General features: G+C 42.3%; 2 protein-coding genes across 2 annotated transcripts; one reads left to right on the forward strand and one right to left on the reverse strand.

The window, feature by feature from the left end:
- Positions 1-8,301: 8,301 nt before the first annotated feature.
- Positions 8,302-10,818, reverse strand: SHLD2 (shieldin complex subunit 2). Its single transcript, XM_072126627.1, has one exon. The coding sequence runs from the start codon at positions 10,629-10,631 to the stop codon at positions 8,367-8,369; it is 2,265 nt and encodes a 754-aa protein (XP_071982728.1). The 5' UTR covers positions 10,632-10,818; the 3' UTR covers positions 8,302-8,366.
- Positions 10,819-10,830: 12 nt separating this feature from the next.
- On the forward strand, positions 10,831-48,686 carry IFT56 (intraflagellar transport 56). Its single transcript, XM_072126628.1, has 18 exons — positions 10,831-11,019; positions 11,356-11,496; positions 14,215-14,307; positions 15,535-15,649; positions 18,685-18,734; positions 19,851-19,996; positions 22,284-22,455; positions 26,053-26,127; positions 26,214-26,316; positions 26,965-27,020; positions 28,524-28,577; positions 28,776-28,839; positions 30,683-30,771; positions 36,794-36,877; positions 37,871-37,940; positions 39,838-39,944; positions 44,301-44,434; positions 47,277-48,686. The coding sequence occupies exons 1-18, from the start codon at positions 11,017-11,019 to the stop codon at positions 47,386-47,388; spliced, it is 1,668 nt and encodes a 555-aa protein (XP_071982729.1). The 5' UTR covers positions 10,831-11,016; the 3' UTR covers positions 47,389-48,686.
- Positions 48,687-67,358: the final 18,672 nt, after the last annotated feature.

Here is a 67,358-nt window from a genome sequence, read left to right on the forward strand (position 1 = left end):
CTGTTCCAGCTCAGAGAGTGTAACCTACATGTATCATTGGTAGGTGTTGGTTAGCTCAGTGGCCGGGAGGCAGGTACATCTATAATGTGAGGAGATGTTCCCGTTGCCCCGTACTCTAGTATGGATACGTTGAGGCAGCTTAGGGGGTAATTCTCTGCACGTAACAAGTCCTAGTGTGCTACATAGACTAGTGTCCTAGCTTCTCATCTCTCCACCTCTACGCGTTTCGCCCCTGATAGTGGGGCTCGTCAGGAGACACCTAGAGGATGAGGTAAATAGAATGAAGATTTGTATCCTCAATTCATTCAGGACATACAAAAAAAAAGGAAAAGGAACGCTGGTGTCCTGATGGTGGGCGCCAGCGTATGATAGTAGTAGCCGCCGGCGCGGCAGCTGGAATATAAATCCAGAAAGCTCCGCCTTGTGGGCCGGGCGCGTCGCGTCATTGGAGAAAAATCCAGTCCCGTCCAATAGAGCCCATGGGTGGTGCTTGTGACGTCTTAGACCCACCCACTACTACATGATTGGTTGGCACAAACCGGTAGGTGGTGGCTAACTAGCCAAACCACGCCCCTCCGATTCGTGACGCTGTAAGACCGCCGCTGCGAAAATGATAGGGCGCCACGGCAGTGGGCGGTGGCAATAACAAACCGCCAAGAGCACCAGCGTCTAGTAAGGGATGATCCCTTCATTATTAGGGGCGTGCCTGGATGGCATTACTCCGGTAAGTGTCATGTCTCTGGATCGCGACTAGAGGAATAGCAGGGTAAAATTCATGATATAAGGGGAGAACGATGCAGCCCTATATACCAGTATGTACATATCCAGAAGGTTAGATCTGATCGTCATATCGATGCATCAGATCGTCATATCAATGCATCAGACCGTCATACCGATGCATCCGTGCAGTTGGATGTGTCTACAAGTCAAATGTATTAAATAAATAAAGAGCAGTAGTCAAAAGTGCCATAGCACACATCATGGGATATAAAAAAGCCCTTTTTGTGCTGTCCTCAAGAGATCACAGTAGAGGGGACTAGTTTAGATGAATGGTGCGAAAGAAATGTTGTCATTTAGACCCTCCGGTTTCACACACTTCATGCGGAAGATCCATTGGGCTTCTTTCCTTAGGATGTTATTATTCCAGTCCCCTCTTTTGGGAGACGGTCGAATTTTCTCAATGCCCTGAAATTTCAGGGCATCCAGGTTGCCGCCATGGTATTTGTGGATGTGGTTGGCCAGGGGTCTGTCCTCTTCTCTTCTGATGTTACCTATGTGGTCCATGATCCTAACCCTGAATTCTTTGATGGTCTTCCCCACATAGTTCAGAGGACATGGACACGTGGCCACGTAAACAACCCCCATGGTACGGCAGTTGATGAATTCACGGTTCTGGTAGGAAACCCCCGTAGTTACACTGCAGAAGGATTTACTTTGGTTAATATGTTTGCATGCCCTGCAGTCTCCACATTTATAGGTCCCCTTGATCCTATTTTTGTGGAGCCAGGTATTATCTGATGCGATCGGTGCCAGATGGCTATGAACTAGCCGGTCGCCCAGATTCTTACCCCTTCTCTAGGTAATTGCCGGATGGATATCTATCCTGTTTTTTAGATCTTTATCATGACAGAGGATCCCCCAGAATTTCTTAAGTACATTTTTCCTTTTTTTTTGTATGTCCTGAATGAATTGAGGATATAAATCTTCATTCTATTTACCTCATCCTCTAGGTGTCTCCTGACGAGCCCCACTATCAGGGGCGAAACGCGTAGAGGTGGAGAGATGAGAAGCTAGGACACTAGTCTATGTAGCACACTAGGACTTGTTACGTGCAGGGAATTACCCCCTAAGCTGCCTCAACGTATCCATACTAGAGTACGGGGCAACGGGAACATCTCCTCACATTATAGATGTACCTGCCTCCCGGCCACTGAGCTAACCAACACCTACCAATGATACATGTAGGTTACACTCTCTGAGCTGGAACAGTCCGTTTTTATCCATCATCTGCGACAGTGTGTCACGTCTTCATCAATTCTGTACACACGGTTGCACACATTGGAGAGTCTTATTTTAATAAATATCTATTAAAAGTTACATTTTATACGATACCTGTGATTCCCTCTCTTATATTTGTATCTTTGGGTGACATCAAACCCAGCTCCTCAGTGATTCAAAAGGTTTTGTTAGTATTAAAAGATGTAAATGTTGTAATTTTGAACATATGTTTACAGATGTTGCAGCGATTGCCGCCACAACAATAACTGCCTTTATATGCATGGGGTGCGGGCATCCTGTGAAACAAAATAATTTGGTGACAATAAATTAACAAGGGTATTAGCCTTGGTGGGAACAAAAGTGATGCCGTCCAATAATATATCTTTAAATGTGTCATCATACTGTAAAATGGGAGTGTATCTTTTTATGGTAGAAAAATTGGCTCATACTGATATTTGTACTTTGTGCTGAAATGTGGTCTTGTGTTGTATACATTAGGAGTACATGGCTTGTCTTGTAAAAATGTGAACAGGGTTGGTAATCGGTTATCCTATGTGCCCAGGAACAAAGAACTTTTCCATATCCCCTTTCATTCAGGCGGATTTGAAGATCAACACATGTTTTGTCAGAATTCTGTTGTGTCGAGGAAGCTCTTCTTGCTAGGATAAACTCTCCTATGGGTAGGTTCCTAATAGTGTGCTTTGGATGGTTACTATCAGCTGTCAACAGTGTATTCCCACCTGTAGGTTTGTGATAAAGACCGGTAACTACTTTGTGAGTATATGGATCACCTGATAATCTGATATCTAAAAAAGCAATAGTATGTTCCTGAAAACCAAAAGTAAATTTCAAATTAAAGTCATTCTGGTTGATGTAGGAGATAAAAATCGACGACTGTCCCACAGTGCCAGACCACACCATGAGCCAGTCGTTGATATACCTCCCATACCATTGTATCTGTGACAAAAAAAAGGATTGGATTCATGATATAGGACCCGCTCTTCCCACATGGCACCATACAATTTTGCCAATGAGGGAGAGAAGCGGGCCACCATAGGGCACCCCACCTGTTAGGGCACCCCACCCCACAGGTGGTATGCCACGGCCCTGCACGCCAGCCCATGAGGTATAGAGGTATACAGGGCCGTGACATCACACGAGAGCCATGCACAGTCAGAGGACCAAACAAATTTGTCCATGGCTGCAAGAACCGATTTGCTGTCCTGAATATATGCTGGAATATAGAATGATAATAATGAAGAACTAAGTCTCTCAAATAAGGAATTATTCCCAGAAACAATAGGACGATAGCTAAAAGGGAAAGACCCCTTATGCGTTTTGGGCAAAGCGTAAAAGTGTGGACACATTGGATTCATCAAAGACTTGTAGATGTAATCATTCCTTCAGTAAATTCTTCATAGTATTGGTGATGGTAGAAGTGGGATCTGTAGTAAGTTTTCAATAGGTAATACCGTCGTTTAGCATTTGTAAGACTGAAGTCCGGTATAATTCTTTGTCAAGAATAACAATGGAACCTCCCTTGTCCGAGGGACATATGATGGTACAGGGATTATCTTGAATTTCTTTAATAGCCTGTTCTTCGCCGCCGGTGAGATTCCTGTTCATTGAACTTCCGATAGTTGTACGTAACAATGTGAGATCCCTTTCCACCACCTCCTGAAAGAGATCCATTGCAGAGACTCTGGAGTTAATGGGGTAAAACCACAGATTACTCAGTTTTATTATGGAAGAAGTATTTGTTACGCTTGAATGAAAATGTTTCTTCACTGTTAACGCCTGAATAAATTTGTTAACATCACAAATAGTTGCAAATAAGTCCATGTTCCTGTTGGGGCATAACTAAGACCCTTAGATAAAAGTGACAATTGATTATGAGAGAAAACACAGACTGATAAATGAATCACACTGTAACTGTTTGTCACTTTTTCTTGTTCTTGCCCTTGTTGGCTTGGCGTGTTATGTATTGATTTAATTCTTTGGAAGTTTCTCCCTGCTCTCCTCGATTTTTTGAGGTGGCATGCAGAGAAGGAGGTGCATCGTTTTTTGTCTGACTATCCTCTAAATGGGTAGATCTATCCGAATCAGAGTGTTCAGCAAAATAGTCAGACTCATTTTCAGATGAAGAAAAAGAAACTTTGCTCAAAGAGCGTTTTTTGTTACTGCGCTTTCTTAAAATAGAGCGAGGTGCTCACTGTTCTTTAACATAGACTCTATATTTCAAGTAATCCACATTGTCACGATTGAACTTGGATTTTTTCACCTCCATTATTTGTCTTTCTTGAATGTCCAGACGTTTGTTTGTTGTAAAAACACTTCAAACGATTCAGGAGTGATTTGCTGTTGCAATTGGATAGTTAAAGTGTCAATATTGGTTTGTATGATTTGAATGTTTTTACGTTGCTGCTCCACAATTAACGCAATTAGCTGAAAGGAACATTCTGACAGTATTTGGTTCCAACGGAGGGTGAAATCAGGATCATATGGTGTAGTAGGATATTTGCATATGCGCAGACCGTGAGGTTGTCACGTGACTGTGATTTAGAAACAACGTTGGGTTTCCCTAACAACGGACGGGGAACTCACACTTGGTGCTAAATATTAATTTTCATTGTATTGCTCAGAAGTTCATGTCACACAATGTAGATATTACTTATTGTCATGGGAAATCTGTTTTTCTTACTATGTATATCTATGTTACTATGGTTTGTTAGGATGGATGTGGCAAGGAGGGAATGTCCTTTCAGAACACCAGGTGTATTTAACCCCATAGCGCAATAAGACGTACCCTTACGTCTTACTGCGCATGGGGGAGTATGAAGAGGGCTCACAGGCTGAGCCCTCTTCATACTTACCGGGCATTTGCTTCATAATGAAGCAAACGCCCGTCGCTAACACCTGCGATCGGTGCTTGCACCGATCGCGGGTGTTAACCCTTTGATTGCCGCTGGCAAAGCTGCCGGCGGCATTAAAGAGCCGGCGGCGCGTGGGCGCCGCCATCTTGGCTCCGATCGTCACTCCCCGTGACGTCACCGGGGAGCGGCGATCCGTTGCCATGACAGCCTGGGATCACACAAAGATCCCAGGCTGTCATGATCGAGGCTATCTATTATAATGTGCGATCTGCACATTATAATAGATGGTATGCAAAATCCCCATATACTGCCATACTGTAGTATGGCAGTATATGGTAGGATCAATCAGACAACCTAGGGTTAAAGTACCCTAGGGAGTCTGTACAATAGTAAAAAAAATAAATAAAAAAAAGTAAAAAAAAAAAAATTATATTAAAAAAACATAAAAATTCAAATCACCCCCCTTTCCCTAGAACTGATATAAATATAAATAAACAGTAAAAATCATAAACACAATAGGTATCGCCGTGTCCGAAAATGCCCGATCTATCAAAATATAATAACCGTTTTTCACTGCGTTAAACCCCGTAGCGGAAAATAGCGCCCGAAGTCGCAAATGGCATTTTTTTGCCATTTTGAAAAATAGAAAAAATTCTATAAAAAGTGATCAAAATGTCGAACAGTCCTAAAAATAGAAGCATTGAAAACGTCATCAGAAGTCGCAAAAAATGACACCACCCACAGCTCCATACACCAAAGTATGAAAAAGTTATTAGCGCAAGAACACGGCAAAATGAAGAATTTTTTTTCTGTACAGGAGGTTTTAATTTTTGTAAATGTATGAAAACATTATAAAACCTATACAAATTTGGTATCCCCGTGATCGTATTGACCCAATGAATGAAATAGACATGTCATTTGGGGTGCACAGGAAAGCTGTAAAAACCAAGCCCACAAGAAATGGCGCAAATGTGTTTTTTCATCATTTTCACTGCATTTAGAATTTTTTTCCTGCTTCCCAGTACACTGCATGGAATATTTAATACCATCACTACGAAGTGCAATTTGTTACGCAGAAAATAAGCCATCACACAGTTCTGTACATGGAAAAATAAAAAAGTTATAGATTTTTGAAGGTGGGGAGTGAAAAATAAAAATGCAAAAACGAAAAAGGGCCTGGTCCTTAAGGGGTTAATACCGGAAGCCTTCCACATCCCCCAGTCATGAGTAAGAGCACGCAACAGTGCTAGAAACATGTTGACTTTTTACATGTTCACCTGTATTGTGCCTGTGGACGCCATGGATTGAACAATAAAGGAGGTTTTATTTTGTCAAAGAGCTGGATCCATGAATTTTTGTTTGGAGTTGTTCTCCAGCACCATGCTTAAGGACAATATTGTGGATCTAGATGAGCTGGAGTACTTCTTTCTTATTCATTAATTTTTTGGCTAACCGACTCCACAGCCTTGATTGTAGTAGCACCTCCAGACTCCTTCAATTTCCAATCCAATGCAGAAGCAAAAGCTTCCATTTTCATATCTGTTCACTGCAGATAATGTTCACTGTTCACTGGGATAATTGGGTGAACTAAGACTAAGCTGGTGGATTTGGTAGAGGTACACATGGAGTAGTTGCTAGAGCATAGGCATTTGTGGTCACAATAGAACACACAGGTTGCCAAAAGGAGTGGCTGACGCATGGTGCTTTCACAAGTCTTCCTTTCATGCTAAATGCTGCTGGGACTCAACTACACAATGTGCCCTGTACAGTTACATAGGTTTATAGTATCATAGTATATAAGGCTGGAAAAAGACGCAAGTCTATCGAGTCCAACCTTTAAGAATTAAATAAATGTTTTATCCCCATAACCCGTGATATTTTTGCTCTCCAGAAAGGCATCCAGGCCTCTCTTGAACATGTACATAGAGTCCGCCATAACAACCTCCTGTGGCAGAGAGTTCCATAGTCTCACTGCTCTTACAGTAAAGAACCTTTGTCTATTTTGATGGTAAAATCGCCTCTCCTCTAGGCGCAGAGAATGTCCTGGTCACAGGCCTAGGTATAAAATGATCTTTGGAGAGATCCTTGTACTGTCCATTCAGGTATTTGTACATTTGTAATCTGTCATTGTATTCTAATCCCCCCCATTCCCCTAATAATCTTGGTTGCTCTCCTCTGCACCCGTTCAAGCTCTACTATATCCTTTTTATATACTGGTGCCCAAAACTGTACACAATATTCCATGTGTGGTCTGACCAGGGATTTGTATAAGGGCAAAACTATGTCTTTATCATGAGAATCTATTCCTCTCTTGATACATCCCATAATTTTATTTGCTTTAGCAGCAGCCTCCTGGCTCTAGTCACTAAAATTTAGTTTACTATCTACCAATACCCCCCAATTCCTTTTCAGCTCCAGTTTTACCAAGTAATTGACTGTTTGGAACATAATTATACTTTTTGTTTCCATGGCCCAAGTGCATAACTTTACATTTATCTACATTAAACCTCATCAACCATTTCTCTGCCCACTCCTCAAGCTTCCACAAATCCCTCTGTAATGCTAATCTATCGGCCTCATTACTTTACACAGCTTAGTATCATCTGCATATATTGAAACTTGACTTGTGTAAACCCACTTCAAGGTCATTAATAAAAATATTAAAAAGAAGTGGCCCTAATACTGACCCCTGTGCCACTCTACTGGTAACCTCAACCCAATCTTAGAATTTGCCATTAAGGACAATCCTCTGTTTTCTATCACTAAGCCAATTACTTACCCAAATACACAGATTTTCCCCCTAATCCCAGCAGTCTCATTTTATATACCAAGTCCAGATATACAACATCCACAGCGTCCCCCAGGTCCAGTATTGAACTTATCTCCTCGTAGAAACCAATCAGATTATTCCCGGATAGCATCTCTAACAAACCCCTCAAATATTTTCCCCACCACAGAAGTTAGACTCACAGGTCTGTAGTTTCCAGTAACACTTTTTGATCCTTTTTTGTATATTGGTACCACATTTGCTATGCGCCAGTCCTGTGGAACATAACCAGTCCTCAGTGAATCTTCAAATATTAAAAATAACGGTCTGTCTATCACGGTACATAGTTCATGCAGAACCCGGGGGTGTATGCCATCTGGCCCAGTGATTTATCTATCTTAGTGGTTGCGAGGCGGCGCCGTACCGCTTCGTGGGTTAAACTGTTGACATTCCAAAGAGAATTTACATTATTCCTCATTTTGTCTTCCACCAGGGGATTTTCCTGGGTAAAGACAGTTGAGAAGGCGACATTCAGTAGATTGGCCCTTTCCTCATCTCCTTCCACCATGACCCCCATATTTACTTGAATAAGTAACTCAAGGTTATGGCATCTTTAACAAATTAAGACATAATTCTTTATTATGCAAAAATAATTTTGTTGCTTACATTTATAGAAAAAGGTCTAAATCCATATTTGTAAATAAAATTAATGTAATATAGTAAACATCTCAAAAGTCTATATGAAAATCTAAAAGATGAAAGTCCTCTTCCAATGGCATGCTATTTTCATCAAGCATAAACTGGCTTTTTATGGTGAAGATAAATGATTCTTCAGTTTCTGCTAACAGGCAGTAACATAGATCTGCCACAATTGTACCATAAGTCACGTCAGGACAGCTAGGAAAAACGTGGTTTAATAGTTTAGGAGAAATATTCAAAAACATCTTCTCAAGAATATCAGGTGGCACTTGAATAGATACAAAACATCCTTCGCTCATAATAGTCATTTGTGCTGACCTATAGAAAATACATATCTGGTTGAAGGGTAGGCAGACATAACACTGTTCATACACATCATTGTCATCAATATTAAGTTCTCTTTTGCATTTTTCACAGCCTGTGTATTTAATATAAGGCAGATACTCCAAAATATCAGAAATTGAGGTTTCACTGCTCATTAATATTTTTGGCTTGCCTGGAATCTTAAATTCTAACTGCAATATACTACCTTTAACCTGTATTTCCCCTGAACATCGATCTTGCACCATGCTTAAAAGGCTCATCTGCTTTTCTGATGTTTTGTTGTACTGCTTCCAAAAATCTATAGCCCTTTGGTCATCATGAAACAAACATTCACAGGATGACCATGGAGTAGTGTGTAATTCAAGTTCCCCTGAAATAATGTTCTTCTTACAGAATAAGTACTTAAAAACCCAGATATGATCTCTTTTAAGGTGGATCTGATCACACCACGACACACATGTTCCCCACAGAACTAATGTACTTGTTTGTCCACAGATCTGTTCAACAGTCAGAATGATTTTATTTTGCTGTGTTCCTTTAAAATGGTAAGTGGCTTCCTTAAGAATGGATATGTGAATCACCTTCAACATTGAATGCAGCAATAATTCTGGTTGAAGATAAGCGAGGCTTACATACTGTATATGCTCTAGCATCTGGGTTTGTCGTGGGGAAAGTTCTCTTAAATAAATATGCTTTTTGTGAATGTAATTTAATAACTCTTTTACAGCAGAATTTTCTACAGTATTGGAATTTTCTATTGAGCAGAGAACAGAACAGCTTCCAAGATTTACTAGTTTACTCCTGAAGCTTGACTGAAGAAATATGTCCCCCCTCCATCTATCTTCACAAATGGACAAATTTGTTAGCACAATTATTTCACCAGGAAGTAGACCTAAACTCCAAAACGCTGCAGTTCTCCACATCAACACTTCACGTTTAACCTCTGATTGGTCTATAACAACAATTTTTGCTAATGGAAAGGTGGAACCAACGTTTGGGCCACTTTTGACCTTGATTTCTTTTACATGACAGGGCTGTAACACAACTACCATAACATTGTACTCCTTCTTCATGTCTGAGCAATGCTTCAGAAGAGTTAAGGACTTTGAAGGAGTTTGTTGCCAAAGTTTATTAGATTTTTTTGTAGCACTTGCTGGTGACGTGGATTGCTTCGATTTTTTAGATTGCTGGTTATGGTTAGAGGATGGGGATGATTCGGAAAAAGAATTCTTCCTTTTGATGTTTGAGCTCCCAAAATTATCCTCAAAATGTCTTAGTTCTGCAGCAGATTCACTTTCTATATGTTCATTTTTCTGGGATTCTAATGTCTTTTTGTCAAACACTTCATCTGGTGTGTCTGTGAAAAGATCTGAAGAGGAAGTAAAAGCATCTTGAGATGCAGAACATGTGGCGGTACAGTCCGATGCCATATCTTTCAGTACAGATTCTGATGGTCCAGGTGTGCATCGATTGGTGACTTTAGTTCCGTTGTTCCCAGGACTTTGTACAACCAGCTGACTAGATGCCAGAATTGTAAGAAACTCCGTTTCAGCAGATATTGAACTGCTGGTATCACTTCTGATGACATCAAGAGCAGTGCATTCATTGCAGTCATCACTCTGCACACCGTATGTTATATGGCAGAGTTCAGTGCTAGAAGCCAAATCTGAAATGACCTCCCTCATATCAGTGGCCATTTTCTGCCCTAAATCAGTTTCCTGGTTACAAGTTCTGGCAAAAGTTTCATGAGCTTCACCCTGACGATCAAATGCCGGTTCTGTAAACTTTTCAGTTGATTTTTGGTGGTTTCTATCACTGTCCCTACATGCATCCAATCCATTAGGAGCATAAGGGATGTCTCTCCACACAGCTGTGCCGCCTCCTGAAGCCGATCTGTCCTTAGCGGATTGAAAAGACGGCGCAATCACGGGAGCTCCGACAAAAACGTGGATTACACCGTTATGACACATCTTTACAGCTGCTCACAGCATATGGACGCGCGCATTAACACTTCCGCGTCCCAAGCCTCGTTACAGAGCCAAAGCCGGAAGTAATAAAGCGTACAGGAAGTGGCTTGTTAGGACACATTTAGCCGGTGGTATAGGTGCCCCTAACGTCCTATCGCCTGGCTTAGCACTGGAGGTCGTCTTGTTATAACGCTCCCCAAACGTGTTACACAACCGTCATAACGTAATGGTGAACTGCAGGTTCCGTTATGCGTCAGGAGCGTGCTCAGCGCATGCGCGGATGTTAGGTGACTGTTACTAGGGCAACAGAGTCGTTTTTGATGTGAGCAGATCCTCAGCGCTGCCGGTTACTGCTTCCCTATCGGCTCCTGCTCTAGAAGCTCTGAAAATGGTGAGGAGTAGAGATGATGGATGTATAGTCAGTGCTTGTCCATAATATGGGTGTAACATGGCGGCATCTAACATGTTACCAGTTCTCTAATGGTGGGGATTGGCTGCTGCTAAGTCTTCAGCTACACTGGATATGGGGCTCAGAATATGGGGGGGGGGGGAGCCATAAATGTGGAGCAATTCTGTCCACCAGTCAGTCCCTTTGAGTGTGCATGCTCAGCCACTCATCCTCCCCTCATTCATTGATCAGGTGAATGCTGGGGTCCATAGTAATCGCCTATTCTGTACATGGAGCTTATCATCTATTGTACCAAATAAAATAACTTTTTGTTTTCAGATGTTATCACGAGCCAAACCTGCTGTAGGCAGCGATGTACAGCAGACCAGCGATAAAAACAAAAAGAAGGGAAAGAAAGTTCCCAAACTGGATGAATTGCTGACCCAAAGAGACTTCACTGGAGCAATAACTCTACTGGAGGTAGGTTCTTACTCTTTATACATATTTAACTGTATTTAACATTTAAGAAGGGTGGACTTTTACTGCAGTGACTTTTAGGAGCTAGGTATGGAGGATTGAAGATTCAGTAAGCCCTCTATCTCTTCTATCTAATGCCTGTGACTTTTCTAGGTAAACAATACCAAAAGATGCCACTAGCAGAATTGCCCTTGTCAGCATTCAGCCACTTTTAGTATTTATTAGTACAGCAATCTGCTCAGATTACTATTTTTTACCTGTACTCATTCACTTCCAAACCATTTTAAAGGGATGCTGTCACCAGTAAAAACCTAAACTATCAACACCCTCCGGTAAAGTATGAAATATTCTTCCTAGCATTCTCACCTTTATGTTAAGTTTCGCCAGTTTACAAAAAAAAATCCCAGCCAAAGTCCTATGCAAATGAGCTGAAAAGAGTCAACTTTTGCCTGAGATTGATTAGATCTTTTCCTCTGTGTGATATAGAATAGGAGATACAGGCCATTAACACCTTAGGGTGATGCCACACATGACGTTTTTAACCCATTTTTAAGCAGTCCGTTTAAAAAAGTTTTTGAAAAATGCATGCGTTTTTTGAAAATGCATCCATTTTTGACAGGTTTTGCCAATTATCTGGTCAAAAACGCATGCGTTTTTCACAAATGGATTTGTTTATTAACGCATGCTTTTTTGGACGGACTGCTTAAAAACAGACCCAAAACGGGTTCAAAACGCCATGTGTGGCATCATCCTTACCGCTCCATGACCAATATATCAGTCATGGAGCCATTAAGGATGGCATGAGGTTTGCTGCATATTGCAGCAAACGCCCGTCGCTAACACCTGAGGTTGGTGAAGTTGTCTGCTTTCTGCATTTTCGTTACATTGAGCCAATGGCCTGTCCCAAAATGCCCCGATCTAGCAAAACAAAAAAACGGTTATTGCCGACGGTGAACCCCATAACGGAAAATACCACCGAAATGTCTGAAACACTACTTTTACGCCTTTTTACATAACATCCAAAATGTAATAAAATGTGATCAAAAGGTCACATTGTCCTGTAAATTGTAGCATTGAAAACATCAGCTCATATTGCAAAAAATTACACATCACACAGCTCCGTACACTGAAGCAAGAAAAAGTTATTAGCATCAGAAGATGGCGAAGATCCGTTTTTTTTCGTACATTTTTGTTTAATTTTTGAAAATGTATTAAAACACAATAAAACCTGTATAAATTTGGTACATTTTGCAAAACCAAAGAATAAAGCAGAGGTGTTTTTTGGAGCGCACAGGTAAAGTCGTAAAAACTGAGTCTGGAAGAAAGTGACGCAAATGCGTTTTTTTGCCAATTTTACCACATTTCATATTTTTTCCAGCTTCCCATTACACCACATGGAATATCAAATATCACAGAGAAGTAAAATTTGTTACACAGAAAATAAGCCCTCACACAGCTCTGTACACGGAAAAATGTTCATCTGCAGCTAGAAAGTAGGAATCCTCTAACAAGGAATGCTAGAAGGATATTACATACCCTATCTGATGTCAGACCAGCAGCACACAACTGTTGTGTATTACAGCAGCGCTGAACTGTAGTCATGAAGGAACTCGTTATTGTTGGCCACTATAATAATTTTAGATCTGGTGTGTGTCTGTACAGTATAATCCCATTGTTGTATTTTTGCAATTTTTTTTTTTTTTCTTTTCCATAATCTAATCATAAAGGTGTTTTTACGTAATCTTTGCAAATGTTACTAGGGAAACAAATTTACCATTGTATGTGGGGTGTAACGCCGCATACTGATGGATTTATGTTTGCGATTGTTTAAAAATCTGCGCAAAAATAGTAATGCAAGACACTGGGTTCTGGTTACCGAATGCATATGTTTCTATAGAAACGCATAAGCATACGTTTCAGACCACACCCTACGGTTTTCCCAGGAGGAAAGAGAGCCTCCTCTTGTTCGCCTTCTGACTTTTTAAATCCTTAAGGAAGCAGCCATTTTTTAGCTTGAGGCTCAGCCCCATTTTTTTGGATTCTGACTTGCCTCGCTTTATATGGTTTTGAACACTTTTACTTATCAAAGTGATTCTAAGATTGTTTTTTCCTCACATGTTGTACTTCATTTTAGTGGTAAGTTTTGCGTTTATTTACAAATAAAAGAAAAAGAAATGATTTACTTTTATTCTACGGGTTGTTACAGATGCGTTGATATATATGTGGGGTTCGTGTTATGATTTAGACTTTTTTGAGCGTTATGTTATATGTTATGGGGCTTATGGGCATTTTTACTGATTTATTACTTTAATTTTTATTGAATAACATATTTTTTTTTACTGTTTCCACCATGGGACATGAACAAGCAATCATCTGATTGCTTGTTCATGACCCCCCAAAGGAAAGTTAAATGCCACGGTCGCACTGACCATGGCATTTAACGGGTTAAACACCTGCGATTGGAGCCGCGGTTGTTACACTCTGGTGTCGGTTATTAGTTACAGCCGTCACCCCGTGTATCCCGATGTTGCAGCAGAAAAAAACCCTTTGATGTGCTAAAAAAACAATATCATGGACCATATTTATTATATTACACGTACTTGGAATCTCTGCAGAATATGTTTGTACTACATTAGTAAAGATTCTTATTACATCATTGGTTACTTTGTGATACAATACTGATACTTTTCTTAAAACAACTATTTGGGCTTTTCTTTATAGTTTAAACGTCAGGTTGGAGAGAGTGAAGATGACACAGATTTATGGATTGGTTACTGTTCGTTTCACCTGGGTGACTACAAAAAATCTCTTGAGGTACTGTATGTCCGCATCACAGAAATTGATTGAACCTACTGTTGAAAATGATTATAGTTATGTATTATCAGACTATTCTTATCTCAAATAAATGTAGCTGTACAACCATTTTGAGCAATATATTCTGATAAATCAGGATATAGTTACTGGGTGACACCGACCCATCAGCTTTGTTGTATTACTGGCACTGTAGCTCATTGATGTGAGCCACGATGCCAGTAATATGGCATGCGATGGCAGCAGACACTGATAAGTGAACTGAATTTTTTTTTTCTCCTTTCACCCTGAGGAAGAATTAATAAAAATTTAAAAACTTGATCAATAAGTTTATATATAAACCCAAATGGCAGCATTGAAAAATACCACTTGTCCAACAACATATAGGAAAGGTGGTATCATTATTTTAAAAGAGGCTGTACAGGACATAGTCAAATCAAGAAATAAGTTATGATAAAAATAAAGACCACTCATACTCACATGAATGCTGCAGTCAAGAACAACTACTGACAGGTTCCCATAGAGCCTGACACCCTTATTTTAGCAAAAAATTGTTTCCCTCAGATCCCCATATAATCAACTTCATAATTTTGCCTGGTATTTGGGGATATTAAGAGCGAGTCAGGATTAATCCAGCAGATCCTCCTAAAGACTCCTCAGCATTCAGCAATAATGTATTGTGACCACGGTGACATCATCTAAAGTCCTTTAGCCTTCTAACATTAGCAAACTGTACCAAATGCATATATCTGATCACATGAAATCACAGCACCTGCAAGGAGGCATGTAGAGGGGCAAAAGTCCATGCAGGCATGCTGTGATTTCATGTGATCAGATATATGCATGGGGTACAGTTTGTTAATATTAAGGTTATGCCACCCTACCATTAAAACGCATTCTTTAAAACGGACCAAAAATGGCCTAAGATGATATCACACTGGTCACATGACATTATTACTGAATGTTGAGATGGCATTTGGAGGGGCTACCAGGCAAAATTATAAAGTTGATTATGTGGGGACCTGAGGCAAACAAATTTTAACTTATAGAAGGGTGTCAGTTAGTTAATATGGCACTATGGGAACCTGTCACTAGCTGTATTTGTGAAAAATTTGGCCACAGGTTTTCTTAAACACACTTTAATACAATGGTTGTATCTTTTGACTTGGCCCATTTCATCTTACTGTATGGAGAAAAATATCTACATGGTGATGTTTTGCTGTTTATTAGGTGTTCAAGCATGCAAGTCAACAGGAAGGATGTAATCCTGATGTTTGGGTGAACTTGGCTTGTACGTACTTTTTTTTGGGAATGTATAAAGAAGCAGAAGAGGCCGCCAACAAAGGCAAGTGATTCCACACATAAATATTGCTAATAGATTATTATTAATATTATATATTAATTTAAATACCAGAATTTATAATTTGATACTAATACTGTCATTAATGCCAAAACTATATATACTCTGCCACAAGTTTTAAGAAGCTTTAGTTTTTATTGTAGGTAAAAAAAAAAAAAAGCAATTGCACCATTTTTATTTACACAATTTTTCTGTCAATAAGGGTTGCTAGAGTTAGACTAGACATTATTAGGCAAACAGCAGCGTGAGGGGAGTAAATCTACAGGCTACAAGCAGATAAGGTCTTTATCCTGGGGAGAGGGGCACTGCAAAGCTGACTGTGTATGTCAAGGCTGAGATAGCAGGGCTGAGAATGTAATTATGTATTATATCCATCTCGTAGTTCTCATCATCTCTCTTTTATGATGTACAATGTTTAGAAACTAAATAAAAGTGTAGATAAACCTTGATAATCTAAGCACATTATCAGCACACATCATCTGACAGCACAAGAGGGATCATGAATTGTCTGCTTAGAGAATCTCCGCCCACACTCTGGAATTTTAATGAGCAGCCTAGGGAGTGATAGGAGCTAAAACAGCAATAAAACTGAGAAAAATTGCTTTATTGTGTAAACATCACTAGGGGATTGTAATTTTCTTTCATGGGCAAACCCCTTTAATAAATGGGCACAGACAGTTTTTAGTTCAAGTTACCACAAAATTATGTTGTAAAACAGATTGATAAATCTGTCCCATTGTATTTACTTTGTGTAGAGGTTGTCTTGGCTACTAAACTATTACATCTTTATTACATTCCATATTATATGATTTTACTTTTTATATACTTTATATAAAATTAAAAATTATGGTGACTGATCATCAAAGGTGGATAGAGAGAGTTCACAGGGCAGGTGTCTTCCGTATTTTAGCAAATGCTTGCCACTAACTGTGATTGATGCCAAACCTAGACACAAGCACCTATACAGTGCCAGCGTATGGACGTGACATGGATGCTGGTCAGTTGCCTTGACAGCTAGGAGTCTGTAGACTTCTATTAGTTTACATGAGGCAGACTGTAATAGAGAGGCAGGAAATTCACAACAATATATTTACAAGCACCTTAGAATGTTTTGTCAGGTTTTTGCATTCCTGTTTTTTCACTCCCCTCTTTCCACAGGCCATATCTTTTTGATTTTTCCATTTACAAGGACATATTAGGCCTTGTTTTATCTCTGGGACAAATTTTTCTTTATAGTGGCACCATTTAATATTCTTTGACATGTACTGGAAAGCAGAGGGAAAAATCCAAATATGGTGGAATTAGTAAAAAAAATACTCATGGGCTTTGTTTTGACTGTGTGGTTTCTGGCTTCCAAGGTACTTGAACCCATTGGAGATCTGATCACTTATACAATATACTGCAATACTACTGTATTGCTGCTTGTCTGTTACTGCCTCCAGCAGACTGTAGCTGTGAATGCCAAATGACAGCTGGGGCCTCCAGCTGTCATAATAATAATAATTCCTTTATTTATATAGCGCACCGATTATGCAGCGCTGCACAGAGCTTGCCAAATTGGTCCCTGTCCAAAATGGGGATCACAATCTAATCAACCTACCAGTATGTTTTTGAGTGTGGGAGGAAACCCACGCAAACACGGAGAGAACATACAAACTCTTTGCGGAGGTTGACCCTGGGACTTGAACCCAGGTAGGTTCCCAGTGCTACAAGGCTGTAAATGCTGACCACTAAGCCACCATGCTGCCATGGCAACTGATTGGCGCATAGAATGCATATATAAACAAATAAATCGTATCATAAATTTGTATCTATGTTATAAGCTTTAACAGGAAAAAAAGTCCCAATTGGCAAAAAAGTGACAGAAAAATAAAAAAGATGTGGCTCGTGCAAGGAGGGGAGTAAAAAAAACTAGTACGGTATTTAAAAAAAAGTGTAATGTGTGGACGCATATAGATATATCTTAATAAATCCATTTTTGTGTACCATACCATGATGTGCACCATTTCTATGTGCCGTAATGCTGTAACGGAAAAAAAGGCCAAAATGGCAAAAATATAGCTGTTTAAGCTTTTTTCTCTTACTGCAGAAAGATCAAAAAGATGTGGCTTGTGCAAGGACAGGAGGGAAACATTTATTGGATTTAAAAAGTATTTAAAAAGGATAATGTATTAGCACATAAAGATCTTATTAGATCAATTTCTATCTACCACTACATTAAAACTTGCTGTGTTCTCAATTATGTCTAAAAGGCCATTTTAAAGAAAGAGTTGGGGCTTTGGATGAGATGAGAAAATAAACCAGATATGGTGGAAATGGCAAAAAAAAAACTTGTGACATAGACTTCTGCCATTTTCTTATGGGGCTTAATCCTTTTATTGTTTGGGGCTACAACCATCAGAGAGATACCAAATTTATGTACCGTATATAGTTGAGTATAAGCATAATATTTGGGGAACATTGTTGGAGCTGAGTTGGGATGTCGGCTCACAGGAAAGCTGTTGAGTTTAGAGAAATACCAGTACAGGCGGTCCCCTACTCAAGAACACTCGACTTACATACGACCCCTAGTTACAAACGGACCTCTGGATATTGGTAATTTATTGTACTTTAGTCCTAGGCTACAATGATCAGCTGTAACAGTTATCAGACGTGTCTGTAATGAAGCTTTATTGTTAATCCTGATTCTTATGACAACCCAACATTTTTAAAATCCAATTGTCACAGAGACCAAAAAAGTTCGAGCTGGAGCTACAATGATAAAATATACAGTTCCGACTTACATACAAATTCAACTTAAGAACAAACCTACAGACCCTATCTTGTATGTAACCCGGGGACTGCCTGTACTGGTACTGGTTCTTAGCACCACTTTATAGAAAATGTATCTACAGAAATTGAATTTACAGTAAGAGTATAAGTATAGATACTGTAACAGTTGTTGCTTCATTTGTTCTATTTATGCAGTTTATTCTATTTATTTAAATTCATGTACATTTTCACATGCAATTCTTTTTCAGCTCCAAAAAGCCACCTTCAGAATCGCTTGCTTTTCCACTTGGCACATAAGGTATAAAATCTTATCTAATATTTGGTTTATAGTAGTTTTCTGTTATGTACAATTGTGACATTTTGGTGTACTGCGGATCTTCAGAAAAAAATTAAAGAGAAAGTTGAGCAACGTTTATAAATCATATATATGTTGATTTTTCGTTACACTTTTTTTTTTAACAATATACAATACATTTTAATGCTACCTTACCAAAAGCAAACCTGTCACCAGGAATGTAATTAACTGCTGACAGGCTCCAACTTTATGGTGATTAAAAAAATGCCTTTGTCAGCATTCCGAATAATTTCATTATTTTATACAGGTTTAATTTACATTACCTGGCTCCCTGCTAGCAACCTGCGGTGAGTACCAGGGAGGTTTCCACTGCAACCTGTGTACGTGTATCTCCTCATGCATTCTTCCTCTCTTCTCACCATCACCATCTCCTCTGCCTGCTTAGTGCACATGACAGCAAGTGTGGAGGGGTGAGGAACTGCATAAGTGTGGAGGAATGGAGACTGACACAGGCTGCAGCTGTCCCCTTCCCGGGGACTCTCCACGTGCTGCTGGAAGGGAGCCAGGAAATGTGAATTAAACTTGTATAAAGTACTGCAATAATTCAGGAGGCTAATAAAGGTATTTTTAAAATCGGCATAGCATAGGCTATTGGAACCTGTCACCAGCTAGAAATTACAGGTTTAAGGTTTGCTTAAAACATGCTTCTACCCTCATTTTACCATCTCACTTCTAGGATATCCGGGTTCATATATGTATGCATTGGAATTACAGCTGCATAAACATAAATATTGTTCTAAGTATTATACCATAAATACATGATAATGACACATCCATCCAAGCATGCTAAATAACTAACTTGGATGAATAACACTCACTATTACATTTTATAAAATACTTTATTCAGAAAAATGATAGGACCATACATAAGCTTTGATCCCCACTATTCTGTTAAATGGAATGTGTCAGCTAGAAAATTATTAGAAAGCCGTTAATAGTGTAATAATCACCTGCAATCATTTCTCAATGATGATTCTTCAGCTATTTTTAACATTTCCATCCTTGGTAGAGTCAATGTCATGTTCATCTTGTAACTTAACATATTGTTTCTTACAATAGTTTAACGATGAGAAGAGACTAATGGTCTTTCACCAGAACTTGCAGGATATCATTGAGGATCAGCTGAGTCTTGCATCCATACACTACATGAGATCTCATTATCAGGAAGCAATAGACATCTACAAGAGAATACTATTGGAAAACAGGTAACAGTAACATAAGTATATACCATACATGTATATCATTTTAGATGTATTTTTCGTATATAATGTGTTATTTGTATTGTATTTCTGGTTCTACAGACTACTCCAGTGCTGTAGAGTAAACCTGTGAAACAAGTTTAAAAGACATCTACTACCAGGGTGAAAAATTGTGAACCAAGCTCACTGACATATTGTTATTTGCCCCCTCTGTCAGGTTCTGCTTTGCTTTTCGCTTCTTAGGACATTGTTTTTACGTAAAAAAAGGTTTTACAAATTATGCAAATGATCCTGAGGGGCTCAGGGCTCCATAGATATCAAAGGAGCCTGTAGCACCTATTGCTCATTTGCATAATTTTGAATGTCAGAGGGGGCACACACCAGTGTATCAGTGTGCTTGGTTTACAGTCCTTCATCCTGGTGGTAGATGTCCTTTAAATGCAATTTCTTTGTAAGTCGTCTTACTGTTTTAATAATTAAGGACCGTAAATTAATCAAATGTAACATTTATCTATATAAATAATTTCTAAATTCCTATGAAAGTTAATATGCAAAAAGCTGTACCTTTATGATTTATACAATATTTACATGGATTCATTTTACTTGCTAGCTGGAGTTGGAGTCAGTATATTTCTCTACAACCCCACATCCACTTAAAGGAAACCTACCATCTTGGATCTACCTATTATGGTAGATCCGGTGGCAGGTTCCTCTAATAAATGCCATTGGAGCCCTTTTTAGGACTAAGCCCTAATATGAAAACTAGTGAAAGAGGCTACTGGGGCGTGGAGTAGCTGGAGCTGAAGCTGAAGCTACATGGCTACCAGGAGCTGCACTTGAGCTGGCAGCTGCGCGTGCTGGGTTCCAACTTCAGAGCTGAGTAAGCGTAGCTTACATAAATATGCATAAATATTCTATGAAGTGCACCCAGCTATCAGGAGCTTCACGCTGAATATGTCAGAGTAGGAAGATCGAAAAAGGCTATTGGAGTGTAGCTTCAGCTCCGGCTACTCCACGCCCCAGTTGCCTCTTTCAATAATTTGCAAAATGGTAGGTTTCCTTTAATTTACTTTTGTCCACACTTTATGAAACTTTTCTGTCTGAAAAACACTCACTACATTTATAGGAAATCTACCAAAACCACAATTGTAAGGTTGTCTCAAACCTTAAAGCAAATCTACCATCAAAATCAAGCATGATAAACCAAGAGCACTTACTCATAGATCCAGGCACTGTGACTGTGGTAATCTTATATTTGTTATCCATGTCCTCCTCCTTTCTAAAATCAACTTCTAAAAATATGTAAAGGAGCCTGAACGTCTTTGGGGTGTTACCAGAGCCTCTTCATGCTGTAGCTTCACAGGCTGCTACATTTTTCTACTCTCGCTGTGTGTTGAAACTTCTGCTGCAGTGAGATTACAACAGACAGAAGGGGGAAGGAAATGCTGAGGGAGCAGGGGCAGTGGGAGACAGTGTAACAGCTACAGCACAGAGGGGCTCTGGTAACTCCTCCAGGAGCTCTTCAGACTCATTAGCATAATCTGAAACTTTGATTTTCGAAGGAAGGAGGCTTACCACAGGAAGATTACCAGGAGGATTATATAGTAAGATTACCACAGACACCGTGCCTGGATCTATGAGTAAGTGTCCCTGTTATATCATGCTTGATTTTTTTTATTTAGATTTCCTTTAACTAAAACGTATTACACTTCTATGGGTAAATCTATTTTATTGAATAGACTGGGGCTTATTTACTAGGGTTCCACGGCCGCATTTCCTTTGGGTTTCCCAACGCTTTCGGGGATCGCGCTTGGGATTGCGTCGCATGCAATCGGATTGTATTGCGCCGTCTTTCAAGCGACACAAATCGGGTGGTGGGCTGACGGACGATCCGACGGATTCGGACAACGCGCAGGATGTAACATTTAAAATTGAATCACAAGCCAAGCACTTACATGCACCGGGAAGATGGTGAACTCCGGCGGACCTGAGCGGGGAAGCGAAACATGCAGGATATCTGGCGCACGATCTTAGTGGATCGCGGCAAACTTCATCCTCGTAGGACAACGCACCTCAGGGGTCGCGCAGGGACCGTGTTAGTAAATGTGTCTTATTGTGTGTGAAGCAGGGGTGGGTTGGACACATGTTTCTTCAAACACTGTTAAACTGCGATTCAGTGACGTATTACACATTTATAATTTTGTGCTTCAGGATTAAATGGCATGCACATGTTAATAATAAGGTTTCTTGGTGTGTTCTCTATAGTAACCAGTCATTGATCTTTTATTTACAGGGATTTCCTTGCATTGAACGTCTATGTAGCTCTTTGCTACTATAAACTAGATTATTACGATGTGTCGCAGGAAGTCCTTGCAGTCTATTTACAACAGGTTCCTGACAGTACTATTGCTCTCAATCTGAAAGCATGCAATCACTTTCGTCTCTACAATGGAAAAGCTGCTGAAGTAAGCATAGATTTTTGTATTGCAGCCCAAATATATATTATCTTTTCACTTAATGTATGAAAAATATTAGATTAGTGCAATATAACCACTCTCGATCTAGGCTGTGTAACCCTATAGACACCGTGGTCTCGGTGACCATGCTGTCTATGGGGCAGTACAGGCGGTCCCCTACTTAAGAACACCCAACTTACAGACAACCCCTAGTTACAAACGGACCTCTGGATGTTGGTAATTTACAATAAACCGCTATAAAAGTTATCACAGGTGTCTGCAATTAAGCTTTATTATTAATCCTGGTTCTTATGACTACTCAACATGTTTAAAATCCAATTGTTAAAGAGACCAAACATTTTTTGTCTGGGGTTACAATTATAAAATATACAGTTCAGACTTGCATACAAATTCAACTTAAGAACAAACCTACAGACCCCATGTTGTATGTAACCCGGGGACTGCCTGTACCAGCCCTGCTAAATCTGTCCCCTTCAGAAATGAGTTGAGGTGGACAGATGTAGCAAAGCTGGGGTGGACACCTCAACTGCATCTGTCCATGCAACTTCTCAAAAACACCCCTCACTGCTCGTGCTTGTAGAGGAGCCTCTGGTATACTGGCTCGCAGTGACGTGTCACTGGCGCTACTGGCATGAACATGTGATCACGCAGTAAGCGGTAACCAGTAGGTTGGCGGTCCCTTACAGTTGACTGTGTCTGTCTGCAGAAAACCACATTACATTGTTGGAATATTCTTCTAGCCTATACTTTACACTGCAAATCATACACCACCATATGCTGATCATGCACATACTTATACACACTTAAAGGGAACCCGTCACCACTATTTTCACAAATACAGCTAGTGACAGGTTCCTATAGAGCTCTAATAACTATTTGACACCCTGCTTGTAGCTAAAAATTATGCCCCTGAGATTCCCATATATTCAACTTTATAGTTTTATCTGGTAACTAAGCATGGCTACATGTAGTCCAGGTGGGCGTGGCCTCCTCGGGCTGAATCCAGCAGCTCCTCCCCATCCCTATCTCTGTATGCTGCTATAATGTCATGTGACCAGGGTGACATCATCGCAGGTCCTATAGCTTTTGTAGCATTAGGAGCTGTACACTAAGCATATATGTCATGAAATCACAGCAGCCTGCATGGAGAGGAGTAGAAGTCCATGGAGGCTGCTGTGATGGTTTTATGTGGTCAGATATGTACATGGGGTATAGTTTTCATATTAAGTAGCTCAAGGACCTTTGATGATGTCACCCTGGTCACATGACATTAGGCCACGCCCCCGTGGACTAGCTCCAAAGCTGCATAGATACCAGGCAAGATTATAACTCTGATTTTATGGGGATCTGAGGGGAACAATTTTTAGCTAAAAGCAGGGTGTCAGATAGTTACTAGAGCTCTATGGGAACCTGCCACTACCTGTATTTGTGAAAATAGTGGTGACGGGTTCCCTTTAAAGCATGTAATACACACAGTTACCATTTACATTATCTCTTCCCTGGCACAGATATCACAGTGGACACGGCACACGGCAGGGGCACTACAAGAACCAGCACTGTCATGTTAGCAATAACTGAAGATTTCAGCACTTCCCCTCCCCCATCTATATGACCCATCCACTCTAAAGAACCACATCCACCAGCTCTGACTTCACAAAGACACATATAAACTTACAGCAATAGTGATCTGGAGTAGGAAGAGCATTATTATTAACTCATTAACATGCAGAGTCACCTTCAGCAATGATACAGAGCTGGCAGCCCAGAAGCTCATGAAGACATTGATTTCAGCGGTGGTGGGATTGCACAGAACCACTACACCCCCCCCCCCCCCCTTTGCCCATAGCGAGCTACACCTTAGAGTTCTTCCCTGGGGTCACAGTATTGGATACAGTTATGGATACCGCAACAGCTGCCATAATGATTTTGCCGCCGCCCTTCCTGCAGACCAACTCTCTGGCAGTCGGCGTACCGCAATTAGTGTTATTTTAAAGTGACACGTCCTGATTTCTTTCAATACTGACATGCAAGATACGGCCCCACCTTGTCCGCCAGGGAGTGTCACCGCAGGCGAGAATCTCCACTCTCCTCATGGAAAGTGCACCCTTTTTACCTTTCAAAGAACGTTTCAGCCTTCATCTGGACCCCCAGATGAAGGCTTGACAGCTGAAACGTGTGTTGGGGACGGTGTGTGGACTTTTCCTATGGGTAAGGAAATATGTGCTTTTTTTTTTTTTTGACATGGTTACTATAATACTATGAGGGTTCTATTAGTCATAATTACCACAGGATGTTTCAGTATGGTCCATGTACCCAGTAGGTGTATAAACATTTATCTGTTGTAAATTTAGCAGACTTTTTGTCTTTGCATGACTTGTATATATTCCCGTGTCTATCTTTTGTGCCCACACTGTATTGTGCCAGGTTATCCCTCCTGTGCACTGTTGTCTAATTTAAATGTGCTTTTATGATTGGTTACAATAAATTAATACTCTTTTATTGCGTATACTTGCTTTGGTGGAATTCATCCTTTTTTGGTCCTTACGTCCATGGTAGGGTAGGAGTTAAAGGGAATCTAGCATCAAAATTGAGCATGGTAAACCAGAGCTCCTTACTCATAAATACAGGCACCGTGACATTGGTAATCATTTTATATTGTTATTCATGGCCTCCTTCCTTCGAAAATTAATGTCAATTATGTTAATGAGTCGGAAAGGCTCCTGGGGGTGTTACCAGAGCCTCTGCTTGCTACAAATTCACTGTTACACTGTGCACTTCCCCCTCCTACTGTGTTTGTGTTTAATGCCCTCCAGAGCCCTACTGGCTCATTAGCATAATAGTTGATTTTAGAAGGAAGAATTTGGATAAAAAATATAAAAAGATTATCACAGTCACAGTGCCTGGATCTATAAGTAAGTGCCCCTATGTTTATTATGCTTGTCTTTGATGGTATATTTACTTTAAGCACAGAAACTCTATTAACAAGAATGTTTTATTCATTCATTCTGTAGTAATTATAAATACAAGGTATATATGAAGTTAGTTTTACCTTATGTATATGTTTATATTTGAAAATAACTCACCTGGCTTACTGGATGATGCAACTGCATGGACTCTACCACACAGACTCCTCCTAGGGTTAGCACAAACTCATATTATAATTACTTGCGAGCCTTCCTCACCGTATACTTATATTTTCTTAGATTTTTATGATGCTGTAGAGAAAAGGATAATCAGTCTGTCCTCACAGGAGGCAGAGATGGTACATTATCTAGCTGCCCATGTTATGCCATGCTGAGGTATTATTGGGCTTACAATAGGAAGTATATGAAGAAATTAATGACATACAGTCATTAGGGTGTCCTGCACTGCAGGAAAATACTCAACACTTTTATGTGTACATTGCCACCTTGTATGTGGAGCTGGAATAGAATTTTTTGGATTGCTTACTGTACTTTATTGCATGTAATGTAACTGGATTTCCATCTTGATATATAATGTATGTGAAATCTGCAATATATTCCATCATGTTCTATGTTCAACTTGTAATTTAAAATTTTTTTTCTATAATTTTTATTGATGCAGGCAGAATTAAAAAGTTTAATGGACAATACGTTATCCTCGTTTGAATTTGCGAAGGAGCTAATTAAACACAATCTTGTAAGTTATGTTTTAGTTGTTTGCTAATTGGCTTTTCAATAATGCTCATAATGGCAGATTACACCATCAATCTTTTATTTTGTGAGGTGGTGTTCCGTGCTGGAGAGGGAGCACTGCAAGTACTTCCACCTTTGGTCGATGTTATTCCTGAAGCTCGGCTAAACTTGGTTATTTACTATCTTAGACAAGGTAAATGCTGGTAACTTTATTGTGGTCTACAAGCTGGCCGTATTGGGATTTATAGTGCTGGCCTTATACAATAGTGGTTGAACCAACTCTGACTATTGCCAATATCTGTAGGAGATAGAGTCTGGCTTGCTTCCCTCTTGGCTGTAAAGACATATGTAATGCTGGACTGAACTGAGTATACATGTGTATGGGGTTGTCTGTGGCCTATTCACAGTTCTAGCTGGGGCAGTGCTGTACCAATCAGCAATGCGACGTGGAAATAGCACAGAGCCAGAAACTATAACAGACCCTCAATCTTACATACCGGTAGTTATTATGGTTGGAAAAAAACTTATGTTCATCACGTTCAACCAAGGCAGGAAAGGGATGTAAGGTAGCAATTCTACAGTATATTCTAATATATCCATCAATGTTATTTGGATGTAAAGAAGGCATCTAGACCCGTTTTGTAGCTCCCCTCAGCCTCTGCTGTGGCCCGCACCTGAGGCAGGCTATTCCACAGTTCTTACAGCAAAGGAGGCTTGTCTTGTTTCTTATTTTGTGAACAACCCCTTGCAAGCTAAAACCCTTATTAACCGCTCATATTTTCTCACTAAAATTCATACCGCTAAACGGATTTCAATTGCATCCTTTTTTCTTTTCTTTTAGATGATGTTCAGGAAGCATTTAACTTAATTAAAGACCTGGAACCAATTACTCCACAGGTAAAAAAAACTTTTCAAATTTACTAGTGATTAATACTGATCAAAAATAAAAAAAAAATGTGTAATTTAATAATAATAAAACTGATTTGTTAACGTGAGAATAAAGCTTCAGTGTTAAACTGCAACCACTGGTGAGACAGACACACCTCCCTGTCAAAGATGTCATTCTTGCCTGTGAGATCACCTAGCACGTAGTTGGTGGGGATTTTGTCCCAACCATATAGTAATCTTAGACAGAAGATTTTTAAAACACAAGTTCTTAATAGTGATGACATTGAATGCAGAAAACTGATATTCAACATTAATTCTGGAACTCTGAGGCTTCTGGACATTTTGCATCTCTCATAGACTTGGGAGTAATTTCAAAATGTTTAACTTGTACAAAAATTAATTGAAAGTGAAAATGACAACATGAAGATTCAAACTAAGGCTACATTCACACTGCCGTTGCCCACCGTACCGTAGCACGGGGGCAACAGCGGCGCGCGGGGAGAGGAGGAGGTGAGCGCAGCTCACCCCTGCCCCTCTCCAGTGGAACATGTGGCGCACGGCGCCATACTACGGAGAAAGATAGGACATGTCCTATCTTTCTACGGGGTACAGAGCGGTACGCCCATTGCCGTCTATGAGGAAAATATGTCTGCTGTATATACGCCCGCCTTGCGGCGGTGTGAATGAAGCCTAACCCCTATTTATTTTCTGAACTCGGAAACCTGTCACATTGTCCAAAGTGTAATTTTAAAAATAACTTTGCATAAATATTGATATTGGTGGCTAAAAGGGTAACCAAAGTATGCACTCTTTAAACTTTAATTAGAAATTTGGGACACTTAGATCCAGGCAGCATGACTGTGGTACTATTTGTTATCCATGGCCTCCTTCCTACTAAATGAACTTTAAAAATGATGCTTATAAGTCTGAAGGGCTCTGAGGGCCTTACCAGAACCTCTGAGTGCTGCAGATGCACAGGCTGTTACAATGAGCAGAACATGTCTCACCCAATGCCCTGCTCTCTCACTCTGCCTTTGTGAGCTGGCAGCAGCAGGATGTGCAGGGGGCGGGGAAACCTGCTGTCCTCATTGTAATAGCCTGCGAAACGACAGCACTGAGGGGCCCTGGAAACACCCATGAGAGCCCTTCAGGCTCATTAGCATACTTATAAAAAGTTGATTTTAGAAGGAAGGATGCCATGGATAAAAAAATATACCACAGTAATGGTGCATGTAGCAAGTGTCCCTGGTTTATCATGCTTGATTTTGGTGGTAGATTATCTTTAAGGTTAGCAGACAACCTTACAATTGCTGTGTTGATCTATTCACTTATAATATTAAAAGCATTTAAATATAAGATGTGCAATAAAAGTATATGTATGCATCTTAGTGTTTTTAGTGTTTTCTTGTTGTTTAGTTTGAAAAGTGTATAACAAACAAAATTTCAGTAATTTTAGTAATTTAAAATAATCAGTCCTACTAACAGTAACCTATATGTGTCTCTGTAATGCAGGAATATATTCTCAAGGGTGTTGTAAATGCTGCATTAGGGCAAGAATTGGGATCGGTGAGTTGCACATAGTTTTTTTGGTTTAAATTTTCAAAGCTAAATTGCTTTGTAGACACATTTTGATTTTTACAGTAATATCGGTCAATTATCTTTCAGGATTTTTTATTCCATATAGATGTTATTATGATATTATGTTATCAATTGTTTTATTATATTTTGTGTATTCTTATTTGAACTTTTGTTACTTGTATATAGAGAGATCATCTTAAAATTGCTCAGCAGTTCTTTCAGCTTGTCGGTGGATCAGCTAGTGAATGTGGTAAGTCTTGCCCACGTCAATTAGGCTTCACTCACAGATGCTAGTATTTATAGACAATAGTGGGATATCTTCACAGTGGAATAAAACTATATTCATAAATCGTACAACACTGCTTCTATTGCTTCTAATCCAGAAGTATTAACAAAAGTTCCTCACACTCCACCATCCATCATGTAGCAAAACCAAACTAGCGACACCACCACAAAGTGCATTTGACAAAATATTCTTTAAACTTTCTCTTTATCCATCATGTAAACAGCGTCCTGTCTGACAATGCGTATGCCTTCATGAAATCAACAATGTCCATGAAAATATTCAGGATATTATACTTCTTACTTATCATCCCTCCTTCCTGTGTGGCCTTTGAAACGTTATTCATTTTGTTAATAAAATCTTGGTTAGTAGGAGGGGCAGCCTGTTTTATTGCCTGGTATAGCATCTGAGCTATACCCAGTCTTACTCCCCTCTCATCTGATATCTCATCTACCAATCGTAAAATACATACAATGGGAGAGGTAACAAGTTCAAACACCTCCCTTCAAAAAGCTCCCAAATGAGGACACTCCCACATCATGTGTAGCAAGGGCGCACCTTCATTGTTGCAACGAGGGCAACAGTCATCCCTCCTTATGCCCTATACCCTAAGCAACCACGCTGGGCTCCTATAAGTTCTGTGGCAAAGAAATAATTGGGAATACCTTTGTTTCTCACTAGGAGACAGCTCAGGTGTCCAGGCCAGGGCAGATGTCCACTGCTCATCTCTCAAGAGCTCAAAATCTGTTTCCCATTTAGAATGGACTGTTAGTGGGAACTTTTTATGATGCTCCCCAAGCAGTTGTTTATAGATTAATGATATAACCCCTCTTCCATCTCCCGGGAGATTAAGGTGTTAGACCAGATGATGTCTAATGGTCAATGGAGTATCCTGATTCTGTGCGTCTAGAGCATTTTGCAGTTGGTGATAACAATTAAACATATTGGGGCACATTTAGTTACCCGTCCCTGCGCGATCCCCGAGCTGTGTTGTCCTGCATGTGTCACCTCCCCACTGAGGTCCACCTTCTTCTTCCCGGTGTATGTGAGTGCATGTCCTGCGTCACAATTTGAATTTCCTGACGGCCCCCCCGATTTGTGTTGCATGAACGTCGGCCAAAAAGGTCGTAAATTGCGCCAATATTCGATTGCGTGCGCCAAAAAACCCTGTTAAATGCGGCGCAAAACACAAATATGTGTCTTCTCTCCATGGTCCCCTGCAGCTGCTCGATGGCTCAGACAGCCTTGTAAAGCCTGTGCCGTAAATGAACTATGGCATGGGATTTGAAATGGACGAGCGGTTTACGAAGGGTGGGGGGGGGGGGGAACTGCTCCTCTATAGCTGCTCCCAGGTGCCTAGTGACACAACACACGGTATTGAAAAGTACTATATAACATATCTTTATTTTCTGTAAAACCTATTTTTCATACAAAAACTCTTTGGCAGTGTATGTAATACAGTATGCTCTGTGGGGACTGGGGGAGTCCTAAAAATGAGTCTCCTGGTGACAGGTTCCCTTTAAATGTTCACTTGCTTTTCAATCATCGGTAGAAATGAATATGAGATGAATAGTGTATCAATAGTACAAGTTGATATAAGAAACCTTGTAATATATCGTATCTGACCAAAGTGCTTCTTTTTCCAATTTACTTTGCTTCTCATACCTCCTCCCTTCCTGATCAACTCACTTTCTGGACTGAACTCACAAATCTGTGCTTAAAGGAGTTTTTTTTTTTTTTCCTCATTCATGAATTGATAACCTATGTTGAAAGGACGCTTTATTACAACATTATTATTTTAATCATTTAGATACGATACCAGGAAGACAGTGCATGGCTTCTTGCTTTTTTCTACTTCGTCAGTTTGATGATGTCCTGATTTACCTTAACTCTATCAAGGTCAGTGCATTGGTATTTATTTACAGCTCCATAGTAAATTTTATTAATACATTGCTTGTGATTTTTTAAAAACGTCCTAATTAGAGATGAGCGAGCACTAAAATGCTCAAGTGCTCGTCTCGAATAACGAACCCCATTGAAGTCAATGGGAGACTCGAGCATTTTTCAAGGGGACCAAGGGTCTGCACAGGGAAGCTTGGCCAAACCTGGAAACCTCAGAAAATGATGGAAACACCACGGAAATGGGACAAGAAACAGCAGGGGCAGCATGCATGGATGCCTTTGAGGCTGCTTAATCGCACCATTATGCCAAAATTATGGGCAACCGCATGGCAATGACAGAGTGACCGAATGAGCCTAGATAGCATCTAAAACATCCAATAATTGACCCTTACACTATAGAAGACGGCATGCAGAGGCAGCGGCAGCAGTGGCAGGCTAGAGTGTGGCATGGCGACATACCCCAAATGGACTCGGGCTTCAAACCAATTTAAAAAATTCCCTTTGGCGAGGATAATGTGTAGCACTGTGTGTATCAGTATTTTGCCTGGTTAAAGCAGCAGAGAGGAACCAAAGGAGGTGAGCAAGAAGCGTTGAAATTATTTCCTATGTGAACAAAAGGTTGACGGTATATTTAGTCGATAACACAGCATGGTGGCGACATAGTGACCAAGTTCCATAACGTATCTGGTGAAACACCCGAAAAATGAGCCTGACACAGCTTGTTTGATAAGGGGACGACATGTGGAGGCAGCCATGGAGACGACTTCCATGATTAAAAGTGACAGTATGGGGCATCCATATTGCGCTGCTATGATAGCAACTTCAGGGCTCCAGCATGGCGGCGACAGATGCGCCGAGTTCTATTATGTATCTGGTGAAACACCTGAAAATTCTGCCTGACACAGCTCGTTTGATAAGGGGATGATGTGCTGTATATCCTCTCGCGCTCCAGCGTCTGGGGTATAGACAGTTGAAAGTTGCGCATGGAGACATTGGTGGACGCTGTGGAGGATCGTGGAGGGGAAATGGACAGGAAACAGCAGGGGCAGTATGCATGGATGCCTCTGAGGCTGCCTAATCCTGGGATGGAGCTTGCTGTCCGCTGCCAAGCGAGCTTTCGCCTGTCCAAGCCCCTGTCTCGGCTCCTCCCCACCCAAAATGGGCCTGGGGGCCAGAAGCGTTTACTTTGAAAAAATTGTAATTTTCAAAGCAGGCGGGGGCTACAAACAGCACTTCTAAGAACCTTTTGTATAAGATCAAGTGTAGTACTGTTCTTACAAGTAATTGGCTCGGTTATGGTGGGTGAGGGGAATGTAAACAGATGCGCAAGAAGCGCTGAAATAATATCGGTAAATGATAAAAGTTTGCCAGTATATTTTGTGGATAACACAGCAGTTAACAAGTTTGATGTGGAAGCCATGAAAACAACCGAAAATTCTGCCTGACACAGCTCGTTTGCTAAGGGGATGAGGAATGGAGGCAGCTATATGGACGACTTTGGGAGGCAGCTATGGAGATGATGTGTGGAGGTAGCAATGGAGACAACGTGTGAAGGCAGCTATAAAGACGACGTGTGGAGGCTGCTATGGAGACAATTAAATTTGAATAGTGCCTGTATATGGCAGTCCAAAAAAGTTTTCAAACCAGAGGAGCAGGTAGGTGGTCCTCCAGAAAAATTAAATACATAGAGTACTATACCTAGAGCCAGTTGGTCCTGGCAAAAAATAGTCAGTTTCCTCTGCTTTAGTGTACAAAGAGGAGGAGAAGGAGGAAAATGAGGATGAGGAGTGCATACATTATTCAGGTTGAGCTTCTTTCACCTGGTGGAGAATGGAAATCCTGAGAAATCCAGGCTTTATTCATCTTGATAAGCGTCAGCCTGTCAGCGCTGTCAGTCGACAGGCGTGTACGCTTATCGGTGATGATGCCACCAGCTGCACTGAAAACCTGCTCAGACAACACGCTAGCGGCAAGGCAGGCAAGAACCTCCAAGGCGTACAGCGCCAGTTCGTGCCACATGTCCAGCTTTGAAACCCAGTAGTTGTAGGGAGCTGTGTGATCATTTAGGACGATGGTATGGTCAGCTACGTACTCCCTCACCATCTTTCTGTAAAGATCAGCCCTACTCTGCCGTGACTGGGGACAGGTGACAGTGTCTTGCTGGGGTGGCAAAGGCCTTGTAAAGCGTACCCCTGCCAGTGCTGGACAAGCTGCGTACGCCCTCTGCCGCTAGCGCTGTCAGAAGGGAAATACTGTTTCAGCTTGTGCACCAGGGCCTGTTGGTATTCATGCATTCTCACACTCCTTTCCTCTCCAGGGATGAGAGTGGAAAGATTTTTCTTGTAACGTGGGTCCAGGAGAGTGAATACCCAGTAATCGGTGCTGGAATAAATTCTTTGAACGCGAGGGTCACGGGATAGGCAGCCTAGCATGAAATCTGCCATATGCGCCAGAGTCCCAACTCGCAAGAATTCACTCCCCTCACTGGCCTGAGTGTTTATTTCCTCCTCCTCCAACTCCTCCAACTCTTCTTCTCCCCATACATGCTGAACAGTGAAGGACTGAGCAATGCTCCCCTCTTCTGTCTCGCCAACATTTTCCTCCTCTTCCTCCTCATCCTCCTCCACCTCCTCCGATATGCGCTGAGAAACAGACCTGAGGGTGCTTTGGCTATCAACAAGGGAATCTTCTTCCCCCGTCTCTTGTGACGAGCGCAAAAACTGCCGACTTCATGCTGACCAGAGAGTTTTTCAACAGGCCAAGCAGCGGGATGGTGAGGCTGATGATGGCGGCATCGCCACTGACCATCTGTGTTGACTCCTCAAAGTTACTCAGCACCTGACCGATATCAGACATCCACGTCCACTCCTCATTGTAGACTTGAGAAAGCTGACTGACCTGACTACCAGTTCTAGTGGAAGTTGACATCTGGCAATCTACAATCGCTCTGTGCTGCTGGTAAACTCTGGGTAACATGGTTAATGTTGAATTCCACCTTGTGGGCACGTCGCACAACAGTCGGTGAGCGGACAGTTGGAGGCAGCACTGCGCTGCCCTGAGAGTGGCAGCATTTGTGCTGGACTTCCTGAAATGCGCACAGATGCGGCGCACCTTCGTGAGCAAATCAGACAGATTGGGGTATGTCTTGAGGAACTGCTGAACTATGAGATTTAACACATGGGCACATGTGTCAGTCTGCCGAGTTGCAGAGCCGCCACCAGGTTACGGCCGTTGTCACACACAACCATGCCTGGCTTCAGGTTCAGCGGTGCCAGCCACAGATCAGTCTGCACCAGGATGCCCTGTAATAGCTCTTGGGCGGTGTGCCTTTTATCGCCTAGGCTCAGCAGTTTCAGCACCGCCTGCTGTCGCTTAGCGACGGCACTGCTGCTGTGCCTAGAGCTACCGACTGATGGCGCCATGCCCACGGATGGTAATTCGGAGGAGGAGGTGGAGGAAGGTTGGGAGCAGGAGGAGGCATAGTAGGCCTGAGAGACCTGGATCGAGGTAGGCTCCACAATCCTCGGTGTCGGCAGTATATGACCAGCCCCAGGGTCAGACTCGGTCCCAGCCTCCACCAAGTTAACCCAATGTGCCGTTAGCGATACATAGTGGCCCTACCCGGCAGCACTCGTCCACGTGTCCGTGGTCAGGTGGACCTTGTCAGAAACTGCGTTGGTCAGGGCACGGATGATGTTGTCTGACATGTGCTGGTGCAGGGCTGAGACGGCACATCGGGAAAAGTAGTGGCGGCTGGGGACCGAATACCGAGGGGTGGCCGCCGCCATGAGGTTGCTAAAGGCCTCGGTCTCTACCAGCCTATAGGGCAGCATCTCCAGGCTAAGTAATTTGGAGATGTGGACGTTGAGGGCTTGGGCGTGTGGGTGGGTTGCACTGTATTTCCTCTTCCGCTCCAGCGTCTGAGGTATAGACAGCTGAACGCTGGGCATGGAGACATTGGTGGATGCTGTGGAGGATCGTGGAGGCAAAGGTGTGGTTTTCGCACGGGAGGTGTTTGGGCCGGGGTCCTGGGCAGGGGGCTGACTAGCAGATGACACAGGGGAAGGAGCAGTGGTGTGCCCGGCCAGAGGTGAACGGCCTTGCTTCCATTGAGTGGGGTGTTTAGCATTCATATGCCTGCGCACACTGGTGGTGGTTAAGCTGGTAGTGGTGGAACCCCTGCTGATCTTGGTGTGGCACAGGTTGCACACCACAGTCCGTCAGTCATCCGGTGTTTCTTTAAAGAACCTTCAGACTTCCGAAAATCTAGCCCCCGCCACGGGAGCTTCACCACGTGAAACATTTGGCGCTGATGCACCAGCTCTGCCTCTCCGTCTGGCCCCACCACTGCTTCTTCCAACCTGTTCTCGTCCAGGACTCGCCTCCGTCTCAGAAGCACTGTGTTCACCCGGGCTATCTACCCAGCTTGGGTCTGTCACCTCATCATCCTCCGATCCCTCAGTCTGCTCCCCCCTCGGACTTCCTGCCCTGACAACAACTTCACCACTGTCTGACAACCGTGTCTCCTCATCGTCCGACACCTCTTTACACATTTTTTCCACTACGTCAACAATGTCATCATGACCCAGAGACTGCGACCGGTGGAAAACCTGGGCATCGGAAAAGAGCTCAGCAGCAACCGGACAAGTGGTTTGTGACTGTGGGAAGGGTCCAGAAAACAGTTCCTCAGAGTATGCCGGTTCAAATGCCAAATTTTCCTGGGAGGGGGCAGACTGGGGGGAAGGAAGCTGAGGTGGAGGAGCGCTGATTTCGGTGACATGGGTGGACTGCGTGGAAGACTGACTGGTGGACAAATGGCTAGAAGCATTGTCCGCAATCCACAACATCACCTGTTCGCACTGTTCTGGCCTCAACAGCACGAGTCCCAGTAACTTGAGACATGAACCTAGGAAGTGTAGTTCTGCGGCGTTCCCCTGCTCCCTCATCATCAGGTGGTGTCTCACCCCGTCCAGACCACGGCCTCTGACCCCTGCAGTAGTTGGACGCCCACGCCCTTGTCCTTTACCCCTACCCCTAGCCCTCGGGTTCACCATTTTCAAAATTAAAGTGTAAACTGTAAACATTTTTGTTTTTTCTGTGTTTTTTTAATGTTTTTGTATTTTTTATTTCTTTTTAACAAAACGATCAGAAGAAATCCCACAGCAACCACAGAAGATGATGATTATTGCTATGGCTAGTTTGTAACCTACACTGACAGCACACAACTGTGATGACTTTTAGTTTTGAAAAAAAAATTAAAGTCAAACTAAAAAAGCAGCAGACTGTGCCTAATTCAATCAAACCCCTAATAAATTGTCCCACTTAGGTGTTTGAGATGGATATGTGTGTCACTAAGAGCTAAATAGAACGTTCCCAAGTCTCCCTGCAAATTCCTCACAATATGGTACTAGCTGCACTACTAGTGCCAGCAAGGCCAGCCACAAGCAAACAAAAAAAAAAAATAAAATATAACGCTATTCTAGCCCTAACAAGGGCTGTTGGGTTTTTGTAGACTCACTCCTGCCTAACACTAAGCTAATATAACAGCCTAACGCTATCCCTGCAGCAGCAGCAGATCTCTCCCTAACGGCATCCGGACAGAGAATGACGCGAGCAGCGCGGGCAGGGGCTAGTCTATTCCAGGGTCACCTGATCAGGCCAGCCAACCACTGCTATCGACGTGTAAGGGTACCACGTCATGCTGGGTGGAGTGCAGAGGCTCCTGGCTTGTGATTGGCTCTGTTTCTGGCCGCCAAAAATCAAAACGGCGGGAGATGCCATTTTCTCGAGCTGGCAAAGTATTCGTCCGAGCAACGAGCAGTTACGAGTACGCTAATGCTCGAACGAGCATGAAGCTCGGACGAGTGTGTTCGCTCATCTCTAGTCCTAATCCAAACTGATGATCTTAATAGTTTTAAGGAGAATGGAATTATATGAACAAACTTAAAGTATATATATTCTATTAAAAATGTTCTAATTGCATAAAAATTTAATCTCACAGTTTTTTCTTTAAATTCAGAGTTACTTCTACAATGATGATACCTTTAACTTTAACTATGCTCAAGCCAAGGCTGCAGCTGGAAATTACAAAGAAGCTGAGGAGGTGAGTTCACAATGATCCTTGTCATTTGATGCAGCGTGGTGTGAAATAAATTGTATGAATTATAATATGTTGCGAAAGAGTAATGATTTAACTTAAAGGGGTTGTTCAACATTAAATTGTGTATAAGCAGTTGTAGATACCACAAAGATAGTCTGTATGACATACAATTCCCTTTGTCTCAAGCAGACAACATGTAAATTCTGCAGCTAGCCATTTGCTATAGTGGTTACACGTTTGTAGTGAGTGAAGCACTTTTACTAGTGCATTTTTGACTAGACTCATTGGGGCAGATTTACTTAGCCGGTCCTGTCACGATCCCGCGGTGTGTTTTCCGACGAGGATTCAGTTCTGCCGCGATTCACTAAGGTCGTGCGCCCGACTTCCTGCATCCGTCACTTCCGCGCTGAGGTCCGCCGGAGTTCACCTTCTTCTTCCTGGTGCATGTAAGTGCGTGTCTTGCGACACAATTCTAAATGTTAAATCTTGCACGTTGTCCAAATCCATCGGGGTGTCTGACGGCCATGCCCCCAGATTTATGTCGCTGCAAGCCGGAGCCTATGCGCTAAAATCTGATCGCGTGCGTCACAATCCCAGGGCAATTTGGCGCAAAACAGAAATCGTCGGGAAACCCTACGAAAATGCGCTCTGCGGACCCTTTGTAAATGAGCCCCATTGTATATTCACACACAGACATGTCTGCTACAATCACACCCACGGACATGTCTGCTACAGTAGCGCACACAGGCGATGCTGCTACAGGACAATGGTCAAGAGGGCCTGGCAGTGTTGGATCCTTGTGACTATAGACTAAGATGCAGGTATGTTTTTAGCAAGATTTGTACGTATTAAACTTGTGTCTCATAGTGCGAAAAATATGGTATGTGTGTTATCCATATACTATACATACAATACAACTAAAAAACAGATCATGTTTATAGGTAAGATGCAATGTCCATTGTTTTATTCATTTTATTTTGAACTTGTCTATTTTAGGTATTCTTACTTATTCAAAGTGAGAAGATTAAGAATGATTATGTTTACCTGAGCTGGCTTGCTCGATGTTGTAAGTATTGATGCGTTAAAATGAATATTTAAATTAGTACTTGTAGATTAAAAGGATTTATTCATGATGGGAATTGCCCTAGCAGGTCATATAATCATCATCATAATAACATTTTAAAAAGAGTATGCAAATAAGTTTTCCCGGGTGGGAAATGGATAACTATGCCTCTGTCCTACCTTTTTTTTTTTTTTGGATCAAATAAAATTTTTATTGAAAACCAGCAAAATAGTTTTCCATTTTTTAACATTTAATAGTATAAACAATAAAACACAGACCTCCCACCCCCCTCCCTTCCCCTGCTTGGTGGGTAAAATGTCCATGTAGCAGACATGTGCATAGAGTCCATGACTGAAGTCCTCCGTCTGGGGGTATAGGTTTCAAGAGAAAGTCCATCCATGATATCCCTGGTTCCGGTCAGTCTCGTATTTCACACTATGTATCTCAGAGAAAACAATAATATACATTATTAACAATAATCAAACAATATTGGTAAAAAAATAGTTGCTAATAGTCTGTGAGTCATAGACCTCCGCATAATTACCCATCATTATCTTTTAATATGATAATGATAACCATTACCTTACGGTGCCTCTAATTATTCTATCTCTAATAATAGTTAGAGGAGCTAATCCTGGAGCATCAAGCCATGGACCCCACATGGCATCAAATTTTTTCAGTGAGTTTCGTTTTTGGTAAACAAACTTATCTAGTCGTAACAAAAGATTAACCCTGGAAATAAATTCAGAAATTTGCCTCTGTCCTACCTTAAAAAGGACCTGGCACCCTCAAAAACCGCACTAGGAGTTGCTTACTAAAGTAAGCAGCTCCTAGTGCTAAGACAGATGCACTTGTTACACTGCTAGCTTTATCCGAAACCTCCGATAACGCTAACAAACACTGCTGCGCTGTACACTAGAAACACACCCTCAAAGCGGTCCAGCATATTGATGGGGTGGGGGGATTAGGAGTGGTCACTGCCGCATGAGGCATGGCTGTCACCACTGTTCTACGGAGTGAGCGGCGTGGTTCGGGGAAGAAGCAGTGCCTCGGACCGCCCCCTCATGAAAACAGCATACCGCTTTGAGAGCGGTTTAGCGTTTCTAGTGTACAGCGCAGCATGGTTTATTAGCGCTATTGCAGTAGCTATTGCTATAGCAGTTTAATTATGCTGCATCTGTTTTAACACTAGATGCTGCTTACTTTAAGGGTGACAGGTCCTCTTTAAAAGGAACCTTTCGCCACAGGTCCCTTTTTAAATTGGGACCGCTTACAATAGACAGTAAACAGTGCTTAGGAAACATGTTTTGAAATATTTCTTATATGATTAGGTTACAACTTCCCTCTACCCCCCCCCCCCCCCCACACACACACACACACTCGTGACTTAGGTTAATCCAGACACGCACAGTGGGCCGCAAGGGCACCTGACGTGTCTCACTGTGCATGTGTCCCTTTGCTATGCTGTCTTACTATGCAGTTTACATACTTCCACACTGCCTAGTAAGAAAGCGTAGACATCAGCTAAACAATGTTCTGCTATACACATGGCTGCATCCTAGAATAGTTGAATACACGCACAGGCTGCAGGGGGTGAGGCCGCCAACAGCAGGAAGTATAGAGAGGAAGCACCAGGAGTGTCACATCATTATACAGGCTGTCAGTCAAGCACTGGGAGGCGTGGTTGTACCTCCCACTCATAAATAAGCTAGAAAGCTGAATATGATAATGATTCATTGCTCCCTCTCTCAGGTCATGTGCATGCAGCTTTCGTACCCGATTGTTTAAGTTTACAGGCATGTAGAGGGACAATGAAGGGATAGTGGCAATGCTTTCTAAAGACAGTTTATGAAAATATATTTAGTTTTGTGGTTAAATTGACTGATGGGTTCTCTTTAAGATATAATGAACAAGAAACCAAGACTGGCATGGGAACTGTATCTAAAAATGGAAACATCTGGAGAATCTTTTAGCCTCCTGCAGCTTATTGCCAATGACTGTTACAAGGTAAGAATGTCCTCTTGAATGAAAGTAACGGCGTTCCGTATCTCCGTGCTCTACCTCAGAATTTTTTCCCAGAAGGCCCTATGACCCAACCTCTACCCTAGAATTCATATTTTAGACGCTCAACACTTATGTAAGACCATTTGTTCACCATTATGTAGGCCTGTGTGGTGTTTGTTCATTCTCTTATTTTTTTTAAACAAAACCAAGACTGCCAGATCTTTGCCACTTGCAGCTTATGTTCACTCTACATAAAATTTAATTTTCTTTTTTGCCTGGAAATAACTCTAAATGGCTCGATCCTATTGGAATAGAATTGTATGTGTTTTAGTTTCTTATGAGACACTACTAGGATACATATCACTTGTAGTGATGGGAGCTGTTGCTGGGTGGCTGACCTATTCCCTAGAACAGTGGTGGCGAACCTTTGGGCACCCAAGCCTTCACCCCAGCACAAAGTTTGCCAGACAGCACTCAAGCCTTCCTCCTGTGGTCCAAGAAAGTCTAGAGTGTGCCATACTCAGCGCTATTTTAAAGCAACATCCTTGGCTGCCAGGACTACATGAGGAGCTATAAGGTGTGGGCAGAGATAGATTATTGTTGGAGCTCCTGCTCTGGGTCCCCAGATTTTTCCTCTTCAAGGGACCCTGGAGGGAAGCTACAATCCAAATTTCTCCATCTTCTTTCTATTGTATTGGTGTCCTCAAGATCCCAATACGATTGAAACCTGTGATACAGCAGGGATCAATAAGTTATTGCGTAAATTGTCATGTCGGCATTTTGCAACATGTAAGTTGGTTTTGTATGTAGTTTGGGCACTCTGTATCTTAAAGGATAGCCATCAGTGCCATAGAACAAATGCAGTTTGCATCTCACAGATTCCTGCAAACTGAGCTTTATTGTTTGGGAGGCAGCCACCCACCACCAGATGACGGGTAGATAAGCACATACCTGGTATTGGCTCTCATAAAATCAAGTCTTTCCCGTTCAGCGGGTCTCCAATACTATTTGACAAATGTGCTTCTGGATGACCATCTAGCTGCTGTTCGTATCGTGTCCAATGCTACCTTCTTTGCAATTGCCTTAGTGGCAGCAGCACCTCTGACTGAATATGCCCTGAAGATGCTAGTGTCTACACCCACCTTGCTCATTGCTTCAAGAATCCACCAAAATGGTGTTTGGAGATGCTTTCCATCGGAGTCCTAGAGCTGATGAACAGTTCTGTAATCTCTTATGTCTCCTCAATTAAATCAGCTTCCACCAAACTCTGATCTATGTGTGAGGTTTTCGATCTACCTTTGAGAATAACAGAACTTAAATATTTGAGTAATATTTCTATGTCCCACATAGATGTATATTTAGGGACAATTGGTCTGGATGCAAAAATATTTTGTTCTCACTCAGGTTGGGGATAATAATATTAAGAGCAGAACCAATTGTTTTAGGTGTATTAGATCTATGATCTATGTTTCAACGCCAGGAACTCTAACACATTCTATGTCGCATTCTATGTCGACCGATTCTTGTACCCTTTTTTCGGTCTTCCGTGGCTGAAACTCCTGTATTATAGATCTGTATCTGGAACATGTTTTTTGTCTCAAAGACCAATTAAGTAGTATGTTCTCTTAGTTCTGGGTATCTGAACAGCTTATTAATGCTGAAATCTACATTAATTGCTGAAGTTGTTGAAATAGGTCCCATGCACCCTGCATGCACTCCGCTGTGTTCTTCCTGAGTATCCTCATTTAGTGTAGCTTGGGAACCTTGACTGCCAAAGTGCGTAGATTAGGACTAAATGTGAAAAGTTCTCCTCACAAATTTTCTGTAGTGTGTGTAGAATTAAATTCGGCAGAGGAAAGGTTAGAAAGTTTAGAGCATCCACTCTGCATACCCTTGGAGACCACGTTCTTGCTTCAAAGACTTGAGTTTGAGTTTTAGTCTCCAAAGTGAACAGATCTATCTGTCTCTGACTGAATTGTTGAGTTATTTTCTGTGTCACGCTATTTCTGTCTGGACATAGCGTCTGCAATCTCATTTGACTGACCCGGAACGTATTTAGCTCTCAGGTCTATGTTCCTCTCTATCACCCAATTCCACAAATCTAGGGCTTCCGAGCATAACTGCCTGGACCGTGTATCCCCAATTTTGTTCACATATGCTATCCCTGTTTTGTTGTACGTCTGTAGAGTTGATGAGGACTATATTATTTATCATATGAAGGCATGCTAGTCATGCTGCCCTCAATTCTAGCAACTTTATGTGAAGCCTTTTCTCCTCATCCAATAAAACTCATCTTATGGCAACATTGCTAAAAAAAAGCTCCCCAACCAGTGAGGGAAGCGTCTGACATTAACAGAGATGCCTCTTGCCTTTGTGAACTCCTTTCTATATGGTCTCTGGGTATAGACGCAGGTCTGTCCCTGGGACTTGTATGACTGACCCATTGCACGAAAGGGAAAGTATGGGCAGGTTTCTTTAAATCTGCAAATGATTTCCTGACCCGGGATCTTGGTTTGACTTTTCCTGGGCCAAAAAGTTAGCTGTTTCCATGTTCGGAAACTTGTGTTCCCACAGTTGTGAGACATTTGGCTCTCCTTACGTTAGTGACAAAATTAAATGTCTGCTTATAGCCCTTAATAGCCAGTGCTATTTGAGACACTAACAGCCTCTGGATTTTTTTGGCCATTTATAAGCTGCCCTCTTGTTCTGCCTTGGACAACCGGGTCTGACATTTTAAATTGCATAAAATGGAATCCAGACTATCGGACAACAGAGCTGAATCAATATCTGGCCATGATCCAGTGTTGGTTAAATAGTTTTTTGGTGGGGGACTTTCCTGCTAACCCCACTCTGGTCATTTGCATTTCACTGCGTTTTCCCCTCTCAGAAGAGGCAGCAGACCTAGTGAATGTCTCTGACTCCCAATCTTCTTCTGGAGACCTTCACATTTTACATAACACTTCCTGGAACTTGTAGTTTGATATGTCACCAGAACGAGCCGAACTACCAGGTGATGCAGCTTTATTTATGTTATTAAAAATGAAGTTTGATTTAGCACCTCTGTCATTCCAACAACATGTGACATAGCTGCAAGTAGCCTTGTCCTCAGGATCTGACTGGAAGGTGTCTGACACGACCACCTTCTTTTTGCTCCTTTTTAGTTTCACTACTTCTTCCTCTGACATTGTGTAAATCTCCCGTAACCTCTTTTTTTACTTGTGGTGATAGAATCACCAAAGCTAAGGCTGCTGGGGAACAAGCATCATCTTCCATAGCTGCCCGAAAAAATTCTGAGGTAGACCATGCGCACAGTCAGGATTTACCCTGTGACCACGGTGGCTACAGAGCCAACGGACTTAACAGGAGGCAGCCGCTGGCATTTATTAGCTGGTGCTGGCTGACTGCCTCACATAGAACAGTATTCAGCACTCTCAAGACTCTTTCCATCTCAGAACACCCCCTTGTGATTGACATCATGCACCAGATTTTAGGAGAGATGATTAGTGATGTCTTGGGATAAAGGGAAAAAAAAGAAACGTCTTGGGACATAAAAGAGACTTGTTCTTAAAGGTGTTAAGTCAATTTAGGCTGACAGGTTCCCGTTAACATTTTAGTATAAAATAAAGACACTGTTCCACTCTAATTCTGCTACACAAATAGTTAAGTAGGTAATAATTTTGGAAAAAAAAGACACAAGTTCATCAAGTCCAATCTGTTGTTCATTGATCCAGAGGAATCCAAATACCCTCTACACCCAATTATCATGTATTATATAGCAGTATTTCCAACTTTGGTATTGATACAACAATTGATAGTATAGCTTGTCCCTCCAGTTATGTACAGTAACCATACTGACTTAAAGGGAATCTGTCATCAGAGAGGTCATTTTTACCTAAAGACAGTTTCCAATAGCATATTGGATGTTCATATCAAAAATGCCTTTGTTAGCAATATGAATAAATCTGTGCCTTTTAATCTATTTTACATTACACCCTGCCAGCAGCGTTTGGCGAGTCCTGGGGATAGGTGGACAGTTCAATTGGCACAAGTCATCCTCTCCTCAATCCCTCCTCCCCCTTCCTCAGCCTCACCCATGCACCATGAGTGGGGAGCCCGCTTATGTGAAATAATCAATTACATCAAGTCATTTTTAAGATGAATGTGCCAAAAGCTATTAGAACCTGTTTTCAGGTAAAATTGACCTCTCTGATGACAGGCTATATGAAATGCTTTGCTTTTGCCTTCTATTTTTGTATTGTTTTGTAAAGGAAGCAATTCTGATAAGTAGAGTTCCTTTTTCCCTGAATATTACGGGGTAACTAATGTGTTTTCTCTACAAACAATTGTCTTTTTATATAGATGGGCCAGTTTTACTATGCTGCTAAGGCATTTGATGTATTGGAAAGACTTGATCCAAGTCCTGAATACTGGGAAGGAAAACGTGGAGCTTGTGTTGGTATCTTTCAGATGATTTTGGCAGGACGGGAACCCAAGTAAGTGGCTTACAATGTGAACTCAATGATATGAGTATTTATACTAAGTACGTTTATTATGTACCCCCTTACTTAGTATGGTTCATAAAAAGGTAAACAAAGCATCGCTGAAAAGACTTGGATTCTAAATGTTTGCACTCCGCTCATGCACTGCTTGCTCATTTTTTATTCTTTTGTACGATGCAGTCAGACACACCACGCATGCGGCATCTCCTAGAATGTCATGTAAAGCAGCGCATATGCAGTGTAGGCAGGAAGCCAGGAAAGTACACACAGCGCTGGCTCCAAGATCACAGGCACTCCGCTCATGCGCAAGATCTCCATATAGCGGAAGAAAGCTTCGTAGTTAGTAGGCAGGGCTGGGACGCCTGATGCAAGGACTGGGCAGAGCAAACTGACTGCAGGAGGTGGGTTATCTGACTGCAAAGTACAAAAGGATAAAAGATGATATTTTTTTCATTCATACTGCAGATATGCCAAAAAAAATGTACATTTTCCAGAAGAAGGTACTGTTTGTGGGCTTGGAGGTGGGAGTGTGGTGACAGGTTCGGTTTAGGCTTTTTACTGTAGTTCAGAGAGATTTTGTATTTGATGACAGGTTCCCTTATTGCCAGATGGACAAAAAATGGTAGAGGTGGGTAAATTGGTTTTAAAAAAAAAAGAAGTTAAAGCCACTCACCTTCCATCAGTCCTGTTTGGACATCCTTGTTGGACATCCTTTTTGTCCAGTCTTAATCCAGAATAAAATGGCTGCTACCAGAGAGTTTCATGTAGCTTCTGTGAATGTATTTAGCTCATAGAAGATTAAATGCGACTGCAGCAAACCACTGAGGGTGCGGTCACACGCAGCAATTTGGCTGCATTTTCAATTCGTTTGAAGCGCATTACAACAGTTGTGGAGAGGTGATTTGCCTATTTACAGTACTTAACGATGTTCTGTAAACGGAAATGTTAACAGTAATGTAATTCGGCGAATCGCCTCTCCTTAGCTGTTGTATTGCACTGAAAACGCAATGAAAATGCAGCGTGTTAACAGGCCCTCAGGGTGCGGTCACACGCGGTTAAAACAAACAGTTTTGAGGTGGTTTTAGGTGCAGTTTTATTAATTTAACAGATGAATTGAAAGGGTGAATTTGATTTTCAAAGGGTAACATGTTTAACAAATGTCATTAACCTGTTCAGTTCATTTCCTGTTAAAATACGAAACTGCACCTAAAATCGCCTCAAAACTGATTGCAGTTTTTACTGCAACATTTGGCTCCATCCTCAGCTGAGAGCAGGACTGAGGGCACAGACACACGTTGCGTTTTGGTAGCGTTTTCATTGCGTTTTGAAATATATTACAACAGCTGAGGAGAGGTGATTTGCCTAATTATATTACTGTTAACATTTATGTTTACAGAACGCAGTGTAATTGTGGTGTTAACGCACATGCTAACAATGCGTTGATAAAACGTTGTAACGAGTGTAAAATAGGAGTACAGTCAGTCCCCGGGTTACATACAAGATAGGGTCTGTAGGTTTGTTCTTAAGTTGAATTTGTATGTAAGTCGGAACTGTATATTTTATCATTGTAATCACAGCCAGAACTTTTTTGGTCTCAGTGACAATTGGATTTTAAAAATGTTGGATTGTCATAAGAACCAAGATTAACAATAAATCTTCATTACAGACGCCTGTGATAACTGTTACAGCTGATTATTGTAGCCTGGGGCTAAAGTACAGTAAATTACCAACAACCAGAGGTCCGTTTGTAACTAGGGGTCGTATGTAAGTTGAGTGTTCTCAAGTAGGGGACCGCCTGTATTCTCATTAAAGGGGTATTCACATAACAGCATTCACATTTAATTAGATTCAGCTCCCATATTAAAGTATTTCTTCAATTGGATGTTATTTTAAAATATGGGCCTGTGTGAAGATTTCCCATAAATGTAGCCAAGTTGTCCCTTAGAAACAAGATAGTCGTCCCTAGATATGACCACCCGCACTCTTCTAGCAGTGGTCATACATGCACTTTTGAGCCTTGCCTGATGACCCAGATTCAGCATTCACTACCACATGCAAAAACAATTTTTTTGTTTCAATAACTTCAGCAGCGGTGGCGGTATCCAAGAACAACAATCTCGTTTCTAAGGGACAGCATGGCTACATTTATGGGAAATGAACTTCACACAAGTAATTTTTTTTCAAACAACATCCAATTGTAGAATTGTATATATATGGCAGATTGAATTAAATGTGATTGCCCAGATGAGAATACCCAGCGAAAAGGTGGCATAATCTTTAGCTCCAATTGTAAGATGGATTGTGACTGATCCTCTGTGTACATCTCTTATTGTCTGGTGGAAAGAGGGACTGCAGCTTCAATGTTACAGTGTTTCTGTCCAAATTGTGACTTACTTTGATATCCTGTAGTTCTCTGGATCGGAACAGAAATCATTGCATTTAAGTGATATGTAAACTTTGGATTTTTTTAGATGGAAGCATGTGAGGATCTCAAACAGTCCCTTACTTTGATAAGCATGTTATTTTGCAGTGTTCTACCATGAAAATTATCTCACTTTGTGATCCGATGTTTTCTTTGAGATCTCATTAAATGCCTACTGATATTTCTTGTAATGAAACGTAAACTTAATAAAATGTTATGAAAAAAAACCTGTGAGAAATTAAAATATAAAGGGGGATTTTGAAGCCCTCTATGGCAAATGGTGAAACTTTTAGTGTAAGGCAGTTGTTGTTTGTGAGATCATTTGTAAAGTACAGTATGTGTGTATTAGGAATTGCATGTATGGATTTTTAATATTGTAGTGTTCACACCATATGTTGGGATTGTTTTCTACAGAGAAACTTTAAGAGAAGTCCTTCACTTGCTAAGGAGCACTGGCAGCACACAAGTTGAATACATTATCCGGATTATGAAGAAATGGGGCAAGGATAATCGTGTACCAGTTTGACCTTACACTATGTACCTTGACGAGAACCTTATATTTGTTGAAATGTTATCTCAGGTCAGGTAAGAAGACACCATCTCTCTCATGGAAAGACTACCAAGAAAAGGACAATCAATGTGACCGGTTTACTTCACTAATGATACGTTTTCTATTACCATCTATTCTTGGCTTTTTAAAAGTTTTTAAAGTACAGTATATTTGTGCAAATGAGTTCCGCAAAAAATATTTGTGAGATCAGCCACTGATATTTTACAAAAATGCCAGCTTCCTTATCAGCATTTTATCCCATTCCAGAGACCTGGGCTCTGTGCAGGCTATTCGCGTTCCTTCACCCCTTACTCAAACAGTGTAGCAGATCAGATATTTTACAAATTGATGCGCAGCAAAGGGGCTTCATATGGCAATGCTACATTAATAGTTGCTGAGCTCTTAACAATGGCCTATACCATTAACAATCTTTGTGGAACGACCATGTCCCTGGCTTCATGCACTTGCAGTGTTGTTTGGCTATAACACGTGCACTTGGATGCTATTATTTAAACCAATGCCAGATAAGGATCCAACAAGGAAAAGTAAAAGTTCTTTCTTTGTACATCCTCTCCATTTGGATCCATTTCTAGTATTGAAAGCTGTTAATGGGCTTGGTCATAAAAGGTCAACAGAGCACATACAATGCTGCAAGACAAATACAACGTTTTATAATGTACAGTAATTTTAAAACCAATTTTGAACTTTCTCTATCATTAAAGAGGACCTTCCACCAACTCCACTTTTTTGCATAATGAACCAGGCTTCATTCCTCTGTTTACAGTGCAGGCAGATTTCCCCCCCCCCCCCTACCTACAACCTTTCCCAAGCAATTGGGAGCATTCTTGGGGTACCAAATATGCTACCGAGGCTTTCTGCAGTCTGCTACATCTCAACACCACTCAACTGACAGTAGAGTGCTACATTGGCTTTTTGGTGGCAACACTAACTGCTTGGAAACAGCTGGGGCTAGAATAATAAAATATATTTGTATCGGAAACGGTAGGGTGGCCCTTATAAAGAATACAAAGAGTACTAATTGTTAAAGGTGATGAAAAGTCCTAAACTGTAAAACACTGCTCTACAGTAAACATGTTTTTTCATTTAAATTCTAACTATTGTATGTTTGTTTTTGTGATTTGACTTTGTACAGTTGTAAAAGATTGTTTTTTTATTTTTGCATTACAGGTTTTACATGACAAAAATAAAAATATGGTTATTTGATAAATTTACTTTTGATACCAAAAATGTATGTATAGATATTTATAACTGAATTTCAAAATGTTGGTGTATAAGTCATAATATTAATAACATTAAAATTGATAGACTTTTCCACCATAAAGGAAATTTCTTGTGTTACGTAAGGGATTTAAAATGTATATTTTAAAACCACATCATTTTTTTTTCTAGGCTTAACTTAAGGATAGACCATCAATATTTTATGTCCTCATTATCAGACTGGTTAAGGGTCCAGTAACCAGCAGCCACAGGGTGCATTCACACGTTGCAGTTACAACTGCATCACAATCAGCTTTTAGATGGTTATAGGTGCAGTTTTGTTTATTTAAACAGGTGAAGACATAAACTGAACGGGTAAATTTGAATTTGAAGGGGAAAACAAATATCATTCACTTGTTAATGTCTTTCACTTATTAAAATAAGAAACTGCACCTATAACCATCTCAAAACTGATTGCAAAAGCATTGAAACTGATGTTCTTATACATAATATTTTAAAAATTCATAGAATTTGTTGTACATAAAAGCCTTGACAACCCTAAAATACGTCCTCCAAGTGGGTGTATTGATTGTATGTCTAGATCAAATTCACTAAGTGTAACATGGCTTCAGCACCATCCTCTACCCATAAAAAAGATGAGCTGTTGACTGTGATTTTGTAGATATATATAGATATATATATATATTACTCGAGTATAAGCCGACCCGAGTATATGCCGAGGTGCCTAATTTTCAAACAAAAAACTGTGAAAACCTATTGACTCGAGTACAAGCCGAGGGTGGGAAATGCATTGGTCACAGTCTCACCAGTAAATAACAAGCTAGCACATGCCCCCTAGTAAATAGCCAGCAGCCCCCTTTGTATATAGCGAGCCAGTGCCTGCCCCTTGTATATAGCCAGCCAGTGCCTGCCCCCCAAGTATATAGCCAGCCAGTGCCTGCCCCCCAAGTATATAGCCAGTGCCTGCCCCTTGTATATAGCCAGCCAGTGCCTGCCCCTCAGTATACAGCCAGTGCCTGCACTCCCCCGTATATAGCCAGTGAATCCCCCCACCCCGTATATAGCCAGCTGTCCCCTGCCCAGCCTAACAAAAAACTCAAGTCTCTCTCTTCAGCTCCATCTTCGGCTGAAGACAGAAGACCTGCGGAGGGCGTCAGAAAGATGTGTACAGAGATTTTTTTTTTCATTGATTAAAGTATAAGCTGAGTTAGGGTTTTTTAGCACATTTTTTTTGTGCTGGAAAAAGTCTGCTTATACTCGAGTATATACAGTAGTTTGAATTCTGTCCTGCACTTCCTGAACTGCCTTATTTCTCTCCTGACGGTCTTAATTGATTTCCTTATGCCTTCATTCTGGGTTTTAGATAGTTGAGCTAGGAGTTACGGACAGATAACTTCCTCCCCTGCTAGTCTGGATGTCAGGGGACCGGTCCAATCAGTCTCTGGACCAAATTTTTTTCCCCCCATAACCCATGCTTTTTTTTTTTTTTTTTGCTCTCCAGAAAGGCATCCAGGCCTCTCTTGAACATGTACAAAGAGTCTGCCATAACAACCTCCTGCCGCAGAGCCTCATTGCTCTAGAATCCTCATCTATGGGGCTGGTAGAACCGCCTCTCCTCTAAGCGTAGAGGATACTCCCTTGTCCTGGCCACAGGCCTACATATAAAAAGGAATTTATATATAAAAAAGATCTTTGGAGAGATCCTTGTACTGCCCTTTCAGGTATTGGTACATTGTAAAGAGGTCTCCCATCAGCTGTCTTTTTTCTAAACTGAATAACCCCAAATTTTGTAATCTGTCATTGTATTTAAGTTCCCCTAATGATCTTGGTTGCTCTCCTCTGCACCCGTTCCAGTTCTACTATGTCCTTTGTATACACTGAGGGGATATCTTACAACAAAATCACATTCTCATTCCGGAGATGAATGTCTAAGGCTGGATTATGCATATTTAAACAAAATAATGTCAGATGACAAATTGTGCATGACAAAAAACACCACAAACACCCTACCTGCAGGTATACCTTTGAAATGAATCCACCCCCACCTCAATGGAGTAAAAACCTCTCCAGTAATCAGGTAAGGAGGGTCCATCTCCACTCAATACAGGCCCATTTCTAAAACAAATGTAAAATCAATAAAGTTAGTGGGAGCCCCGTATTTTGTTTCAGAAGATAGCTGACTCCCCCAATTATCACTGAAGTTTTTTCAATGAAGTGGGCAGTTCTGTAGATAGTGGCCCAGTTTAGTGCAATACAGAAGCAGGGAATTCTTGAAGCAGTGTTCTCTCCTGGTCCTGGCCTTAGCATAGGTTCTTGTTCAGAGGTATAAGGAGGAAGGATATATTTCTTAGAAGAAAGAGAAGATGACACACGGCAACAATCAAGATCTACTCTCGCTTATCATCTGTTCCAAAGCCTACGATCAATTCCAACTGCCAGGGCCATGGCCTGTTCTAAGGAACTGAGGTCTGGATGGCTACCCAGATATCCTTAACTGGTTCTAGAAAAACAGGGCCTTAAAAGAAAGTTCACACCACCACCCTGTCACAAAATGCTTACAATACTCTTCAGCACACATTGTCAGCACACAGCATCTCATAGCACAGATGAATCATGATGTGTCTGCTTAGAAAGTCCCCACCCACACTCTGGATTCTTACTTTTCTTACTTTGTCTAGGGAGTGATAAGACCAAAAACAGCAATAAAACTGACAAAAAAAGTAAGGGGTTAAAATTCTCTTTCTTGTATAAATATCACTAGGGGATTACATTTTGAGAACTGTGTTTCATTGGAAAGCCCCTTTAACCCCTTAATGACTTGGCTCTTTTGCACCTTCCTGACACGGCCCTTTTTTTTTAAAAACCTGACATGTCAATTTAAGCGGTTATAACTTTAGAACGCTTTAACATATCCAGTTGATTTTGAGATTGTTTTTTAGTGACACATTGTACTTCATGTTGGTTGAGAAATTTAAGCAATATGTTTAGTATTTATTTATGACATAAACAGAAATTTGGCAAAAATTCAGGAAAAAAAACTGTTTTCCAAAATTAAACATTTTCTACTTTTTGGAAAGTTGGTCATATCACTAAAATAACTTGATAAGTAACATTTTCTAACTGTCTTCTTTAACTTGGCATCATTTTTCAAAAATCCTTTCCTGTTTTTAGGATGTTAGGAGGCTTATAACTTTACATGCAATTTTTCAGATTTTCACGAAAATCATCAAAACCTACTTTTGGAGGGCCAATTTAGTTAGAAGTGACTTTATAAGGCCCACATGACAGAAACCCCCCACAAATGACACCATTTTGAAACTGCACCCCTCAAAATATTCAAAACACCCTTTGGAAAGTTTGTTAAGCCTATGAGCGTTTCATGAGGGTGAAAATTAAATGAAAGTGAAATTACAGAAATGTAATTTTATCTTACAATATATTATTGAACACTAAAATTTGCACCTTCACAATGGGTTAAAAAGGAAAATGCATTTTACAATGATTAGTGCAATTCCTCCTGAGTATCCCAATACCCATGTTGTCACTGTACCCTGCTGTACGGGCACAGGGGGGGCAACTGGAAGGGAAAGAGCATTGTTTCGTTTTTGGAGGACAAATATGGCTGAAAAAGTTTTCATGTGTCAGGATGCTTTTAGAGAGCCCTAGTGGTACCAAAAGCCAGAACAAGAGACACCATTTTGTAAAGTACACCCCTTGGAGAGTTTTTTTTCTTTTCTTCTCCTCCTCCTGTATTTTTTTTTTCCTGGAATCCAAAAATTTATTTATATCGGCATTATACAAAAATTTCATAATCTCATAATTTCATACAGAGGTAAAGCCAGAAGTGAGCATATTAGAAAAAAAAAAAATTAACATGATTTTTAACATTGTAGTTCCCCCGATCTTACTAAAGCTTTAAACATTCAATTTCATAAATTCAGCCGCCTTATTTCTTACACCTATTCCTCAATAGAGGTAATCTAATACGCCTACGCTCACCTAATCTTGCACTTCTAACCTCCTTATCATGTCCGCTGACAGTGGAGAAGAAATATATATATATATTTTTTACTGACTTGAAGACCAGATCCTATTCCATTTTTGTTCCTTTTGTGTCATTTTATATCAATAATATTCATATTCTTTGATCTGCAGGATAGTCTCCACCAACTCTCTGCTTTCGGAGGAACTTTAGAGCCCTATAATTCGGACTTTAATTATCATTGCCACATGATCTTATAATTAGGTTGCCATATAAATTAGCCATTCTTGGGTCTTCCAACAGACCAAAAATTGCTGTAGATATTACTAGAGGAAGATCAATTTTAAGTGTATCATCTATCCTTCTAAAAGTCTGATATGGTCGGACACATGTAAAAAATCTGCTTCCATCGATTGGTATTTCCAACACCTAGATTCTACCTTCAGTTTCATTTTACACCATGCCATTGGAGTGTAGTATACCTAGTACAAGATTAAAATAAATTAACCTATGGTTCCAGTTTAGTGGCAGAAACACATTTTTTTGTGTTTCTGTGAATTGCCTTCCATCTTCCTTCACTTAATTTTTATCCAATGTGCATTATGTTTCACTGCGTGTTTTAATAATAATAATAATTGTTTTATTTATATAGCACAAACAGATTACGCAGAGCTGCACAAAGTTTCGGTCCCTGTCCCCATGGGGCTCACAATCTAATCAACCTACCAATATGTTTTTGGAGTGTGGGAGGAAACCAGAGGAAACCAACGCAAACACAGAAAGAACATACAAACTCTTTGCAGATGTTGACCCTGGGACTTGAACCCAGGTCCCCAGCACTGCAAGGTTGTATTGCTAAACACTAAGCCACTGGGCCGCGCCCACTTAGGTATTTTTAATTGAAAATACCTAAGCAGATCTTCAGTTTTTAAACCATATATCCTTTGCATCGAAAGGAGGTATATGAATTGTCCCTATATCATAATTTGTGACATATACCTAATACCTAATCCACACCAAAAATTCCTATCAGGTAACCCCATTACTCCAATCAGATTTGTGTTAAACCAAAGAGGGGTATAATTAAAAAAAAAACATACACTCCTTATATCTTTTTGAACGCTATCCAGGATCTTTTCAAGGCACTACCTAGGGACCATTTATGATATGTCTCTCCTTCCAAAAGAGAGCCCGTCCAATCAGCGCAGCTAGGTAGTACCCCCGAAAAAAGGGTAGACCCAGTCCCCCTTTGCCTACAAGGCCTATAGAGAAAGTCTATCTTCACCCTGACTCTCTTTCTGACCTAAATCAGACTATTCAGTATTGCTTCAATCAATTCAAAGTAAGATTCTTTGACTCAAATTGATGACGCTGACAAAAAATATAATACCTTTGGTAAGATGACCATTTTAATAAGCCCGATCTTATCTGCTCTGGAGAGTGGAAGTTTATTGCAGCCTCCAATTCTTTTCCTCAATGTTCCAACTAAGGGAGCAAGATTAAGACTATAACATTCTTCTAACTTACTTGAGACTTCCACACCCAGGTATCGAAAATTCTCAACACAAGATAATGTAACATTGTCAGTCGCCCAACTTTCTACTAGTGGGTCTAAAGCCAGCATAATAGATTTTACCCAGTTTATTTTCAAACCTGAGAATTTACCAAATTCCTCAACTACATTGATTGATACCGGTATTGATGCAGGAGAGTCTCGCAAAAAGAGAGCCAGATCGTCAGCATATAAGCAGATTTTATCATCGGGACCCCTACAGCCCCCTCCCAATATCCTTGTGTCAAGGAGAGTTTAGCAAGGTTTTAATATGTGTATTTGCCTGTCGACCGGAGTCTAAGTGGTACCTGTTATCACCAGAGCCCGACGCAAAGCAGGTTAAACTTGCCGCATCGTGGTACCACCAGGTCGTTCTACAGGCACGGCTTTATCTGGGGTGGCAGCCAAGGCATAGTACAGAATCGCCAGGCAAACTCGTGGTCGGGAACTGGCAGGAGGTCGAGACAGGCAGCACAGTATCGGAATTGGGACATAGCGGTAGGTCAGGACAGGCAGCACGGAGTCGAAGTTGGGGATGTAGCAGAAGGTCAGGATGGGCAGCACAGGAGCGAGGTCAGGAACGGAATTGAGGTCACAACGGGAAATATCTCACAGGGCATCAGGAAAGCTTTCTCTAAGGCTATGAGGCACAAAGATCTGGCAGGGGACACAGGAGGGGGCAGGAATTTATCTTGGCAGATGACTAGCCAGCACCAATTATCGGCGTGCTGGCCCTTTAAATCTTACAGAGCCAGCGTGCGTACCCTAGGAGACGGGAACGCGCGCGCCAGACCGCGGGGAGCGAAGAGGCCGCCGCTGAAGCCGGGAGAGGTAAGTTAACAGGCAGGCTCCGGGGACACAGTAAGGCACACAGGTGCGCCTTCGACTCGGGATATTAGTCGCAGGGGTACCCATGGCCATGACATTGCCCTTACAGGTGTTTGATTAGGCCCCTAAAAGGAAAAAGATTAAAATTTTCCCAAAAAAGGGTGAAAGAGGGACATTGGCGGTTTAGAAGCCAAATTTTACAGACTTCCTTTACATGTGTCAGTATGCATTTGTAGAGCCCTCATGGTACCAAAACAGTGGAGAACCCCAACACCATTTAGGAAAGTACACCACTTGGAGAATTTAGCAAGATGTAATATGTGTATTTGCCCATAAAGGTTTTTGATTTAATTAGGCCCTAAAAAGGAAAAAGGTCAAAAAAAGGTCACTTTGACCTCTTATTTTTGTAAAAAAAATGTGTAAAAAAATTCCTCCTGAGCATGGGCATCGCTAGGTGAAGAGCCCCGGATCTTTTGGCCACAGCCCTGGATCTCCCTGGGTAAGCATGATATATCTCCCGCTGCCCGGACATCCTCCCCTCTGTGCATTACATGTGCAACATGTGCAATTCTTTCCCCTGCAGGTGCTAGCCTCCGGGAGAAATTAGAATAATACTCCTGGAGGCTGCAGGACCTGTCATGATGTCATGATCACATTACCAGCAGGGGAAAGTAATGCACACAGCTGCATCTCTGGGGTGAGAAGGAAACATAATAGCAGCTAAGGGAAGGGGGAGAACATGGGGAGCTGAGTGGGCACATTAATTACTTGGATTAGCTGTGTGTGCACATGACACACTGGGGGGCCGTGTAGGCACATGACCTACTGGGAGGGCTGTGTGGGCACATTACTTTCTGAAGGTCTGTGTGGGCACATTACTCTCTGGGGGACTGTGTGGGGGACATTAATGGGGGGCATTACTGGGGGGCCGTATGGGAACATTACTGGGGGGCTGTATGGGGGAAATTACTGGGGGTAGATGTGTGGGGGATATTTCTGGGTGGCTGTGTGGGGGACATTACTGGGGGGTAGCTGTGTGGGGGACATTACTGAGGGGCTGTTTAGGGCACTGTTTGGGGCACATCTCTTAGGGCGCATTCACACATTGCACTAGGACAGGCCTTGGTTTCATACGTTTTCCAGTGAAACACAAGACATACGTGTGAACCGGCCCTACAGTATTTGGGGGAGATTGTTAAGGACAGCAGCAGAATAACACTGTCAGGGAACCAAGATGTAGGGATAATGAGGAACATAACATGTGGTGATGCCTAATGGAGAGGATGGAGGAGACGTCACCTGCAGTCACTGGATGTAACCAGAAGGGATTTCTCCTGTGGTTTCTGTAGCTGTATATACCAGAAGTGAAGTTGTTATTGGCACAACCAAATGTGAGGGGGTTATTTACAGGAGTGGGCATTACTTAAAGTGCGATACACATGCATTGGGGCCCGTGCCCCGGATCTTCTACGAACCTAGCAACGCCCCTGCTCCTGACTGTAAGGCTACATTCACACGACCGTATGAAATTGTCCGTATCCGTACCGTTTTTTTACGGATTACATATGGCCACATTGTTTTCTAATCCCACCCAGCCCTCCACGGCCCACTCGGATGTACCCCACATCGTATGAAGTGCCATCACATAGTCAGGCCTCAATGGGGGGAATGTCCAGGGAATTCTTTGACTTATAATTTTTTTTTGTTTATTTTATGTATATAGTTTTGAAATTTATTTTCATAAAAGTTATGAAAAAAAGTAAAGTCTACTGTGTTTATTTGGGAAATAGTTTTTATATAATGCACTGTGCCACAACCACAAAGGTCTGTGCAGACCGTGTCATTGAGCAATCAAGCTACAAGGATACATGGCCTGCATACACTCATGTGTACAGTGAAATAATCCCTCACTCCCCACCCCCACATCCAACAAAACACGATACACAATTTAAAAAAAATATATTTATTTAAACATGATCACTTAATGATGAGGTCTTTGTTAACTCCTTTGACTTATTTTTAACTTGTGGCACAAAATGCACAAATCAAAAATGGGTCAATTAAGTTTTAAGCTCACAACCCACGTCAAGGGGCCCCATCTCTTGCGAGTCCCTACACTAACTACCAAAACAAAAAAGAGGAAAAATAATAAAAAACTGATCTAATAGTCCAGAGCCTCAACGTCCACTAATAGCATCCAACTGCCAGGGAACTGCACCCTCTGAAGAAACAAAGTAGGAGGCAAACTGCTCACGAACGAACAGTCCTGCCGCTCCGGGTCGTCCTTGGAGAGTGTTGTCCAGGGAGATTGGATGTTGTCCCTCCAGTTCACCATCTGAAGCATCATCGTGGATCCAAACGAAATTGTGAAGAATAACGCAGGCTTGCACTACCTTCTTAATATTGTCCGGGTCCATCTGAATTGAGCTATGTAGAACCCGCCACTTGTTGCTTAGAATCCCACACACTCCACGTACCGTCTCGCACGAGTGAGCCGGTAATTGAAAATGCGCCTTCGTTCATCCAAACCACGCCGAGGGAATGGTCGCAACACATGACAGGAAAGTCCAAAGCCTTCATCAGCAACGATCACAAATGGTGCAGGATGTCCAATTGATCCAGGTAGACATCTTGGCTCTGGAAGGGCGAGCTGGTTGGAGCAAAGCCGTTCACCCATTCTGGAAGCCCTGAAGACCGCTGCATCCGCAGAACTTCCATAGGCCCCAATGTCCACAATTATAAACTTGTAGTCACTGTCAGCCAAAGCCAACAAGACCACAGAAAAATATTGTTTATAATTGAAGAATTGGGACCCTGAGTGAGCCGGCTTCTTTACACGGATGTGTTTCCCATCCAGCGCCCCAATGCAATTTGGAAACTGTGCAGATTCATGGAAACCACCCGAAATCCGGATCCAGTCTTCAGCAGTAGGCTCAGGCATCACCGCAGCTTTCAATCGCTCCAATATCACTTCGCAGGTCGCTCGCACGATCATTGAAATGGTGGAAACACCCAGCAGAAACTCATAATGCAGTGAAGCAAACGAGTTCCCAGTGGCAAGAAACCTTAAAAAAAAAAAATATACATTTAATATTTAAACACACAGTCCATCTTGAAATAATGAAACGTATGTACATATGAAAAACTTACCGCAGTGTCACGATGAGCCGTTCCTCTGGTGTGACGGACCGCCTCATGTTGGTATCCTGTAACCGAAGCCCCGATCGCAGGTCCTCCAAAGGACGGTCAAACGAGGTGACAGTCATCCGAACGTAGCTGAAAAACTTGTCCGGATGCTGCCGCAGGTCAGTGTACAAGTTGCTGAAGTGACCTCTCCTAGGCCGCTCAGCAACAATGGGATGAATCCAAAACCGCCGGGTCCTCTTCCGCTTCTCCGTCTGCATTGCCAAACGCCTTCGGAGAATCGTCACTAGGGCCCAGTTCAGGAGCAGATCATCAGTGGGATTGTATGACATCGCTGGAGCTAAAAACGCCAGAAACCACAGCCAAAAGAAGCAATGGAGTCTAACCTCGCTCTCAGAAATGGCAAAATGGAGTCTGGGCCAGTCAGGTGACCAAATTTGGGGTTGGACAAGCCTTTGTCATAATTTTGTCATCATTTTTCATAATTTGCCAGCCCACCGTATTTTATACGGACACGGTACGGATACGGGTGACATACGTGCACATACGGATGAAAAACGGTCCGTATATACGGGCTCATACGGCCCGTAAATACGGGACTGGAGAAATCATACGGTCGTGTGAATGTAGCCTAAAAGTACCCCACATGTGCAGAAAAAATGTTGTATGGGTGCACAGTAGAAGAAAAGAGGGATGTTTAGAATCCAAATTTGACAGAAATCCTTCACATGTGTCAGGGTGCATCTGGAGAGCTCTAGTGGTATAAAACATAGGAAAACCCAAAAAGTTAACCTATTTGTTGAAAGCATACCCCTTGGGAAATTTAGCATGGTGTAATACATGTTAGTGAAATTAGCATTTTGAACATTCAGGTGGTTTTCAAATATGATGTGCAATGGATGCCCAGATGGAAATTGCAATTATTTCTGGAAAGTTCAGTGCCCGTTATGTGATGCCCTGTTTGTGATTCCCGTTATGTAAGACCTGGTGGTACCACGCCGCAACAAGTCCAACCCACTTTGCGGTGAGCTCTGGTGAAAACTGGGTGCCACTTAGACTCCAGTCCCAGGTAGTGGCTTGTGTTGCCATGGGCTGAGTTTTCTTATAACTCCCTGGATACTGCATCTGCCGGCTCTGCTCCATTCTTCATCAACTATGGTTTGCACCCAAGTCCTCTTCCTCTACCTGTCTCCTCGAACGTTCCTGCAGTGGAGGAGTTGGTACAGGATCTGAAGTCCATTTGGGAGCAGACTCGTCTTTCCTTGCTTCTGGCTTCTGCTTGAACCAAGCTTCAAGTGGATAAGAAACGCAGACCTCCTCCTATCTTCTTTCCAGGTGACAAAGTCTGCTTGTCCTCCAGGTATGTTTGATTAAGGATTCCTGGCTCCAAACTCCTGCTCCTGACTTCAACAATGTCTTTGAGGTAAAGGAGATCCTAGACATGAAGCTGGTGAGAGGTAAGCGGTTCTTCTTGGTAGACTGGAAGGGATTCAGGCCTGAGGAGAGATCTTGGGAGCCCGAGGACAATATCCTGGACCAGAATCTCCTGTAGAGATTCCTTCGGCCCAAGAAGGGGGGAGGCCAAAGGGTGGGTTACTGTCATGGGTATTCCTCCGATCCATGTCTCAGGTCGCGGGCTCACCGTGCCCTTCGGTGTGCCCCTGCGCCCTGTGGTTCTTACCCACCTGTCCTTGCTACTGCTTCCTGTCCCTTGGCTGCGCATGCTTATCCCCGTCTTCTAGGGTGAGTGCGTGCCAGCTTCAGAAGATTTAAAGGGCCAGCGCACCTTTAATTGGTGCTGGCCTTACCCAGAATTCTTTTTAATCCAGCCTCTCCCCGCACACCCTGCCGGATTTTCGTGCCTAGTGGCATTGAAAAAGCCTGTTCCCTGATGCCCTGCGTTCTTTGTGTTATTTCCTGTTGTGACCTTGGTTCCGTATTTGACTCTGATCCTGTTCTGCCTGCCCTGACCTGTTGCTCCGTTTCCGACTCTGATTCCTTGCTGCCCATCCTGACCTCCTGCCTGTCCCCAACTAAGATCCTATAAAAGAGGATGCATAAAAACCCATGCTGATATAAAGCAGACATTTGGGAAATGTTAGTTATAAAGTTGGGTGCTGAAAAACAGAAAATTTAAAACTATGAAAATGAATAATTTTTAGAAATCCTTTCCAAATTTCCATTTTTTTCATAACTAAGCACAAAAGATATTGTCAAAATGTTTCTATTACTTTGAAGTATAATGTGTGACAAGAAGACAGTCTCATGATCCCTTAGTCTCATGTATATCATAGTATCATAGTTTATACGGTTGAAAAAAGACACTTGTCCATCAAGTTCAACCAAGGAAGGGAAGGGATTGCATGAGGAAGGGATTTAGGGGAAACAATTCTATATAACATAACCATCAATGTTATTTAGGTGTAAAAATCTAGACCCTTCTTGAAGCTCTCTGCTGTCCCTGCTGTGACCAGCGCCTGAGGAAGGCTATTCCACAGATTGACCGTTCTCATAGTAAAAAAGCCCTGTCGCCTCTGCTGATTAAACCTTGTTTTCTCCAGACAGAGAAAGTGCCCCCTCGTCTTTTGATTTGATTTAATCTGAAAGAACTTACCACCATATTTTTTGTATGGACCATTCATATATTTATATAAATTAATCATGTCCCCTCGTAGTCGTCTCTTGTCCAGACTAAATAAATATAGTTGTCTTAATCTTTCCTCATAACTAAGACCCTCCATACCCCTTATCATTTCTGTGGCTCTATGTTGAACCCTCTCCAGCTCCAGGGCATCCTTTTTATGGACTGGTGCCCAGGACTGGACCGCATATTCCAGGTGAGGCCGAATCAATGCCTTGTACAGTGGTAATATTACATCCCTATCATGAGAGTTCATACCACTTTTGATACATGACAAGATCCTACTGGCTTCAGAGGCAGCTGCATGCTGTTCAATTCATGATCTACTAGTACCCCCAGGTCCTTCTCAAACGACTCTCACAGATTTACTCCCCCCAAGGACATATTTTGCCTTTGTATTATTAGCCCCCAGGTGCATAACCTTACATTTATCCACATTGAACCTCCTTTGCCAAGTGGATGACCAAACACTCATTTTGTCCAAGTCACCCTGCAACCTATGAACATCCTCCATAGACCGTATTACACTACACAGCTTGGTGTCATCTGCAAAAATAGACACAGTGCTATTAATTCCTACCTCTATATCATTAATAAATATATTAAATAGTAGTGGGCCAAGCACAGAACCCTGAGGTGCACCACTCATAACTGGTGACCATTCAGAGTAGAAATCATTGACCACAACTCAGTTTTCAATCCAATTGCAAATGATTTCTGCCAAACCAATAAACCTTATTTTACCCATCAAGCGTTTATGAGGTACAGTGTCAAATGCCTTTGCAAAGTCCAAGAACACAATGGGGGTCATTTACTAAGGGCCCGATTCGCTCTTTCCCAACGTGTTACCCGAATATTTCCGATTTGCGCCGATTTTCCCTGTATTGCCCCGGGATTTTGGCGCACGCGATCGGATTGTGGCGCATCGGGGGTCGTGGCTGAACAAAAACCCGGCGGATTCGGAAAAACCGCCGCATTTTTTTTAAAAAATGTGTTGCGAAAATTGCACTTATCTTCACCAAGTATAGGCCGGTGAATTTCAGGGCATTCCAGCGGCCTCGGGGAAATTCAGCGCAGCAGCGGCATCTGGTGGACGGTGGAGTAACTGCATTAGTGAATCCCGGCGGGACCCGAATCCACCGCAGAGAACACGCCGCTGGATCGCGAATGGACCGGGTAAGTAAATATGCCCCAATATCCACAGCAGCTCCTCCATCCAGGCATCTGCTCACCTCATCATAGAAGCAGATCAGGTTAGTTTGACAACTTCTATTCTTAGTAAACCCATGCTGGCTGTCACTTATTATACTATTTGATGTCACATACTCCAGTTTTTAGTCTTTTACTAACCCTTCCAATATTTTCCTCACAATGGAAGTTAAGCTTACAGGCCTGTAATTGCCTGGCAAAGTTCTAGAGCCCTTTTTATATATTGGCACCACATTTGCCTTGCGGCAGTCACTTGGCACCACACCAGACATTACGGAATCCCTGAAGATTTTAGACAGCGGTACAGCAATAACAGAACTGAGTTCTTTAAGAACTCTGGGGTGTAACCCATCTGGTCCAGGAGCCTTGTACACATTGATCTTATTGAGTTTAGATTGGATCATGTCTACATTCAGCCGGTCTAGTATATTACAGGGTGCACGACCCGCACTGGCACCACCCATGTCAGAAGTTCTTTCTTCTATCATATAAACGGAGCTAAAAAAAAACTATTATGTATCTCCGCCTTCTCTTGGTCTCCAGTCACCGATGCCCCATTTTCAGAATAAAGGGGTCAAACCTGTTCTGACCCATTTTTTTTGCATTGATATACTTTAAATTTCTTGGGATTTGTTTTGCTATCTTTAGCCACCTGTCTTTCATTTTGTATTTTGGCTGATATGATTTCCTTTTTATTTTGGTAAGTTTTTTGTAAGTATTGAAAGCCTTAGGTGACGAGTCAGATTTATATTTTTTGAATGCCCTCTATTTATCATTAATTGCCCTTTTAACTATAGATGTAAGCCATACAGGTTGTAATCTAGCCCGTCTATACCTATTGGAATAAATTTAGAAGTATAAAAACACAGGATAGATTTAAATTTCTCCCATTTAACATTAGTATCATCATTTGACAGTATCTAATCCCAGTCTATATCCTGTAGTGCAGCCCTGAATTTCTGGAAATTAGCTTTCTTGAATTTCAAAGTTTTCGATTTTCCCACCTGTTTCTGCTTTTTAACAGTTTAACCCCTTAAGGACGCAGGGTTTTTCGGCTCATTTCTCGCTCTCCAACTTCAAAAATCCATAACTTTTTCATTTTTACGTGTACAGACCTGTGTGAGGGCTTATTTTGTGCGAAACAAATTTTACTTTCCCGTAATGTTATTTATTTTAACATGCCGTGTACTGCGAAGCTGAAAAAAAATTCCAAATGTGGAAAAATTGAAAAAAAAAACGCACGTCACGTTCTTGTGGGCTCAGTTTTTCCGACTTTCACTCTTCGCTCCAAATAACATGCCTACTTTATTCTTTGGTTCGGTGCGATCACGGTGATACCAAATTTATATAGGTTTTATTGTGTTTTAATACATTTTCAAAAATTAAACGAATGTGTACAAAAATGAAAAAAAATTTTTTTGCCATCTTCTGACGCTAATAACTTTTTCATACTTTGGCGCACGGAGATGTGTGAGGGGTGTAAAAGTCGTATTTCGGACATTTGGGCGCCATTTCCCGCCTCGGAGGTCACCGCCGCCCGTAACCGTTTTTATATTTTGATAGATCGGGCATTTTGGGCGACTTTGCCGGCGGCGTTGAAAGGGTTAATAGCCGCAAGCACCGACCGCGGTTATTAGCGGTGGGGGTTTGCTGCAATATGCAACAACCCCCACCTCTGTATGAAGAGGACTCAGCCCGTGAGCCCTCTTTTTACATCCCTTATACCTCTGCGCCATAGAGCTACGGCGCAGAGCGTTAAGGGGTTAAGAGGAAAATAATTATATTATGATCGCTGTACCCAAGGGGTTCCCGGACACTGACATTTTGGACAATCTCCACATTGTTAGAAATCACAAGGTCCAACAATGTGCAACACCCTCGCCGATGCAATGGCGAGGTAGTGCTTGCGAATACGTCCCACCTGCATGTACCTACATTACATTACATGGTCCTGATAGGACATAGGGGTATTGCAGTGGTGAATCCTGCCTGGCAAGGCAGAGGTTAAGTATTTTGTATAATGCCAGATGCTGTTATCCAATGATATGTGTTACATCCTGTGCTCTGTAAGCTGAGATGTGATTGGAGGAGCAGCCACCACCTGACCAAAGGGAGGTAATAAAACCTCTGGCCAGGAATGTTCTGGAGAACATTAGGGGATTCTCAGTGAGAGAGATTCCAGTGTAGTAGAATCTTAGAGTGAGTGAGTGAGTGAGCAATCTCTGTCTAGCCCATACCACAGCAGGAAGAGCCTAGCCCCTGCCTCTGAAGAGTGGAGCATTAGACTAGAGTTAGTGTAGTGAGGAAAAGGGGTATCATCTTACCTTTAAAGGTGATACCTGAAGCCCTACAGGACAAGCTGAAGCTTCCTACCAGGACACAGCTGCCTCCCAGCCTGCCCTCTACTTCCAGGCTGGTGAACTATCTCCTGAGGCTCCCTCCAACTCACATCTCGGCACCCTACCTACCTGTTAAAGGCACGTTTGCTGCGGTTCCTGCGGTTCAAATAAAGAACTGTAAGTTGTTTTCTTCAACTTCTGTCTCCGTCTGGTCCCTGCTAATACGGCTGCCTTCATCACCGGCACCCTGTCCATCACCCAGAGACTCACACTCGGGACAGTAAGGGGTTGCCCCAGGGAGATCCGCTATAGCAGCCTCTCCCTCATCTTTTCTTGCCAACACCACCCTGCTGGAGACCTGCCAGGCTGTAGGACAGCCCTCCGGTTCCCCCGTACCAAGCACCGTGACAATAGCGTGCTTAGGCCGCAACCGCCAGCCACTCCGGTACAGCGGGCCCCGGCTGTCTCCAGGCCTCACCTCAAGGGCTAGGCCCCGGTGGGGGATGTTGCAAGTGGCGTCACGAATCACAGGATATTTACTTCTGTGCCTTATCCTGGCACTAAAGACTGTACTTTATTAAGAAAAAGACTGTGCTGCCTAACCCTGCTGCCATCCGGGTTTAGGCCCAAGTATTTGTGTGTTTCTACATTGAACTTTATACTGCTGCCACGTGCTGTCGAGCGCCGCTCCAGCACTCAAGAGGTTAATTCCTGCAAGGACTGTGTCAGCTCTGCTACATCCGGCGCTGCTGCGCCTGAAGTATTTACCTCAGAGGCGTGTGGCGCAGCAAGTATTTCCAGCCCGCCAAATCCTCACTGGCGGGAACTCCAGAGGCGTCACTAGGCTCCGCCCCCTGCGCGAGTGGCGCGAACTACCGTGGAGGAGGAGCTGGAGCGAGTGCGGCCGGCAACGAAGAGGGTTAATCGGCCATCTTGGATTTCGGCGCAGGCCGCGCCTGAAGCCTGCCAACAGTGTGCGTCTCATCCGGAGTTCCGGCGCACGTGTCCTGCGACTGGAGAACACCGCGGAGCATCACTGAACCCTGCTGCCTGCCGGACATCGGGAACGGAGACCTTCGTGTACCGGAGCTGTCCTGTCACCGCGGCTGATCCTGAGTGAGTACCGCTGGGGAAGTTAAAGGGGGGTAGAGATTGTTTCCGATGCTAGGTTCTTGGCTCACCTCCCATGGAATAGTGTCTTAAAGTGCCCACGTCCCATTCTAGCCATCGCCCATAGCAACGGACATTGTGTAACCCTACAGGCTTCCCTCAGCTAGGCCAGTCATGTCCGCCCAGGACGAAGATACGGGACTGGCGCAAGTCCCGTCCCCTGGTCCCTCCTCAGGGTACCGGAGCATGTTAAGTCCTCCAGAGAGTCCCTTCAGCCCTGCTACAGCTAGTGTCCCTGGGACTCCCACCATGATGCCTCTGACTATGCCCTACTATCTGGGGGCCCCCTGGTTACCCTACTACGAGGGAGAATCACATACTCTCCCTGAATTCAGGGACAAGTTGTTAGCCACCTTCGCCTTGCTCCCATTCACAGAGGAACAGAAAGTGGGCATCCTCATCGGGCAGTTGAAAGGACCCGCTCTCCGGGAAGTCAAGTCTTGGCCCCGAGAACAGTGTCAGAATGTGGTCCAGATTCTTGATAGGCTACGTAACACCTTTGACAAGTGTACTGTCTCCGAGTTGAAGCAGAAATTCTTCGGGAAAAGACAGAAGCCCCAAGAGTCCCTCCGAGACTTTGCCCTCTCCCTACAGGAGACATGGAAGGCCATCACCTGCCTGGAGCCCAAAGACGCTGAAACCTCTGATCAAACCTTAAGGGAACAATTTATTAATGGACTTGTTGATAGAAATCAAAGGTGTCAACTAAAGATCATCTCTTCTCAACATGCCCAGGCCTCCTTCCTTGAGTTTAAGGAAATTGCCATTGACATATTAGGGGACCGACCGCCTACTGGACCGCAGAAAGAGCCTGAGTCCGTGGAATTGGAGGAATCTGCTCTAGCTTGCTATCCAACGCAGTCGACATCACCTACTCCTGCGGCTACGGAAGTTGCTGACTTAGCAGGACAGGTCTCTAATCTGGGGGACACCCTGCATAAAATCCTCGATCGGTTGACCCAGGTGGAAGTGACTATCTCCGCTATGAGGAGGAAACCTCCAGAGAACCCGGTACGGTCAGCTACTCCTCGTGAATCTCCGACTAAGCAGCGCCCAAAAGAGGCGAAGTCGTTAAGCACCTGGAGTCAGAAGAAACCCCGTCAGCGGTGCAGCTACTGCCATAAATATGGGCATGAAGAGAATGAGTGTCGTCAGTTAAACGACAAACCCTTGGAGCTAAGGGACGACCTCCAAGGGAAGAACTTGTAAGTCCCCGAGATGCTAACTGGATGCCCAGGTTCGTGGGGACTCGCCCCATGGTTCATGTAACCATCAACGGAGTTACCCTACCGGCCTTAATTGATACCGGCTCTCAAGTGACCACCTCCGGAGTGCTGCCTTCGAGAAATGCCGAGGAAAAGCATCCTTAATCCAGCCTCCCAAGGCTTACTTGAACATTATTGCTACGAACGGAAAACCCGTACCCATCCGCGGCTACTGGGAACCCACGCTAACCATTGGAGACACTGAGTTAACCAGACAGGGCGTAGTGGTGACACGTGTGCCCGAAAACGGTAACTTCTCCCTGGTACTGGGTACCAATGTCCTCCGCAATTGCTACCCTGAAGTGCTGAAGGCTCTCCACGACTCCCTGCCAACAGTGCCCAACGGTTCCCGGAAGGTAATTCAGGAGACTATGCAGGTTCTAGCGGCGCAACAGAAGTTTGCTGGCCCTAATGGGGAAATCTGCAGAGCCCGGATCAAGGATCCCCAACCTGTCCGCCTTCAACCTGGGACTGAGACGTTAGTATGGTGTCGAGCCTGCATGGGCGTCCAAGGTCAAGACTACCAGGCGATAGTAGAACCTCTACCAGATGATGAAGACCTGCCCATTCTAGCCGC

The sequence above is a fragment of the Engystomops pustulosus genome, chromosome 10 (assembly GCF_040894005.1).
Source record: "Engystomops pustulosus chromosome 10, aEngPut4.maternal, whole genome shotgun sequence".
Classification (NCBI taxonomy): domain Eukaryota; kingdom Metazoa; phylum Chordata; class Amphibia; order Anura; family Leptodactylidae; genus Engystomops; species Engystomops pustulosus.

What these genes read in the sequence shown, in the direction of transcription:
- IFT56 (XM_072126628.1), top strand. An exon ending in TGGATCAGCTAGTGAATGTG is followed by an intron (nt 28,840 to 30,682) that starts GTAAGTCTTGCC and finishes TTAATCATTTAG; the next exon opens with ATACGATACCAGGAAGACAG. An exon ending in TTGCCAATGACTGTTACAAG is followed by an intron (nt 39,945 to 44,300) that starts GTAAGAATGTCC and finishes CTTTTTATATAG; the next exon opens with ATGGGCCAGTTTTACTATGC.
- SHLD2 (XM_072126627.1), bottom strand. Translation starts at nt 10,631, where the DNA reads ATGTGTCATAACGGTGTAATCCACGTTTTTGTCGGAGCTCCCGTGATT.